Source organism: Varroa jacobsoni, unplaced genomic scaffold, assembly GCF_002532875.2.
Source record: "Varroa jacobsoni isolate VJ856 unplaced genomic scaffold, vjacob_1.0 contig01009, whole genome shotgun sequence".
Classification (NCBI taxonomy): Eukaryota; Metazoa; Arthropoda; class Arachnida; order Mesostigmata; family Varroidae; genus Varroa; species Varroa jacobsoni.
Window position 1 is genome coordinate 3,549 of NW_019214567.1, and position 72,089 is coordinate 75,637.

Below are 72,089 nucleotides of genomic sequence, written 5' to 3' on the forward strand. Positions count from 1 at the left end.
GAAAAAAGAAAAAAACTCCGAGAGAGAGCAAGCACTAGAAGAGAGCAGCCACAAACTCTATCCAAGGCGTACGATAAATATACAACCACATTCCAACCAATCTCACTTGTTCAAGCGCTTCATCGAAGATCCTTCTGTCATCAGTGTACGATTTATTTAAACCCTGACAGCTTTTTTATGCAACCGCCGGATAAATGGACAATCAAAGCTGTTCCAGTCATTTTGTCAGTTTGTGAAAATAGCTAGATTTTCATATATCCAGAGCTACTGTGAGAGCTCATGCGAGTGAAAGCTTCTGGCTAAATTCGAGCTCGAAGAAGAAAAAGCTAGGAGAACTCGGTGCTTGTCTAGTCGATTGGCTAACCCGATCTCCTGAGCGTTGTTTCGTTGAACACTTCAAGCTTATCTAATGCTCAGAGTCAAGTCACCTGCTAGTCTATCGCCGGCGTCTCGATTCATATTCAAGCGGATAGGAGATGTTCCTTCGTCGACCATGGCGATCCGACGAATCACTAGCTCCTTTGAGGCAGTAGAGCCTCCATCAAGATAGAATTGAAGAGAGAAAATTTTGCTCGTCTTTAGCGTCGGTCGAATATGAGGAATGTTGTGCATTATTTCCTCCATAGGTTTTTCTCATGTAACTGTTGGAGCGTAACGATGCGCCTTGTTTCCTGTACCTGATTCAACGCGGCAGTCGGCTTAACTTCGGCACAATGTAGGCCTCGTTTATAGTCGGACTTTGACGACGCTGATTGGCAATTGTCAAGTAGTCTGTTCAATTGTTCAACTCATAAACCGTCCTCCGTTAGATCCAAAAATTATCAGGAACATGTGGAGTATAATGAGATTTCTTCCACAATTCCTGGCCCAAAGGAGCGTCGCTAATGAAGCTTGTTCATGTGGAATCTGGGGGCTCGAGGTCGAGTCCTATTGAAAAATGTTGCGGAGACTTAAAATCTGGACTTTTATTTTGGTCAAACTTTTCACAGGTGGGTTGCCTTGATGACATAAGAAACGCTAGTGACGGCTCGCTCTGATCTTTGGATAAACAGAAATTTTGTTTCTTCCTACGGTCGGATCGAAATTCACAGTCTATTAGAGGCTCAATTGAGCCATAATCGCTTATAATCATTTACATTAGCTCTAATAGCAGATACGATACCGCTAAAGCCGTAACGACGTTTCCACTATATACGTTTTTCGGTAATTTTGTCTTAACACAGGAAGTGACTCGGCCACAGATTTGTTCCCTCTGCAGCAGTTTTATCAAAACTGTCGTAGGTCCGCGCGCGTGTAGGATATTTAGTTTCAAAGACAGCAAATGCTGGCTTTTATATGCAAATGCCGACGCAATAGTGTTTTAAAAATTCAGTCTCCTGTGTATTCAGGCAAATGCAACATGCTGAACCTGTTCCAGGTGCTCTGAAAATGATTAGGAAGTCAGCTTTTTTTCAGTGAAATATTTTTTTCTCCTCGTGATAGGATATTTTATCGCAATGATTTGCGCGCGCTTTGCGCTACAGGTCGGTTCTAACAAAATTACTTAAAAGGTCACAGAACATTGGATCTAGCAGAGACCACAGGGTTTTGGACTGCTACGGCTCCCAGACATAGTAAAAAAATGCCTAATGATAGATTTCCTTTTGTGTTTTTATATATTGGTTTATAAAATGTGCACATATGCCACAGTAGATAAACAAGTGAAATTTATTACATAATGTGGTTGGCGGGGGAGGTTCTATACAATTTTAAACATACTATATATGTAATCAGACATCTCGGTGGTTTGTCATAGCTGTCGGCTTGTAGACGCTTTGACATCGAAAACATGTTATAACGGATATTCTCTGTCGCTCAGACACACAATAACGGAGTCTGAGTTTAATCTCCAGCTGAGGCGCAATGGTTTTTCAAAAAATTGAACTTTCATTATCAGTGAAACGAGGCCGTTACGTTCTTACTCGCAACATGTGAGTGGTTTCGATCACGTTGAATGCCTAGCTTGTAATCTAGTTTAATGCCCCTAATGATTTATATAAAATTGATAAGGAATACTTATTTTAATTATAATATAATATCTACACTTTACTGCTCATAGCCAGACTATTGACGTGAAACCTCATGCATTCGTTGGGTCTAGACAATTAAATTTCTTTAGATGACTAACTTGTAGCGCTACAAAGTGCTTGCTATAAGAGGACGTCAGTCACCATGCGATGATCAATAAAGCAGCAGCAGCAGCAGCAGAAGACAAACGGCCTGATTCGTGTAAAAACCGTTTTTTTTTTCCTATCGCTAACTATCGCCCATCATGTTTTGCTAGTTATCACAGTCTACGACGACAGAGTATATAGCGGCTTGCTAATTGTCCAACACACCCTAAATCGTCGGCTGCTAACGAACAAAAAAAAATTAACATGAGTTATATATTGCGTTGTTTTTCTTTTTTATTTTTTGTCGTAGTATTATTTTTATTTTGTCGTAGTAGACGGAACCTTCTATTCTAAAGAAGTATTGATTATACGTACACGTATAGTGCTAAGCACTTCAAAAATGATTTTAATTATTTTTTACATGTAGGCTTAGTTTAGCGAAGGAACACTATAATAAAAATGTCATATTTGAAAAAAAAAAAAACGTTTTTATGGCAACGAGTACAGCAAACTGTATATAAGTATGACCGCAAACAGATTTTTTAGTTACTATCTCAACAATGGTGTAGCAATTGCGAAATATCCAAATATAGAAATTACTTATCGAGCTCTATATAATAATAATTACAAAATTTAATTCGCAAAGACAAACGGGTTCTTTCCGTCATTTTGCGTGCAATCGATTATTTTTAGTATGTATTGTGTGAAAACTGGCAGGTTTTGTAAACTATTTTTTTTTTTTTACTTGCTTGATTTTTCAAGCTGTCTAAAAGTTACATTGGATTTCGATATCCAAGGTAAACGTTGCTAGGAAAACGGCCCCTTTGTATGCTCTGCCCATCTTGGTGCTTATCCATCCGTATAAGCGGTTTTTATTTTTTATGTTTGCCAACTCAATTCAGTTAAGTCAGATAAATTGATTTTGAGAAAGCTTCGATTAACATACATTTTCCTTGTATTTTTCATGTACTTCAAATTCGAGGATCTTCTTAATCATTCCCTGTAGCAGTAACGTTATGTGGGTTAGTTCATCCCTCCTGGCGTGGCTTCCCCTGCTACCTCATAATATGGGGATGGGGAGTCGGGTACGCTATTTTTGTTCAGGTAGAGAACTTAAGCCTGCTTGGCAAGAGGAGGTCGTCTTGACAAAAGCGAATGCTTATCGCATGTTTAGAATATGCGCAATTGGATGACATTAGAAGGCTAACTTATTTTTTTTTTTTTTGCTAAGTTTGTATTGAAGCTTCGCTAGACTATATAAAATTTGGCCCTACATGAATATTTATTCATTTGTTAGAATGTGACAGTACAATTGAATTTCAGTGGATCGGAACCAAAAAGCGTGCATCATTAACGTGCACATCTGTGAAGATAGTGTTACTGTTGTTTTTCCTACTGTTTGATACTACATGCACGCTAAGCAATAATATCGTGTGAAATTTTTCTAAAAATGCGCAAATGAAAACAAACAAACAAACAAACAACAATTCGCTAAAAACAGTATGGTAACCGGCACGTGAATCAGAAAAGATTAGGCGAATATTTGAATAGAGTGTTTTGACTCTGGTCGGAAAACTGTGATGACCTGCGAAACAGAATTTTTGAATTGAACAAAAATGTTTTTTTTAACGAGGTAATAACAGAATTTGCCAACTGCCATAATGTGTTTTAGGTTGCGTTTCCTAGCGGCCGGTCCTTCGCTCACAGTGACGGGGCTCCAGATGGAAAATAAGACCAAAAAACATGGAACAATCTCGATGTCTGTTCAAAGTAGTAAAAATTTCTTTGCGAGCCACAGCTTTTTTTTTGTTATTATTTTGGGCGGCGTTCTATCGGACCTTAGGTACTGCCAAATAAAAAAAGTTGATTCCTAAGGTATTATAGATCTTTTTTAAGCCTTCTACATTTGCTTGTTTTTTTTAGCCATTTGGTTACATTAGCTTCATCTCGTACCAGAGCGATATGCGTTTCTTTTCATACCTTCCATTTTTCCCCGTCTATTTTTACTTTAAATTTGTCAAGCATTTGCTTGCACTCATAGAGGATTTGTCATAAATTACTAAATGTTTTACTTAGCAGCGGAAATGTCGAGCACAAAATGGCAAAGTCTTAGAGGACTAAATATTATGTAATGCATGATAGTAATTTCGTTTTTAACGAGACAAGTAAGAACAAAATTTGTGATTACATGCCAAAAATTAATTTTTGCCCATTAGTTTTTTGCTGATCTATCTGCTAGTTTATCTTTAACTGGACGTTGAAAATTGGCCTTTTTTTTTTTTATATTAATAAGAGAACTTTGATAGCATCGAATCGCACTTTATAGTCCTATATATATATATATATATATATATATATATAGTTTGTTGAGGTGAAGGCTGCAAAGAGAGTTTGCATAGTGCGAAGGCCGATTTTACTTATAATGTAAATGTCTATCTATTTTTATATTATTTTTTAAGCTTTTTTCAATATGAGCACAAATGCTATTCATATTCATTTATTTGATATCTTTAAGTGTTTACCTTGCTTAACATAGCTTTATTTCTAAAGGAGTCACTTCTAGCATTAACCAGTAGTTCTCGACTATTGGTTCGACTACTCGAAACAAAAACTCAATATGTATTAGAAAAGTTTCCTTTTCTTTCAAATCCTACGATTGTGTGTCGTTGGTAGGATTTGAAATAGCTACCCCTGGTATCTTCCAGCCAGAAAATTAACCGTTTCAAGCCACTGCTATGGAAAAACACGTATTCCTAGATCTAAAACTGACATTTTAGCTTGAAAATGGTGGAAAAGACTACGCCGGCAAGAAACTGACGCTACGATTCGACCTAATGTTGAATGAAGTTAAGAGGACATTAAGGATTTATGGCTAACACTCAGTGTTAAAAATTCACTAAATCGCTTTATGGAAATACATACATAAGGCTGAGTGTACCATTCAAAGATGCGTTTTAGATTTGTCTTTACTTTTCTTTAGGATCAGTACAGAGCTATTAATGTTATATACAAACAAATTACGAGAATCACCCTACGGTTTTTAAGCTTCGCCGAGATATACATTATTATTACTGTTATTCACGACCACTCCTCCTGTTACTAATGTCTTTTTTTGTGCTGTTAATTGCGCCAACTACGAAATGTTTATGATTTCCTTCTAATCAGGTACCTCCTATTTATAACCGATAAATACAATAAACATACTTGTATATGATATACCAAAATAGTACGTTATACTTAGTTCACTTTTTTCTAGTGAATTGGCCAACTTAAGTTCACCAATTGTTACAGGACACAGCTAGTTTTCTAAGGACCTAAAATTTCCAGAAGGCCGGCAATAATAGATTCTTTCTTTGTCCTGCATAGGTCAAGACATGTCATGTCTCTGTGAATGTGTGTATTTATCTGATTATGCCGAAGGCGCTATTGGAATTAATCTGAAATGAATTGTACGCATAAGGTCATCTGCTCATATTTCATTCAGTGGGTGAAAATATGAAGCCAGTTGACCATTCATTTGGCCTGTTTTCTTTCCACATCCTTCGCAAAAAGCCCCTCAAGAGTCAAAAGGACTGTTGAATCGAGACTTTCTCAGACTTCTATCAATGCAAAAGACATGCATGGACATGCACAACGAGAATTGCAAAATTCGATACGTCTAGCACAGCTACCAACGGCAGGAGATTCGCCACCCTGTATGTCATGGAATAGCTAAATGTGTTTATAACCCACCCACTTGCATTCTAGCAGTGTATGTGTTGTAGTGTATTCCTCGATATACAGATGGACCTTTATAGGTCCCGCCAGGTCTGCTAAGTCCTGCATCCTTGTTCCATATGTAAAAAAAAAAACTGCTTTCTATTTATCAGTGAAGTTCAACGTGACTTTGTCTGAGTTTGATTTTTGCCGTCGTTGTATTCCCTAGAAGAAATGCTCCAGCTGAATCGAAATGAACAGCCATTTATAACGGCCCGATTCTTCATGTTGTTACTTATCCATTTTGAAGAGTAAATGCTGGTCTCTGACGAATTCTCCAAAATTACGATCCGATGTTTAACTGTAGTGACCGTTCTACGAAGTTGTTCCTATAATAGAGCTGGGAGACAATTGCAAACTTGTTAATTTTATGGGCTTACTAATCGGATAGATTATTGATAATTCGCCCTAGGACATTAGGAATGCCGACTTTTTACAGTTAGCATAGCCTGCCTAATGATTATTAACTCTGGACAGTCGCTGTTGAGGTATCGTCAGCTTCTTTTATATCTAGATTTGAGAATTCTAGTCATGGATTGCAGTGCAAAACAACCCTCAACAACAGCACCCGAGGAATGCTGGGTAAACATATGACGTTATTATGAACCATCTAGCTTTCTTTCGGCTTTTGCCTATGATGACTCTATCGTCCCTTTAAAGCCTAACTTGGAAACTTGAGTAGACCACTGATTCGTTCGTCCGTGAACCAGAAAATGATTACAATTGTCGTAGCTCTGAATTAGCTACTTAAATAATTAATAACTTACGTAATACGTTTGATTGTCAATACCAATGTTTCGTTCAACCTTTCGTTGCGGTCAAATGAAGCGAGGCTTAATGGCAGTGTCGTCAGAGTTTTTACAATACATACTGTTGGGATGTCCCGTACAAATTCCAGTTTCTAGCTAGGTAGGCCATTAACATTTTGTCCCATGTCCCAAGATTCGTATTGGCAACGCCGACTAGATATGATTCTATGATAAATTTGCGGACGATCAAAATGCATATCATGAAAATAGACTCCTAACAAAAATAAGCATTTTTCATACGTATTTAAAGGTGTGCGGGGGCATTAAGTATCGTACGTCTATCTAGTCGTTGCTAGACCTTGAAAATCAAATTACTCATATTTGATAATGGATTCTTCCTAAACTACTAAAGTAGATGGCGCTCAATATTTCATTAGTGTAGTTTAAACATATTTATGCTTTAGTATTCAGGACCTCTTTAACTGAAGTGTTTATCTGCAGCTGCTGTCCCATGTCTGCGGCCTAGTCGGTACGCAAACCAACTGCAGTAGCTCGGTAGATTCGTTCTGATCGCTCTAGCGCGCACCGAAAATTCAGAGTTCTTTCGTGTCTACAACCGTAAACGGCAAAAGTCTGGACTATGAGATTCGGGTTGACAACCTGTGTTCCATCGACCATTCATAGGATGACCGATTCCCAGACAATGTTTAATTTCGAAACTTTGCATCGTTCGAGATCAAAGGTTTGTTACGTCCTATTTTATGCGGTCCGTATCCTGCGTCCGCAGTAATGTTGAACCATATAGATGTAAAGCAAGACTAAATATATTTAGAACCTTTGATCGAGGTGGTCTTCTTAAAGGTAAATGTTCTAGTGGGCAAAGACCATGGTCATATCAATAAATGTGTCATAGAGTTGTTTTTTTTATAGGGCAGTTTTTTTCTATCGATATGAGATAACGTCCATGTATACGATTATCTAGGAAAAATTTTTTTCAGTAGAATTGCGGTTATAATGATTGTGTTTTTGTACTAACATTGACTCAGACCGGATTGGATCAGCTCATCTCCTTACGCATTGATTGCTATACTTTGTTGTTGTCGGTCCTAAATCTTCTTGTACGATCTTTTTACATAAAGCAATCGACAAAGGGGGATGGTTTGGAAAAAATTTAGTACGTCACCGATTATAACCAATTACGTTATTAACCCATATTATTAACCAATAAAAGTCCTTTGCCTGCTAATTTGTTTACATATTGTTTAATTACAAATTGTTTAAATAATTTGAGAAGGCTCTATTTATTTCGGGCGGTTCCGCTAAAGTATTATTTATAGTATGACAAATAGTATACTGTTTAGCCAAAAGGCTCACTCGTTCTTATGGAAATGTGAAGAACGTTCCCTTGAAGACCAGGATAAGCAACAGAACGCTGTACCGCGGACTAAGCATTCATCGTCACCCATTGTATCCCCATGGCTGATGCACGTTTTTTACGTGTACCTAACGAGCTCTACTAAAATCCCAACACGAAAAGTTGTTTATATTGACAAATCTACAATTCAGTTTATCAAGCCCGTGACCCAGCGGCAAGCATGTTATTCACGAATCGCTTTGCGCTGCATCAACAATATTAATGCAAATGTTCGTGTATAATTTGGATATTGTTGGCATTAGTATTATAAACGCCGACACAAGCATCAATAACAAAAACAATTATGCTATGATGATGTTTGTTGCAGTGTTGAGATATTCTCATCATAATTCAAGATCACCGAAAATATCTAACATTTTAAAAATTTTCAAGATTGCAAAAAAAAATAGATTCATTATTTGATGATGTTATGATTATTTGAGATGACGTTACAGAAATTATTATATAGTTTGTACAGGATAACTTTTAACTTGAAAAAGTTATTTGATTAAATAGAGAAACCGTACAGTTGGAACGATTTTGGTTTGCTTCACGAAGATCATCCAGGCATTGAGTGCATTGACATAGCTCAACAGACGAATCCTACGTATTTTCGGAGTTTGTATTTTTTTACCGGCTGTTTGAAAGATAGACTAATTGTCGTGAACATTCAATCTTAGAAGTCGTACACAAAGACTACTCCACAGGTCCCCTTCATTTATCATAGTTCTTTTTAAGTGGAATTAAATGCGCCATGATTATTAGCCTGAAGTTGTGACTCGACTTTTGAGCAGAAAGACGCAGTTTCTCAGTATTCGCTTAGTATCTTCGCTGGCCCTGCACCTAACGTTATTGGGAAGAAGGAAATACGTCATGCAGTCGAAAATTTGAATCCATCAAAACATGTACGCGGTAAGTTATTGTCTACACAACTACATGATTTAATATACTTAAAGCATAACGACTTCACATTTAGCTGACATTTGGAACCCGTCCAGAAACCCTGACGATGACTTTCTCACACGGTCATTTCTACAATGACAACTATTTACGCCTACAGCCTACAGCACAACTAGCTATCTTCTTCGCCAAGGATATCTTACTATCCGTACCGAATCGAGAACTAGCGATCGAGGAGAGATTTAAAGAAGGCCTGCTCCGGCCCGTCGAGATTTCGATACCGATGCAATTTAAGAAAAAATTACGTTTTAAATCTGCTAAATTTCCGTCAGCCCAAATCAGCTCGAGCGCCTTTACAACAATGTCTGGTTTACAAGCACCGCTCTGAGCACACGGTTTTCGTAGACAATCTGCTGTGCTCAAGTTCGTAAATCAAGGCTGCATGTACTAGAATATATATATTTTCTATTTCTATGAAGTGATTAATATAAATATAGCAAGTGATCTTTGCAGTGGCCGAAACATCATGAGTGCCAAAGTGAAGTTGCTCGTAGAGAATGCATTAACAATAGTTCTATTGATTATTGGCAAATGTGTCCCATATCGTATTCCACGATTTGAAAGTTTTTTGGGAAGTTGCCTTAAAGAATCACGAATGCAACTGGACGCAAACGATACTTGTTGGTAAGGAATGCACCGTTGAATGCATCATTGAACCAGCTAGGTTTATTACCAGGTCTCGGTTCAAACCCGGGCATAGACACACTTCGTTTCATGTTGGGAGCCAGCCGTCTGATGGAATGCCAATCGGCGATACCGTACGTAAACCTCGAGATAAAGAGGGTCATCACAAACAGATTGATGGGTTTGTTTGCGGGCAGCGGCATACGATCTCATGGCTGGCTGGTTTACAGCCACAGAAATGTTTTTTTTTTTGCTGGCTAAATAACGCCTTTCCATTATGGCCGCTAATTTCATTTGGCATTTGATCGAAGCTTGTTGTAGAATACTTTATCCCTGCTTGGCTCTGTCATATGTCTGCATGCGTTTGAAGAGCTTCAAGATGGCATTCGTTGAGAGATCTTGCTGACTTAACTAATGCCTAAAATTGATACGGATAACCAAGACATTTGAACGAGTTTAGGAGAGTCGAAGTATACGATAAGTTCGCATTGATATGCGCAATAAAGAGTAGTACCAGTATGTCACACCCAAAGCAATACAACGCATGAAGCAGTAGGGAACAACAGCAAAGCGTATATCTTCTTGCTATAAAGTGGATTGTCAGGGGAATTCGTACAGCGAACGAAATGGATGAGCAAAATACGAATCTTGTATTGAAACTGAAACATCCAATCGTAAGAAAGTTGGGAGGGGAGCACTGTTTTTCCCCTTTCGGCCTAGAACAGCAATACCAGGCCAAACCAAGGCCCATAAATAGCGCGTCCATATACACAACGTTGTCTGGTAGTAAGCTCTAGATATTTACGTGTTCCGAAGAGTTATTTAGTCAAGAGCACGACAGTGGTACGAGTCTAGGGAATACTTTAATGCACACAATCAGAACAAATCCCTACGGTGCTTAATTCTGCTTAATCATTCCCTTGACTTCCCCACTAATTCGAAACCTGACGTAGAATCCCTTTGTATGAATGAGTGTAATAAATCTGGGGCTGACTTAGCTGGGAAACGTTATTTGCTTCTTTATTAGGGTACCCGCAAAGGGAACGATAGGATTCTTTCGTAATGTGGTCATTCCATAGAATTCCGCACTCTTTAGATAGTAATAGTAGTAGGCATCGCGGATGAACAGAATTATAGTGTGCACTGTGTATACTCATTAGACAGCGCTTGTACTGATGCCTGCGCTATTTTACTATAAAGCTCGTAAAATTCATCTGTAGCACGTTTTATGATAGCATTCGAACAACACCTCACAGAAGGTGACGTAATCCTAACGTTTAGTAACATGCTTTTTCCATTGAGGAGATATAGTATGATTAGTAGCAAGTAATGCTTATTATCATATTTAATTGTATAATTAAAGTATCATTATTTACATATGATGCTAGATATTCAATAATACGATCGTATAAATATACACTACTATATATCACAGGATCAATGATGATTGTTCATTTGTATAACCTTAGGCTGTAGAATTCATAGGCTTGAAAAACTGAAAGTTTTCGGTATAGTCTTCCACGGTTCTTTTCAGTCACTGTCTCTTATCGCTACCGTGCTGAAAAATTTATTGTCTATTTCAGCAAACTTCTGCTTCCGCCCGCTGAAACAGTTGAGTCCAAAACGGGACCCCTCCGACCCTTGATGAGCACTGGGCTGTCGGCAAGGAAATAAACTAATAAGTTTCTTGCCGTACGATGAAGGCTCCGAGGACGCTCCAAGAAAGAGGCATTCGCTGGACTGAGTAGTTAGAGATTCCCTGCTGTGAAGTTCTTTTAATTTATATTTGCCTCTTAAGCTACGATTGGGGCCACTTTGCGGGCGAATAGGCAAGGCGCTTTCATAAAAGGAAGGCGGCTTGAGTTCCTGATTGCACAAAATGCGCTCAACACTTCTTTGTATCCTCCTGTGATGTGCGAGGTAAACCTGGTACCGCATACGGAGGTAAGCAGCCCGAGATAAGGGAATTTGTTAACGTACCACAGAAAAAATTCGACAAGCGACAGTATATTGCCAGCCATGATCCTGTCTTCTTTTTGAATTTTGTGGCCTTCGTCTTATTCAGGTTAACCGTTAATTTTAGTTCCGTTATACCCATGTAAAGTTTAGCTAGAGCTTGTCGCGCTTAAAATCTGTTAAGGTCGAAGGATTACCAAGTCATTCATTATCGTAAAGGATAACCTCAACCAAATTTGTTCATCCCCTTATTCGATCACGAATATTTCTCAGTGAGACTGTGAAGAGCTTAGATTATCACCTTGGACAAGGCTCTTCCTTTTTGGGAAGGTGTTATTTAATTTTTATATCGTCCCTCTGTAAAATCGTAGCCAGCAGGGGGAGAATATTTCACGGTGCACACACGTACGTCAAGGTATAAAGAACCAGATTTCTGCGTGCAGAGTCGAATGAATAAACAAATATTGTCCATAGGGGGCTTGCTGGTGTTTTGAGTGCATTATGTTAGTCATCAGGAGACTTCATATTGTCTTCAGCGAGCGCTTTCTCCGAAATCCATTCTGTTCCTTTGGTATAGCTTTCCTGCTTTCTAAAAAGGCAGACAATATTTTAGCCAATTTACCGGCGAGCATTCTGTAGCATGCGCTCCTTCTAGCGATTCCACGCCATGAAGATGGCAGATTTAGCTTACCTTTGCCTTTAGGAATCACCAATAACGATGTATGCTTCCACCGAGCATGTAGACGATCAGGAGTACAGTTCAGTAAGAAACCAAAACAAAGGCACGTTTGAGGTGTTTATCCTGGACCCCGTCCGGGCATGCTGCCTTGTTATTCTGCAGGTTCCCGAAAGCCTACAGAACTTTTGGCGTCATGAACCTTTCTTCGAGTAGGCTGGGTTCTGTCTTGAATTCCGCATCACCGATCAGAGAAAACAATGGCATATCATGTGAAATCATATAATTTTCTAGAACATACCAACTTATTAAACGTACGGTCGATCCACAGCGTGCTATGTGGCTGCTTTTGCTATTTGCGGAGTTTCTGTTATGTAACGTACGTTATTCAGCAGATAACCTTAAGCGCTGCGGTCAGACGGCGAGCTGCTAGCTATACGTTAGCAGCTCACCGTATTAGCTTAGTATATATGTTAGCAGCTCTGAACGCATCAAGCAAGACGACCGAGGTTATCCAATCAGGTTCTGTATTGTTATTGTCGACAGGGCATACGACTGATTTCGATGAGGTGTTGTGCATAGCTCTGTGTGATGGCATGAGGTACTTGGATGACTTTGTGTACCTGCTACAAGAAATTATCCACATCTACACTAGGCGGCAAAAATTGGTTCTGGAGGCCCGGGATGGCCCAACAGCTGTAGTCCGCAAACGTATTTCGAAGCGCTCATCTGCAGCTTGAGTCGAGGCGCGAGTCACTAGTTATGAGTAAGGGAAGGTCAAAGAGAGCAGCAAGTTCTTCTAAATCGCTAATGAACTTCTCTATTTGCACATATCTCGACTCTGATGGAGGCGGATACCAGCTCCTACGATGCAAATGCATGGACCACTCAATGCGATAACGTTATTTATAGCTAATCTTGGTGAAAGGTTACCTAATTCATGTTTATAAAACACAGATACCTATCATAAGCCACCATTCGTTCGAGCTGGGTATTTCATGGCGTCGAAGCTGAGAAGATCAAGTTGGCAAGTCAACCAGTTATCCGTCAGTATGAGAATATCGACCCTTTTCCGAGCTGTCAGCTCAAGAAGCGTTAATATTGCAGGACCCTTGCAAGTCCGTTAGGCAGCTCTCAGCATCTCGTCCAATCTGGTCGCGTGCTCCTGGATCAATTCTGTTACGTCTGGTTACGATAACGTTGGTAAGTGCCACCGTGTCCTGAGAGTGCTGTACAAGTGGACACCGCTGCGGGGACTTAACTCACAACATCTTTAATCGTAAGCACTTGTAACAGAAAAGGGTAGCTCTTCGAGTCCGTTGACTCGACGGTGAATACGCTGCTGACGATATTAAATCATGCAGAGATTACGTCACCGCCTTAAAAGAATCATTTCTATTGAGGATCTGCTGAGGGACTCAGCTAGCGCCATAGACACGATAATCCCTGATTCGACAAATCAAATCACAGTGATATATAGGTTGTAACCAATATGGCTAAGGGAAAACTTGCACTATTATCATATTCTCCTGAACATACTACTTGACAAACTAAAAAATCGTATGGAGACATGGTGCTGCAACAAAGAGCTCCTGAAAAAGGTGCAGCTTCCTTCTCTCAGAACGCCAAGTCGCTTGCAGATCGATACAAGCCAACAAATAACCAAAACATATATACTATATTTATCATATCTATTGGGCAAAATCCCAACACACGTTGATTTTGTCCAGACTACAGTAGTACAGATAGAAGCAAGAGGCGTTCTACGGTTAGGCATATAAACAATTAAATTTCATTCTTTCATTAAGATTTTATAGCTTCTAGCCGATATTATAGATTATTATACATAAGGAAATGGCCAACCATCAGGCCAATTGTTTCGCAACGACAAGCCTAAAAAAAATCATCAATTCAATTGTAGAATTAATTACTTAATTATTGCGATTTATTTAAGTTGCTGTAATTGCCCTGAAGTTTAATGACAGATTAAATAAACGTTGAAGAATCTCGAGCCAGTATGTGCTACCGATATCCTGTATTTCTTTTTTACTGTATGCTAATCTTTAATTTTTGTTAATTGCTTTTAGGTGACCGAATCGTCTCGTCACGGCGACGGAGAGTGCGCAGTTCTGGATTGCCATTTATCAAATTTGGAACAACTTTCTTTTTTCTAAACCTAGTATGTTCAGATAACTTGCTCGATTCAATTGTACGATAATTATTTTTTACCATATCTGTCAGCTGAGCTGATGCTAGATCGAGGATTTTCGAATCTGAGACTCGTTCGGTTTGAATATTTGAATTGTATTTAATCGAGAGCGTCTTGGGGTTAATCGGCGGACCGATACTTTGTGCACCGATAAGCGCCGAAGATGCTCGCTTTTTGCGTGTGCAAGCCTCTGAACCGTTTCAGCCGTGAAAGTTGTTAGCAGAATCGGCAACAGAGCTACGCCTGCTTTTTTTCGAACTTCATCCGTGGATTAAGTTTACGTCGCTTGTAACGTCGCTCGGAAACTATCTTTAGCCCTATTTGTAAACCCTTGAAAAGTAGGTCTTGAAAATGAAACACCAACAACAAAACACAACCACTGGAACAGCTGCCTCAACCCAAAAGTGGGCAAAAAAGGGAACGAGAATCCTACAGTAGAAGCTCTACATTCAAAACGATCTTGTCCCCTATGTGTGGACTGCACGGCCTCAGCCATGCTGCACGCTGAACAGTTGGTAAGACAGATCCGCAAACTAAGGCAGCTCTGTAGTTTGCCTGCACCAAGCTTATTAAGCGGACAATTTTTGAAATATTGCCGCTTGAAAACGAAATCATGCCATACATTATGTTCCAGCTGCACCGGGTTTAAGCTTAACAAGGCGACATGGAAATCTTCAAGAACAAGCCGATGCGCCCTTAAAAGATAAAACGTGAACGTGTCTGAACAGAAGCAAGCAACCCGTGTTGTGACTTCGTCAACAAAGACAGTACTTGTTGTGTGCGACTTGATTTGCAAGACCCTCAGACCGGTCTTGCGAGAGCTCCGCCTTGGAAACCACTTATCGCGGTACCTATAGTTACAAAAATAAATATAAATAATGCGATAAGCAACAAAAATAAGCGCTTCGAGATTCTGCTGTTTTCGTACGGGTAAGCTAGAGGACGAATTCATAGCCGCAGTTAAGTCGTCTACTATTAATCTGGAAAAGCTACACCCAGGGTCAGAGCTGCATGTTCTGTCGAACTGTAAGGCCGCTAGTGAAATGTCTGCCCGAAGGGAAACTCAGTTAAAGTATGCCTTTCGCTTTTGCGCTTTTCGTCATTAAGAGTGACTGATACAGTTATAAGGATGATGTAGCTAAGAAAATCGCTTATAACATCGTAAGACGAATCAAACCTTTTTTAGGGCGAGGATCTAGAGAATTTGGAGGGGAAGTCTGCAGACAAATCGCAGGGACATGTCTGCGCCGGTGACCCGCCGCTTTGATATTACCGCAGCTTCCGTTACCATTGACGATCAAAGGCTTCTTAAACCCAGCTCTAATTACGCTAAAGGCCCAGACCAGACCCAGGAGCAGCACCAAACCTCGCAATCAAATGGTGAGCACGCTCTCGGAGCAAAGGCCAAGGTTAGAGCCGCAAGAACGCTAAAGGTCATTTAGTAGAACTGTATGAACGTCCCCATATTAGCGCTACTCAACCCGAAAGCGTGGGATACAATCGATCTCTTGTACACACAGAGACCCGGGCAATCGGTTCGTTCGACTTATCGAAATCTTGCTTCGTCTACTGCCGTGCACAAGAAGGAATAGATCTTAGCCGCTCTACGGGCGAAGTCTCGACATTTTGCAATCACGAAGTTGGGGCTTTATTCTACGCCATTGGAAGCATTGCTCATCAGGAAACATAAATCTTAACTGCGTAAATTAGACTCAAAGAAGCTCATTAGGTCCCTCAGCGCCAAACTCAGTGGATGTTGATATCTATTTGCATTATCTTGTTGACGTTTTGCGATCTTCGATTCGTCTCACGAGATATCGGCCATGCTTTGATCAGAATTGCAACCTCGTCTGCCTGGCCCAGGATGTATATAGGCTACTGGGGGTACTGCAACCGGCAGCGGAGCCACTGGCCTCAATGTTTAAAGTGATCTACCGAAAGACGTACGGATCATAGCATAAGAAATATTTGGCTATTATCATTAAAGAAGTCGAGACTCAGCCACATAAGTGGCTTGGCTACGCCAGGCGTGAAACGTGTGCCATCGCCTCATTAGTGCTCATCGATTCTTCCCTGGGAATCTCAGCGCTATGTGCACTATATGCGCTATAAACCGACGACGGGCGGACGTGTCAGCGCCATACTGGGCTGCTATGTTCAACGAACGTCTTTGTTTCGGACTGCTCCGTCTTCCTAGGCTGAGTGCAATGCTTTTAGCTATCTCAAAAGGCAAAGGCGATCCAAACTAATCGACATCGTGGCGCAGGCTCTTGTATCTGCTGGAAAATAGACTAAACGTATTCTCCGAGAATGTGAGTGGGTTACCTAAGGAGCAACATGGATTCACGAGCATTTGAACGAAAAGGCATGTACGATCCCAGCCGCCGGTATCAAACGAATTTTAAGTAGCTCTCGGCAATACGCCTACCCAGACTTTGACAGAGGTTTGTAGACTTCAAAGGTACCTTCAAAAATGCTCCAAAGAATATAGCCTCAAGTACGCTCACCGAAGTTGGCGTTCTTGCAAACGTGCTTAACTTAATGCCAGCGATGCAGTTCTTTTTTTAGTCACCCCAACGTGCAGGAGGCCCTAGCCAGGCTACATTCTCCGGTTTCGGGATTGACTCTGACCATTAACCTATTCAAAAGCAAGACAATGAAATTCAGGAGAGGTGGCAGCGCATATACAGCTCAATATGCCAAAAGGCTACAAACGTGTAAAGAACGCTTTCTGATAAAAATGAATAAATAGGTTTGATTGGTTGGTATTCAGATGTGACTAGTTAGAGGGCTTTAGCAGGGTTTTCCACCAATGTACCATTTGCAAAATCCACAGCTGAAGCTGAAAGTCTATATACTATATATTAGACGAGCCAACTTTTCTAACGCCGCCTTGTTGATAATAGTGACTATAATTAAATGCTGTATACTTTGCACGCATTTAAGTTTGAAGTATAACGCCATTATGATTTCTGGTATTTTTATAGCCTAGATTTCAATTTATTTGATTATACGAAAACAGTATGTAACCCTCATGATCTGTTTTTGCAAGTGTCAGAGTAAAATGTATAATAGAACCACGTATTGAAAAGTATAGCATAATCGGTAAAAGCTTTCCTCGTCAAGACTAATTGGGGCAATGTTAGCGGAACCAAAATTGAATATTTAACGCTAAGTATTTTTTTCATAAATTCACTATTACTCATATACAGGGTTCCACAGACCGTTACGTTTTATACGACGTTTTATAGACTACTTGGTACTCTTATTTTCTTTCATCGTTTATGTACCATATTCAGATGTTTGCTTTTTTTTGTTTCAAAACAGGAGACGAAAGGGAAAGTTTCATAAGCATGTACCTTAAAAAAAAAAAAAAAAAAAAGCAAAATCCTCACTTGAATCTTAAGGAACTAATGGAATCTTGAGCGATACTTAGAGCCTCTTCGAAAAATTTTACACAGATTATTTTAATTTTGTCTCTTTCGCAATTATACAGTACTGTTTATACGATAGACAAAGAAAAGCTATTGGTCAGATGAGCAAACCTTGCTTAGTTTTCTCTGGGCCGGTTGTGTGTACCGCCTTGTAGCTACCAGTCTGACCTATTTATTAACCTTAGTCAGATTATAACGGACAATGACATGCCTGTATTGAACTGTTATTTTATACAACTAATCCAAATATACATAATTATGAAACAAAATTATACTATGGAAGGGAAGAGTTTGCGAGGAATGTCCTAGCCTTAATTTTCTCTTCCGTCTTAACCGCTGTCCTTAGCGGTCATATTATCTAATTTTTCCTATACAGACATGAAAAAAAGCCTATATAGTCTCTTCTGACATAGTCCCTGGCATTATCTGCCACTACTTTTTATTGTGTTGCGATATGTCCGTGAGTTTCCAACAAGCGTTTTCAACCTTTCCTTTTCGTACGTATACGTTTAGGGAGGCAAACAGCTATAGCTGACACTTATCTAGTACGCGTGTTAATAATTAAATATAATTCTTGAGTATTAACGCTATTGACTTCTTTTTTTTTTCTGTAATATAAGTAACGTTTAAATAAATGGAAACGTCGATGGAAAAATTGTAAAATTGTCCCGTCACCCAATAACATGGTCAGAAGCCCCGAGAAAGGGGGCATTACGTACATAATATGAATGGCTCTGTACGAATGAATGCGTAGAACATTTAAATCGTAATTCTGTGAAACGGAAGCGTTTCCATTAAATGTTAACTGTAGGCTATATTATAAGCAACGAGTGAGCCTGGGGGTGGACGTATCTTGCCTAGACTGCTAGTAGAATAGATCACTGATTAATTTTTATTAAAAACGATGTAAATGTTTACGTCCGAAATTTCAACTAGTTCGTAACTGAAGACGGTATCTTTTACTAAAGCTAGCTCGTTTATCGCGTACTTGCTTTTTCAAACGTATATAATACATCCGTTTTTCGCATAAGGCCTTTTTCTCAGAAGATCAAATGGGCCTACCATTTGCTTTATTAAAAAAAAACGCTCAGCACGAGAGTGTAATGTAATGTATGTTGGAAATCTTCAAAAAAGTAAAATATATCGAGCGTACACTGCAATAGCATCTAATAGAGTGACTGAACAGAATGGCTTCAAACTACAGCTCAATAGATAGAGTACCATATTCTCATCTTTCTCTGTCGGGTTTTTCATCGTTTAATTGCGCAGACCGATATCTATATATTTTATGTCAACTGCCCTGAGAATAGCGCCCTGCGAATTATAGTAAAGCTCTTTATTCTGTTATAATAGATTACGGATCGAGTGTGAAAAATGTCTCTGATACGAACTAAACCTTACGCTCAGGAATATAAATGTAGTTTCAGCAAAATTTATATTGCTCCCCTTTGCCCAGTAAATTCCTGAAAAGACTGCTTCTGATGAAACCTTTCCTCAATCCAGAAATCGTAACCGGAGATTTTCATAGGAATATTACCTACTTAGATGCTATGATACTTCGTCATAAAGGCTAGTCGTTTATGAGTCCACGGCTTTCCCTGAAATATTTCAAATACATGAGTTGTATTTTTTTTTTTTGCTTCAGATCATTTTCGTAACCGATTCCAGCCAGTTGTACCTTCCGACGACAGTTATATTACAGAAGATATTTCAAATATAGCCAAATAGTAAAATGTTGGGATTATTCAGTAGTGGTTGTTCTATATGCTTAATATATGTAACGCGAGGATGACCTGATAACACATTGGCTGTTATCAGTTTTGTGTTACAACTAGAGTTACATTCAGATCAGCTATATATAACCGAAGTCATCTAAGCGTCAAGCACTTCTGCGGTGCAATGGCTAAAGATACACAGGATGGACCGGAACAAGGTTATTGGCATGACAGGTCAATATCATTTTCGGCAATCTTGCCTTCTTGAGACTTGTGGATGTTTTTTCTTCACTTGACAATTCCGCTTCAGGATATCGGCTATTTGGAAAGCTTCGCTCATCGTATTGACCAGTTGCCAACACGTACAAGTGTTTCATCTCGCTTACGTCGTAGCACACGTCGCATAGGATTAGATACAATTCAGAACCCACTCATCATAAGTACTAAGATGGCAGTTAGATAGGCAATTAGGAATCGATGTGCCGTATGTTTAACTTGTGTATCATGACTTACCAGTTCCCCTTTACGTGAGCTAGTAAGCTTTGGATCAACGTGACACATTACTCCAGTTACCATTGCTCTAAGTACCCTTTTCATTTTTTTTAGCTATAGTTATTCTTTCGTAAGCACATAAGTCTCAAACATAAAACAAAATAAAAAAATATTTATATGACGGGTGACAAGAAGAGGGAAAATACAATCCTATTAAACATGAGACAGTGTGTATTACATATAATTTTAAAATAACTAATAGCGGCGTCCATTCAGCTTGTAGATGAGGGATATCTATGCGTCTTCGCCGAAGACCTAATAACACATTTCTAGCTCTAAAAAACTATAGCATTATAGACTTGAGAAGCTAGTTCCTTGATTCTGCTGATGAATGTAAAACATGCTTACGAATTAAAAAAAAGAAAATTTAAGATCTATATTGATATAAAATAAAAGATTAGAAGCCCCGATTAAAAACTGACTACATTAATAATTTGACTAATATTAATAAAATTAATATTTTGACTAGAGAACGCGACAAATATAAAATACTCACAAGTTCGACGAAAAGGAAGTTAAAACATGAGAGGGAAGTTAAATCTGTTATCTGCAGGGAGGCACTATGCAAAACCTGCTTTACGTTTTAATACTATCACTCTTATGGGTAAACCTTAGTTTCGCTTAACGTCTCTGGGAGATAGCCCAATATACGGAAAGAACTGAGATATGAGTGGGCTATGCACGTACACCGTTAAACTGTTATTCAATCTTGTTTTTCTGTTCTATTTGTATTATTCCCTTTCTATAGGCACTGTTTTCCGTCGAGCTAACAATCGTGGAGGCGGTATTGTCGAGCAACATAACGGGTACGTGTCGTCTCGAAACGGGTGCCAGATTACCCATCGACGACTTCATAAAAGTCACTGCTGCGAGATGCTATCGATACATGCATGAGAAGTCCTTCGTACCCGACACGCGGTTAACGTGAGTACTAAGATGGCCAATTATGTCCATATTACCTGAATGCTTTAGGAGCTAATTCTTGTTCAGCTATAACCTCGGGTAAAAGTAGGCCTACAGTGACAGATAACATAGATTTATAGTTGAAGAGAGAATAAGCTTCCAATTGAGTAAAACGTTCTCTTTAAATCAATTGGATGCTTTCAATTTTCAGCGCATTTTTACCTAACTATAATATATTCTTTCCTAGGTTTAGTCCTACATTGTTCTTGACTGTAACCATACTTTTATTTCACCCTGTATGCTCTTGTATACGTACGTGATCTATGCACAATTATACTTCCCTTCACAAAAATCATACAAAAAAATAAACTGATTCAGTTTTTTTACTTTCATAGCCGTAGTTATTTTATATTTGTATAAATGTCCCATATCTTACCCCTAGGCAAGAGCCATCGCGCGCTTATAATAACAAGCCGTTATCTCCAGTACAGCGGCTTGATGGCAAGGGTAAAAAGCTGTAATTTTTAGTACTAGCGTCCAATGCAGATAATTTCTCGTACATTTTGTTCTGTCAATGGCCGAAATACGCATAACAGATTGTCTTTAACAGCCTGCATCCATTACTTTTTGCCTCCCGACATAAATATGCGTGCATGTTTCGTTTCGTATATTCGAAAGACAAGTTTTTTGGGAGAGCCCTGCTTGTCTTATTACAAACGAGTATTGCACCTATTTTTACAGTGCAGAAAACGATCCAACTAGGTCTTCGTTCTCCTAATATTTATACGATTAAGGTGTTTTATTAGAAATACCCGGAAATATATAAAGACTTACAAGGCATGGTTTCAACGGACGTTAATCGATGATATGCGTTTTAGTATATGAAGTTCTCGAGTAGAATAATAGATTTAATGTTTGCTACCACGCGAAAATATCATTGGATTTACACAACATGGGATACCAGTAAATAACGAGATAATCAAAAGTTCTAGTTTAACGTAAAGTTTGCTACATTTTTTTCTTGCTAAAGCCATGGTCTAAATTGAGAAAAAAAAAAAAGCTATAGGATAACGTTTCACAACGAAGGCGGACCTTCATCTAATGAATCTAACTTATTTAAGCATATCATCTCAGAAACGTCCGTATCAGCCGGTGAATCTTCGCTAAAGCAAAGTAAACCTTCGAATTCGTTACATGCCAAAACGATTGTAACCCTTCCACTTGACAGCAGGATAAATTATTTTATTCTTGTTAGCTTAAAATGAAAAAAAAAAGTTATCGAAATCAGTGTAATATCATCGGAATCGTAAAATTGGTTGGCTGTAATAATTAGGGACTTATGCATCAAAGCTAACAGACATAATATATAAGCAGAATTATTAAGAAATGGCTAATTACAGCGCCTCATCAATCATCAATTATAGTGTACTTTTTTTGTTTCGGCCTTTCAGCTTTTGCGGTGACCGACTCTGCGATGGAGCTTGCCAAAACAGCACGCTTTGCTATGAACACCGTGGCATTGAGGCAGTTAAAAGCTCGAACGAGAGTGGCCTCGTGTATAATACGTTTGCGCAGTCCTTTAACGCCCTTAAATGGGAAGGCTGCGCCCAGGAAGCGCAGAAATGTTGCCTGGAGCAGCTCGCCACTAGCATGGCTAATAATTTGGGTAGATTTTTGAATTAGCCTAGGCAAGATAGAGTGTTAATTGTTATAGAACATATGTTACTGTTCGGTTTTTTACCTTTATTTTTTGTCTGCCGATGACTAAATACAGAATGTAGTTCAAAAGCTCTCAAGTCCTGTCCGTGTCGTTCTATCACAGCATTTTGCCTCGCGTCGGGTGGCAAAGGTAACATTTTCGACGTTTGTTTTTTTTTTTTTTTTTAATATTTCTAATGCCAAATCACACGATGCAATCCAGTACATTTGCTTCGCATTAGTAGTGGATATTACGGCTACGAGGTCTAGACTAACTAGCAGTCATCATCTAAAGGTAGCGCAAAGCGATCCTGGATGAATTTTAAAATTCAAAAGTGAAGATGCTAACAAGCCATTTTAGCTAGTACTTTAAGGTGAAGATTCTCTGTCACCTATCGCTATATAGAGTCGTGTAGGAAACTTGCGGCCTCGACCAAAAGCAGATAATTCGTTTGAAGAACAAGAGAAACGCTTCCCAATGGCGTGTGGCACATGGTTATAAGCAAACGAAAAATAAAAAATAGCCAACAAAAATCTGCCATTTTTTTTTCATCCATATATATTTCGGTTGCTCGGCAAATTGTAAGATACCGCTAGTAGCAATTCAGGTTTTATCGGTAAAAAAGAACCGTTTTACTTCTCTGTTGAAAAACAGGCCGCCGTAAGTGAGGAGCAAGTTAGAAGTGACGCAGTCCTACAGAGCCTTTTGCGTTCACAACCTTTAAATCGACATCTATGTTACGAGACATACTTCCAAAAGCCGAAACATAGTATTATTTCTGCTTTATTTATCTGCTGACTAAGAGTTCAACTACTATTCTAGACAGAGCAGCTAGAAATAAAACAATGCGTCAGAGTTGTCTCCATGCCTAACCAGGACAACGAAGACTATATGCACATGCTGCTAATAGAAGTTTCGACGCTGTACCACAAATTTTTGGCCTGATTGCAAACATACTAAAACAATATATATTGAAATACGATGAAGTAGACATGGCGTATTAAAAAGAGCAACGAGGACGTTGTACTCAGCGCATGGATGTTACGACAGATGGTTTTACTACTCTATCCCACGTTTTTCGATTATGTTCGTTCTATGTCTCCTTTGAACTATCTTAATAGACATAGTGTATCTTGATGTTCTTGGGCGATTTATGTCTTTATTTTGACTCTTGTTGACTATTAATTGGAGATGCAAAAGGCGAGAACCGGATCACTCAGCATCAGGAGAGAACTGCGGCTCTAATCGGATGACTCTTTTTATCCGTTTCTTTGGGACGACTGGCGATGCGGTCAGAGAGAATAGTAACTGGGCGGGGTGACACGATGAGTTGATAGGGGCTGGTTTTTACGAAGCAAGTGAAAAATGGCTAAGCGAAGGGGGTCCCTCAACTTCAAAAGGCGGAAATGACTGCTTCGGTCCTATTCCTTAGCAATAGTCATCGAGACGTCAAGTGGCAATTTGAGGCGCCATTTCGTACCGTCGTAGACCTCAGGAAAAATGTTTGTTTATTTGGGATCATAGTGAAAAGAGATGTCTGTACCCATAACAACGATATATAGTTACTGCGTTGCAATGCATGGATGCTGGGGCAGAGTCATTGTAAGTTTACAGCAGCTGCTGCTGCACAAAAGTACGGGTACAGCGTATGATAGGCGACCATTTTACATCGCTAAAATTCGTCTGTACTGCTTCAGTCACATCAATAAGCGAGCGTTACGAGCGATTCCTATATTCGCATCTGAACTGTTTCCAAACGAAATAACAAAAAACCATATCTCTGCTATGAAATATTTGAAGGTAAGTGGCACCATGAAAAAATAATTAGAAGCACCTTTGGGTTCCGAATTTAAAAGAAGGCTAGGAAGATTTTGCCCGTCATAGTAGACTATTTCGAATTTCCATACACGTCCGATTCATGTTGAGCGGTCATCGGAGATAGAAGTTAACCTGGTTTATATTTAGATTTATTTCTGCCACCGTGTATATTTTCATAATCTAGCTAGGAGCTACACATCTAAGAGTTCAGAACATTTAGCAGTAATATTGGAATTCATACGGCTATCTTGCTTAGCCTCTCATGTCGTGGTTCACTAATTTTGTCAAATCAATTTTATTGAAATTGGTCAACTGTCGATAAATCATCAGCATCCACATAGATTCAAACTTGAATGCCCTCTAAATATATTACTCAGATAAAATTATGGGGCCTATAATATATTATTAATTTTTTCGAAGATTTCAGCTAGAACGTCGTATCCGCACTTCGTAGTTAAATACGCTGAGCACAGTGTGGCTAAAAAGTTTATGGCGTTTACGGATGCTAATTTTTTTTATATAAAACACTCTTGTCCTATATTTTATTAAGCATGAGCCTACGAGACGTGGCAAAATGGGGCCGAATTTTTATCTGTGTAAACACAATGCGGGTTTCAAAAGCAAACATTGAGATTCAACTACTTGAGTGCATTATGTGTAGACGCAGCATTGGCTACCGATTCTCAACGACCAACACTCAAAATAAGCAAATCAATGAACACGCAGGATAATCTTTAAGAATGACGATAATACATATATTAACTTTTATGTGCCTTTTTTTCATTTAGTAAACGAATACAAAGTGTAGGCCCTCGAGAAATTAGTCAAACCGAATGTTGCTACTTTGACTGGGTCGTCGTCAAGACATCGCTTGATGTCGGTGGGAGGGAACAGAAGGAAAAGAGAGAGGAAGTTCCAATGAATTGTCACATATCTCAATTAATCGCAGTTCTACGACTTGTTCAGTCTAGAAAACCCGCCACTTGTCCAGTAAATAGGTGAAATGACGTCTTCAGCGTTCTCTATCGTTGCCCTGCAGTTGGTCGCAGCTTAAGTTGGCATTGCTCAAGAAAAACGATCTGTTTTCCACGCCCTTACTCGAAATCTATATATTATAGGCGCTATGGTCTTGGTTTAAACTTGTTACAACAGATGTAATTAATTGCCTAGCGGGACAGCTGCGGTTACTGCTATTGTTTATAAACGAAAGTATGCCATCTAATCTGTAATTAATTGTATTTGGTAGAAAAACTTGGCGGCAAAACATTTTCTTTTATAGATTATGCTTAAACCTAACAGAAAGGCATCCAGATATAATTGAACTATGGAGGATATGCGAGTTCACATATGCTTCTTTCGTTCACAATGCAACTAGGCATAGGGTCCTCTTTCGTGAGTCTTATGTTGTTTACCATTACTTCTTGCTGACCAACGTTCGACTGACCTGTAATGGCTTAACGAAAGTCATGAGCAAACGTTTATACAACACCACTCCTTTGATTGAAAAGCAAAACAATTCGTGTTTTTATTGTTTGGGTTGTTGTCGCGTAAAGTTGATTCCACTTAGCAGTGGTCTACATGATCTGCTAATAGAAGACTACAAGATTTATTTAGACAGGTCAAGAAAGGTTAAACGAAAAAAACATTAAGATAGGAATTCTATTAAAGGTGATAACCGGTCCTGAAATGCTGATCTTATCAATGTCACTCTAGCGAACTTCCAGAGAAATATAAGTACCTAGCTTAGTTATAGTGATGCAGCCCAATTGTATAACTTTTTTTGAGAATTACAGGCAGCTCTAAGGATGGCCTGTTTTGCCCAGCAACGTGGGACGGCTGGTCCTGTTGGAAGGACACTGCAAATGGGACAACAGTATCTCAGTTTTGCCACGACCATGTCTATCAACTCACAAAAAAATCATTCTGCGAAAGTAAGTATATTTCTTGACATAATTTTGTTGATGTTTTTTTAATTTGGGTTGAGTTGCAAGGTGCATACGATAGATTAAAATGTATTTCCGATCTATCTAATTGATTATAGTACAGAAGGTTAAACATCTTTACTATACTCATTTATCAAACTCTTATCATTATCAAGCTCCTCCAAACCAAGTCTTGATAATGTGTTTTAGTCGCTAGATAGCATTAGAAACCTCTTCCACTTGCTTATTTTTGGCGACACAGAATTTCAAAAACGCATATTGTGGATATTTAATAAACGAGGCCGCTGCAGTGATCTGTTCTGGGTATTTTCTACCACCCGTGACATTTATAAACGGCTTTTGTACTATACGCACTCCTCAAAGATCTTCCCAGATACAGATCCCTGATGAAACATGATTATCGTATATCTAAAGGGCCGTCTTATTTAATTGCGTATATGAATACTGTTATGTTAACTATATAGCCATTTATACAGAGCATTAGTTTGAATTGGATTCATTTGCTGCAACTAGCTGACCATCTATTCAATTGATAGGTTATTGCAAAAATCATCTAGGCACCCCATATTTGCACGGCCTTCCATAGATTTTGTAGCCGGCTTTTTAAAGCTGGTGTTTGAGCATCAATAGACAAATGAATTTTGATTTGGTTTTTATGGATGACCAAGCAGATTTTTGCTTTACAAAAAATTATTACACGTCGCGATATTTATAGGCGGCTGCAAGTGTAGCATCTTATCAATTCATTTGGTCGACGGTCTACCTCTTATGGAACACACTTGCCCCATATTTTTTCAATACGCTAGACACTTTAATATTGAACCTTACCGCCTGTAGTACTGCTTTGAAGATTGGGCACATATAATACAGAACCAGCCATACAAAGTTTAATTCCATTCATTACCTAATAATTTCACGAAGGTCGAATTTAAAGCAACTCCTTTACACGAACTTTAATATCCTTCTTCTGTGGGCTTAACCCTAACTCAGCCACTCGTAAGCATCGAACCTCGATACTAAAGACAGCACCTTCAGTTAATTAAAGAAGGTATATCCATACGCTGTCCATACATCGATATCTGGACATTTTATCGGGTCCTAATGGGGCCACCAGAACATTGTGTTGTTTTTCGTCTGCCTCTGAGACGGATGCCGGAAGGCCTTGTCTGAACCCCTAATGTTTATATCTAGGTTCCTTGGATGATGCCGCACCCCGTCACGTTTTGTTTGCTTTATCCTGTTCGAGCGGACCTGCTATTTCTGCATGGGTGCAATACATCTGAAAATTTGTCATATATTATGGTGCCATACCTCCTAATTGTGTTTTGAAGGAACTCTAGAGAATGCCCTGTTTAAGCGTACAATATAGAATAGAAACGTCATGTCCCTCGGCTGATCTGGAATTTTAGGACGCGGTCTACATAATACTGAGTATTGGGTTTCGATAACTGAAAATTTCAATTTTGCGATTAAGCATTTAGCATTTCACAAGTTGAACGGCTGTTGGCTGATCTAGAAACGAAAAAAAAAAATTCTTCTTTTGTGTGGTGCAACTCTGTATAATGTAAATACTGTGGGATCTACTTGGACGCATTTACTGAAACGAACATTTTAACAGACAACACCACTTTTTACTTAACGGACGTTAGTGTTTATAGATCGACACGTTACCGTTGAATGACTGCGTTATTCTATAATACATACTCGACAATGAACATTAGCGCTTAAGTAATAATCATTTTTGTCAAGCCATGCTCTCTTTCTCGTATAAAAAAAAAGTAGCTGTTAATATGGTACCAGATATTATGTATGCTTTGGACCACGCCACTGCCTTTTAAAAATTTACTTTACAGAAATGTTTGCAGCACTACTGAGAAGATGGTGGACCAACTCAGGCCGTATAGAGACTCGATACGTTTTGTGTCCTTTTTGCATAATTATTTTATAGGTCCTAGTTGTATAGTTTTATAGTTTTTTATAGCTTTCCGGCTTAGAGAACCTGCTGGATAATAATGTTTAGGTAATTAATAGGCTATAAAGTTTGCCTAAAAGTTTTTTAAATTTAGAGCAGCTCAGAAATAGTTTGTTTCGGCAACTTTCAGAAAGGACGAATGTTTGCTAGGTTATAGATATTTAGCAAAGATGTATGTCTAGTAGTGCAGGTGCGTATGTTACCTGCGGCGGAGTCTGATTTAAGTACAAGAGACGTTCTGTCCTACCTCAGTTGCGCCTTACTAACGACGCGTTAAGGGAACGCGTCAATGTAGCGCCTGCATTATAGAATGAATACGTTTTAACGACAAATTTTAGCACTTATTATCGCTTTGAGCATAGTAACTACAGATATTTGTTTCTCCTCAGTGGCGGCATTTAGTCCAGAACGGGGCTTACAAATCACGTAGTTTTCATAATAGCTTTATCTTCTCCGGTTTTCAAAGAGACAGGGGAATGCCGAGCAGAGGAATTTCGACGAGACTGGTTATTGATCTTGTCGGTGTCGTTACCTGCAGAAGGGGTTGAGTTTCCACAGAGGTCTTATCAGCGAGCGACCGCTCCTCTTATTTTTGTCGAAAACACGATCCGTCTCGCATGGTCTGAATCTTGCTTCTTATTTGTCAGGTTACAGCATTCCTTGTCGTTATCCATATGTTAGCGAGTCTACACTGGCGCTACTGGAGAAAAGCTAAGGCGCTCATAACAAGAGAGCACGTTAGCTGCATTACTGGCTACGTGAAAATGTAACAAAGTTACAACATATCTGCCCTTCATATATTTCATCATATTATTTCACATCCCCACTTATATGCTCACCTATATGTTCCCTTTCTTTTTAAAGTATACTATATATATATTATATATATAAGTGTATTTGTGTGTGTGTGTGTGTTAGAACACCTTTTCTATTCATTTATTTTGATGTCTGTGTTGCAGAGAAATCGCACAAAACGTGTGAAGCCGACGGTTTCTGGCAAAAACGGCAGGGTCGAGAATACACAGTGTACAACTGTGGCACCGCTGAGGTAAACTACACAGCTAAATGTACCCTAACGGCTTCTGCCTTAATCCTTAAAAAAGGTAGTAAACACTTTTTGAGACACTCTGAAACCTAGCGGTATTAGCTTGAAATAGATGGTTAGCAATATATAGACTAGACTGGAATTTGTATTTTGCATCTCTATTAATTGTTAGTTGTTTTAAAGGATACATCTTTTTGAAAATGTTCATACCTAAAGCACCTGACGCGTCCAGCTCCTGCAACACGTAAAGAAACGTATTGATTTTTGTTATAATTACAGCTCAAAGCTGAAAGCTCAAAGATGTAAACGAGTAACGATGGAAGTCAGACTATATGTATATTTAATTTTGACGTAGAACTACTATAGTATACGATGTGAAAGTACCGATAAATTTTATCGTCGCTGTTTATCTTGCTTTCCTTAGTTGAACCGAGAAAAAGATTTCCATAATCTTTGGGAATTCTATTAATGTCTGTATCGTTGGTAGATTTCAGGAGGCCCATATTTTTTAATTATAAAAGAGTTCTCGTGCTTTGGTCGTTTTGTTAGCGTCTTATGTTGTTAGCTGGGTAAAGTTCTACTTCCACCGACTTTATGAACTTTACCCTTAGCTAGAAAGCAGTTGAAAGCATGTACACAAGTTTTTTGTTCATTTTATGAAGGCTAAATACATGACAAACATTTAGTTTCCTGAATGTTTTTTTATTTTTCCTGTTTGACGTCTGTCTTATCACACTGTGGCACTATGAGCTCAGTTTAGTGACGATTTGCCCATGCGACGAAATTAGCAGTCGCCCGGTATAGAAGAGAGCAGACTGTGGCTCCGAAATTTCCAATAAACATTTGAACTTTCGAAGATAATTGAAATCAGGACTGAGATTGTTGTTCCAAATATATTTGCTTTTATCTCTTTAGTCCCAGTGAAATACCGGGAGAAGTAGGATATGTTCGAGATTTTATCGACCGGATCATAAACGATGTTTGACCCTTTTCAGCATCAATATGACGCCTATGGTTGCATGTAGTAACGCGGTTTTGCTATCCCTAATCAAGCTCGTTATCTTTCCACAGTACATTCACCACAGATAAAATGGGTATTACGTATTAGTATCTAATTTTAATTAATGGGTGGTTATAGTCCAAATAATAGACATATATAATAAGCCGAGAAGCGTCTGGTAGTGTACAGACAAATTTCCATATAACGAGCACATTCCTGTGTCGCCTAGAAATATTATGATATCTTATCTGAAGCTTTAGAATATCGGTGCAAACAGTGCAATGGGAGTCCGGAGGGAGCACACATTTTTATAAATATCCATAGATAGATAGGTATATAACTGCTCGTATTTGAAAGATCGGTTAAAAGTAGAGCCCGCAAATCGACGAAGACTTCACACAGTTTACTTGCTTACTTTTACTTATTAGGACCGTGTGTTATTACGTCCATTTAACGTAAAACTTCATTACCTAAGGTCTAGCTCGAAAATTGAGGCGCTTTTCTTTTTTACTAGTTCACGACGATAGACAGAGAGACAGACAGACAGACAGACACGGAGTAAATACTCAGCTAGTATTATCTGAGACAACGCTCAGTACCTTAACGCGTTTGTGTGGTTACATTCCGAAATTACTTTACCTACTAGCTTTTTGCCTCTGACGAAGGGCGAGGTAATGCGGGTGGCAAAAGAATTCTTTTTTAGAGGCTGAACTTGAAACGCAGTTCTATGCAGCACAGACCGAAATTAGAACAAGCTCATAGAGCAGAATAGGCAGTTTCGAATGATACATGAGCAAAGGGCCTTTTTTTCACGTATATCTGAATTTCAACGAGTTACGCTGCTAACTTGATTAACATCTACCTCTCGCCGTTTTTTTCTTTAAATTTTTCAAAGTTTTTCGCCGCTTTCTATAAAAGTACTAATATTTCTTTAAGAACTATCTGCCTTCGACTTTGTGCCATATCCTCGCTGTACAGATTTTTCCAAGTTTAATAACACATTAGGTGGCATACCCCTGAAACTATGTTACTGATAATAACTTACACAGTACGAGGTAGTGCCCCAAAAAATAAAATTTTTATGTATGGGTGATTTATATTTTTCCAGCATCGTCACTTAGAAGTATATCTCAGTATTTATCTTCATTCGCTTTCGGCGGTTCTACTATTACCAACGCTCGTCATCTTTTCACTATACAAGTAAGTTGAAATTGTTTAGGAAGATGATTGACGACTAGCTGACTACATTAAACAGCTATAATATTATTTTCTACCTTGTTTATTGTTGGGCCTTCATATAAAGAACTTGAGAGAAAATAAATAAAGGTTCCTTAGTAAATTCACAGGTGTCATCAACTTTTAATTGTGTACTGTGACTTAATGAAATGACAACGTCGGCAAGCTATCTTATAAAACTATGCTTAACCTTAACCACATGTGCATAATATACTCGTATAATTTTTCCCATTTAAAAATTTCCCTGGCCAGAGTCCACTTTTTGATGGCCTTTTACACGATTGGTTACATACATGGTCAAATCCGCGGCTAGTCAGCCGATTATGTGTCTATATTTTTTGCGGTGTAAGACTCTTCTATTACTACAACTTTCTATTACTACGATAGCAACTCTAAAAAAAAAAAGAGGAAAAAGGCACGTTTGCTTGCCAACAGGAATAACGCTAATAAGAAACAGGTTAATCACAGAATTGCTTGATTCGCTGTGGATATAAAAATCCACCCATTAGTCACTAAAATGTCCTACCTTAAAAAAACAAAACATCGCCGATCTGGTAAATACTTGGCAGGCCGTGGGTCTTCTGATCAAGACAGTGAAATCGAGGGGTTACGCACGTGCCGCCAATGACATTGAAAGTTGGACGTGATTAATACCGCATACGACGAGGAACTCATAGGTGGTGGCTTCAAACAATTAAGCCCGTAAAGTACAAGCAATACTAATCGATAGCAGGCCAGCGAAGCAACGGACTGTGGCACGCACAAATTTTGTTAAGTCTATATCATGCGAAAAGACCAACTCTAACAACAATGACGAGATCATCCACAAGTGTCTGCTGCTTGTCGCCCAGAAACGCATATCAGAGAAAGTCGTTTAGTTAGGATGATGTTTTTTCTGTAGGAAACAGAAGATAATTGTGTGAAAATGGTAAGCGATTTCACGGTTAGTATGTTGTTTTTACTAGTTTATTTTAAAATATGATTAGAGCAATTGATGTAAAATATAGGGGGGGGGGGGGGGGGTGTGCTATTCCTAAGAGGTGATTCCCACAGTAGTAGCAGCCAAGGGCACAAAAATATATGGGTCTAAGTAAGGATGTTGACATTATAAGGTTGGAAAAGGTTTCCGCGCTTAAAGGACTTTTCTTTTCCGTTCTCTTTTACTTGTTGTTTTCTTCTGATATACCGCTCGAAAACGCTCTATCAGCGTAATGTAGCAATATTGGGTTAAGAACGGATTTCCAACCTGAAACTTCTTCTCATTCTCACCTTCTGTATAATTTCTACATTTTTTCGAAATCAAGACATTACCGAAGTAATTCGAAACATTCGCCTTGTGTACGATAATGACGCTATGGCTAAAACGACTGCTTGAGAGTAGTTTGTAAGCAGCGTCCAGGACATAAAGGATGCCGCTTCGGCTGACCGTTTAAATTTGATGTCGAAGATGACCATTGGAAGGCTCTTCAGAAGAAAAACGTCTTGGGAATTCGCTGTCTTCATTAACAACGGATGTGTGGCTGCAACTAGAAAATGGGCTGTAACCACACATCCATCATTAACTACCTCAGATTTTTTCTATGTGATCTTAGAGCTGGGGTATGTCATGAGCACTCTGAATCCAATAAAGTGTAACAGTTTAACGCTGCATGTTGACACTTCAATTATCACGCTGACTAATTCTTGCACAGAGTTAATTATTAGCTATGATGACGAGCGCTCTGGCTTTTTTTAGGCTATTTAGGTTTTAGGCTTAGTAGAAGAGTCAAGACACAATCCCACCGGACCTTTATTAAAAAAAAAAATTATGCTTTGCGAGAGTCTGATTCGCTGGCAGTTGCTTCTAATAAACCAGACATAGTGGTACGCTTATTTGATCCAATTGCATTGAGCCAACGAGGCTACTTGAGGGAAAAGATTCGGCAAACGAGGTCACGTCGTCGTGCTTAATCACAATACGCGGCCGCACGCGGCAAATATCGACAAAGTTACCCGTTTGAGCTTGAAACGGGAGGTTTTGTTACATCCTTCATTTCGTCTAAACCTCGCGGCGTTAAATGTTTCGCTTACTGGACAATAACTCGCAGACTGAAAGCTCAAAACATCGTTGGAAAACTTTGGGACAAAATCCCCTACTTTGTGGTAGGACGGCATACGTCATTTTGTAAGAAGATGAGTGGAACATACGTAGCATTATAATCTGTTCTTACAGAAAGAAAAAATGTGGTATTATCCATTCCGCAAATGAAAGGAACGCGGGAACTTTTTTTTTCAGCTAATATTTGATATTCGTAAGCAGAAATCGAGCGAATGGCGCACAGTGTACTCCTCATGTACGTCAAAGTCCTGGTCATGCGTTTAATACAGCTCAACTCTTGCATCTCTGCGTTCAAAAACTAATTTTGGTGGCTACGTACAGATGTATAATGTGTTTGTTTGTATGTATGCAGAAAAAACGTACTTTAGTGTTTTGACTATTAGAATTTAACGTACCAACGTACTTGTTTGCAGCAACGGTTAGAGTTCGGCTATTATATTTTCTGTTTTTTTTTCTCATGAACTTGTTGAACTTGCGCCGTAATAAGAGCGTTAACTAAAACACATATTAAGGTCGAAAGTTAGCCTATTTTGATCCGCAATATTGTCTGTCTCCCCTGTGCAAATTATTTAGAGGACCCTTATCATAGAAAGCTTGCTAAATTACAAGAAGCAGCTGGGCAAACTTCTTCGTCAAGATGCGGGGCCTGATGTTGTAACTATACTAGGATCACTGCGATGCACCAGGTCGTCCACCATGACAATGAACTCGGTTTCGGTGGCCCCGTTTTTACACGGAACAGTTTTCCGCTATAGAACCCGATAGCTAGTAGTGCCTTGTCAGAGTATGGCCCGATATGTGCATTGCCACATTTATGGTATTAAAAAGAAAGGCTGGCCGTGTCAGTTCTCCGTGGAAAGTTTGGCGCAATAAATTATTCACCAATTCAATATGCCGCCTAATCTATTGTGTTTATATGAATGTTGATTCTTTAATATTGCAGCTTCCGTTACTTTTATACTTTTCGGCACTTCTCATAGCTTACACATTGATACAGTTGATGTCCGCCATACTTAAGCGTCTATTTTGCCAGCGGATTTTATTTGCTGCTATTTGATATGCTTGAAGTTGGCTGCGCTAAAGCAATACCGCTCATACTGAAGTGCTCTTTCCCGTACATGACAATACGTTATTCGAACGCCACACAATTTCGAAAATCGCTCGTATATTTGCACGCGAAGTTACTGAAAGGTTGATTTGAACTTTATGGACAGCATACGTTCTTCTGCTGTCTGTGTTTGGGAGGATATTTGCAGTTAACATAGCGCTCTAGACTTCGTCCACGATTTGTTTGCTTGATCTGGAGCTAAAACCATTTCGTGTCAATGCTCCGTCACTGGCCTACTCTGATTTGTTTTCCTTGAGTCTCTGCAGCAGTATACGGGCTGTTTCATGTGAAGCCTGAGTAATGACCGGTCGACGACACAGTGCCTCTCTATCATTACGAGAATCGAGCATCGACCCAATAAGAAAAATAATTACACTGACCGAACAACCAATTTTCACAGCAGAGATAGTTGTGCGAGGCGTAAAACGCTTGCTTGAACCGTATTTTTGTCGAAAATTGTATTCACAGTTCAACGTTCCGAACGAAACGAACCTTCAATGGTGCGGTCGTAGCTTTATTTATTCAAACTTATTGCTCCGTTTGACCAGTTCAGACCAGAGACGAACTTTGACTTTTACTGACGAACTTCTGACGATTACTGGTCGAACATGTCCCTGAAGTTAATCTGATTGCCATGACCAATGGCAAATACGTATTTCTATGGGACGTTTTTATAAATATACGTATCAAAAATCCATGATTCTTTGCATGGAATGTACCATATAACCTATATCGAAAAAGTCATGCATACAGTCTACCATTTATATACATATAAACAGAAGACTGGCAGAATTTTAAAGGTATTGATAAACGTCAGATATTTTAGCGGTAGTCCGTTGTACTTCACATCGCGTATAACTCACTATGGAATAGACAAACAAATGTGTCGAGGTTTGTCAGCTTTGAACATTTTTTCGAGCGAAGTACATTCAAGCTAGTTCTCGAATTTAGACTTCGTCGCAAGCTTCTATATTTATTAAACAAGCGCATTATCCTGTGTAGTAGTTGGCTAATATAAGTTTGCATTATGTACATCATTATAGATTGACATTGTCCTTCAGCTGTTTCAAACTAATAAAATTACATTAGTTAACAACATAATCTATTATAATAGACATTAAGTGATTCTACAGATTTATCACATCGTTCGACTGTCTCATCAGATGTAGCGAAGTCAGCGGAAGTTCTAGCGTTGCCGTGCTACCTACAATTTATGCGCTGCCTTGCTTCTGTTGGCCTATTTGGTTGGGAACCGACAGCGACCGATTATGTAGCTAGGTCAATGCTGCATCCCTATCAAATGATCGGATGCGACACCAGCCTCCCAAGTCGTCCACATCTTGTTGCAGTCACTTACTCTTCTAGGTGCGTACCCTCTGTTCACGTGGCACGTTTTTTCTATGCTACAATCTACTTTGCGATTTGCTTAGTCCGCTTTTTGCCACGACGTTTACTCCTCCTTGTACCTACAAAGCGTAGCATTTGCTCATCGAATGTGCACGACAATTTGGTGGTAATGCATTTCGTCGTACTACTCGGCTGACAGGCCACTGTTTAGCCTGCTGGGCCGATCGACTTCTCTGGCGGGCCAAGGACCGAAGGCCGAGGCTGTCGGCCTCGGTGCAATTCTTGATGTACACCAGCAGCTGTACAACTGGCGCGCGGAGACACGCACTATCATGGCGCACACTTGTGTTTACGTGTGTGTATTTGCAGGTGGTGCTACTTTTTGTACCTCTTTCCTTCTATTTGTAGACCACTGAGAGCCTTCCTGCTTGTCCATCACACCGGCTGAAGCTAACTTGAACATTATTCGAAAAAAGTAAATACATGAGATCGGGGTGCCTTTGAGGCTTTCCGGGTTTGTAGTTGCATTACTTGAGTACATATGTGATAATACCAGGGGCCTGGCTAGACCGGAACGGTCCACCTACCCTTTATAGAGCCAACTGTCATGTTTCCTGTTTAACTACCGCTACGTTCTCTGATTCTGTGTTTGTTTCTTATATACCAGAGTAAAGCATGGTGGTGCTCTCATACCGGTGTTCGACGTTACAACGGCGTCAAGACGAAAATTCATTTGCTCACGCGGCAGTTTAAAACAGATTGCGGGTCCAACATTAATACGTGATCATGTATCGGGGCTCTTTTGAGAAACTCAAAGATTTGCAAGCCTTCTGATATGATCTGTTCCTAAGACGCTACAAATGTTACCTGCAAGATTCGTGTGCATGAATACAATCCAATCAATGATCGACTTTCAGGCGGATCTTTAGAACGACACCCGAGCGAGTGTACTGGAAAAGGTCGTCTGACCCTTTTCACGCGCTATCAGTATTTTCGTGTTCATACTTCTGAATATTCTAATTCGTGCTTCGCTGTTAAAGAGCGTTTTGCGCTCTATTCATTTCATAATTCATTAGAATGTCATATATAGAGGTTGTGAATAATAGGCTTAAAATCAGGCCTTTGACCAAAGTTAGCCCAACTTGGCCAGTCCTTACGAAAAGCCATAAAGCTATTTAACACAAGTTTACTAGTTTGTGGCATTAACGAAATTCTGCGTATTTGTGTTTAGCTTTGAATGGAAAGATCCATTTAAAAGCTGCAGCGGTTACACAGGCGTACACAGCTAAATAGGAATGTATCTCCGATTTTGCATCAGGGGCGAGCATGCATTACAGGCATAAAGGAATGGCATCAGCTTTCGATTCTTGCAGGTTTCCGAAGAGCTGTTCCTTCAGTCTTAGTAAGTTAAGTAATTCAAGTTAAGTGATTCAAAGGTCCTCGTTCGTATACAAAACATATGCAAAGTTCTACGTGAGAGCGTGACATGACGGTTTGAGATTTGAGAGCATTATAATGGTGGACAAGCAATCGCCGTGGAAGCCGGTCTTAGACATTCGTCCTGAGGACACTCTTTTAATAAGCACTACGTGTAGTGAATTCTGAAATTGAAAACTAGGACTGCCCTAGTTCCCAATAATGGTACAAATGGCTTCTAAAAGTCTATATATAAACTCCAAACGGCTTTTATTTACGTGGAACTGATATACTGCAAAGTAATCCCTATAAAATGTAAATCCGTTCTACCGCACATAATCCAAATTATTGCCGTAAACTGCTGATACAAACATTTAACTTTGTGTTCTGCCCGATTCCTGCTCAGTTGGCCCTAAAATCTTCACGTGTCGACACTTGTTGAAGTCCATTGGCGTCAAGTCTCGAAAACAGCCATGGTATCTATGAGGCCTCTTCAGGCAAGCTATCTGCTTTATCGTCTATATGCTTTAGATCACAATGAGAATGCATAAACACTTCGTACTATTAGAAATAAAATTAGCGGTGTTCACAGAAGTCTACCCGAATCGATGGCGTAGCAGATGCTTGCAGTAGATTATTTGGCATTAGTTACTGTAGTACAGTTGCTTTATAAACGTGGCCGTGTGTCCGCAACGTGCCGTCGTTGCTCAAAACACGCGGAAACTGTACACTGTGACGACATTCATCCAAGCGTCATTCGTAGAATTGTTTTTTTTTTCTATCTAAGTTATTTTTATTGTGTTTTCCGAAACGTTCCTTTCTATGATTTCTTAAACAGCATATACATTTTTAGGATCTGCATATATATATATATATATATATATCTGAAGTATTACGTACTTCATTACAGCTGAGATTCAACTTCAAGCATGGTTCCTCGCAGCATATATGTAAGCTTTAATTTGTTTTTACCATATGGCAAGAGCAGTCACTCAGCAAGAAGTTCAGTCGATAGCGGCGCGGGCTGATTTAAACCTTTGTTGAATTCAGTTCAAGTAGCCGAAGGATAAGTCGCTTTTCCCATTGAATTTTACCGGTCCATAACAATTGTGACGGTGACAGGATCGGTGGAGCACGCTCTGAATAAACACACGCGGAAATATCTACTCCACTAGTTAGATCTGTCGTACACATAGAGTCAATCAGTTGGTGAAGTTAGTTCCATGAAAAAAACACGCATCATTACAGTTCTACTAGTTATAGAAAGCGAGAATGCACAATTTGTTTATATATACAATGCTGCAGTTTTATAAAAATACGTTTTTTATAATCCACAATAGCCCGAACGATTAATAAGCGTTACATACATTCATCACAATTGAAAAATCGTTATCTGCCAACGTTTTTATCTTGCGTACGTACAACTCAGCTTTGTGTTCTCTTCGTAGTTTGATTGTATACCCCGACCACAAATATGAAAGACTCACCAAGTTTCCTCCTGAACTGTTAGCAGTCGAAGTTTTAATAAAGGAGCTTTTTTTTCATTTTCAAGGAACATCTGACCTCTAACCTGGTATTCGTATTTTTTATAAGCATGGAGACAAATCATACCTGTCTATTTTTATAGCTTTTTTTGAGTACTAATTTCAGCCTGTAACTTTGTTTTAAGGCAACTACGTGTAATCCGGATATTGCTTCATAAAAATGTATGCATCTCTTTGCTACTACACGGATTAGCCACAATCACTAAGGACTATATCTTTACGATGTCCCGTGTATCCAAGACCAATCCTATACCATTAGATCCCGCTGCCACTCTCGTAAGTACAAAACCATTTAACAGTTGTTCTCGATTCAATCAGCGTTTTGTACAATTTGTAAAATTGCCTGTGTTTTTTGCGATCAGTTATTTAGAGCTGAAAGCAAGGACGCCTTTTGGAGCTCATACGCCTGAAGACGACCTGCATAAACCCATATAGGTCACATGAATGACTTGCTCAGTTATTATCATAATTAACATGTAAATGTTACTTAGGAGTGTTATTAGGTGACATAACGTAGTTTAAAGTTCTGATGAATCGGAACATTGCCTTCAAACGTCCTAAGGTAATGGGAGCAGAAAAGTAGTAGAGGTATGAATACGTAATCAACAAAAAAATTATACACTTGTCAGGCTGCATTTTATCCTATTGGAAGTTTATTTGCAGTGGTCGAGCGGTGAACCAGATCATAGACTATGATGTAAATAGAAATCCCTAGACGAATTTAGGAGCTTGATGATCCTTTGTAGCAATTTTTTCGCCAGTATAAATGGTCAGAACAAGCCCGCGTGCCAGGCGATGTAAAGAAGCGATCCGCAGTGATAATGTTTCCCATTAATCGATGCGTACCTTTATTATATAGTACGATAATGAATCTCCCTTAAAATGTAACCCTCCATTTGCTTAGTAACGGCTGTACACGTACATGGTACTAAGATAAGTTAGCTTACAGCTTTGAGACAATGAAGTGAGCCTAGGCTCGAACGGGTAATGGGGATAACGAACGAAAGGTTTACCTGTTTCGCCCTCCTGCTATATTTAACAAACTAAGAATCAACTATTCGTATTGTTCGCGTATGTCAAGCAGAGAAAATGTTATATTTATCTGAATTACGTACTATTAAACATTTTTTCTTTTTTACACACTACTGCAATCATAAAGTTTCTGAATAATATTGCTTTTCATTGTACAGATGGTATACTATACGAAATCTGTATTGTCGCCTTGATAACGTCTAGCCCGTAGAAAACGGCCGTGGTATTCTTACACGTATCACTTTGAACGATAAATAGCAGTTGGATATGTTAGAACGAAAGCAAAAAATAACATATTGATGATGAGTTAACGAAAAAACGCATCGGTTGGTGAGAATTGACGTAGCGACCCTTCTGGCCGTTACCAGAAACGTAACTAGCTAATATTGGCGGGCTGGCAATCTGTTACATCTTGTAAAACCATGTAGCTGAGGGCATCTGATCCAAGGTGGCTGAGGGTAAATCTTCTTCAAACCGTCAAACTGTCGCCAATAAAATGCTACATGTAGCCTCCAGTAACATTGCAGATCATGTATACAGTTTTGAGTGTCTGCTTTCGGCCGAACTGCCTAAGGAACGGTCACGTGCGTCACGATAGGTTGGCACCTTCAACAACTTTCCAACTGTCGTTAATAGATGGAACAATTGAAAAGGGACCAGCATATAACAGTCGACTGAAAAACGATGCTAGATTTCATCGAATTTCCGTTTATACAGCATTACGATTTCTCAGTGAAAACTGAAATAGGTCCAACTCATGTGATAGGTACGCGCAGTATTTAGAGAGCTGAAATACCATTTCTTTGTTTTCGTTCAACCAGCCTATCTCTATGGTGAACACGTTTATGAATACCATGTAACCTGGCTTGCCAGATTGGCTCTGGTAGCTGATCTTTCTAAAAGCTTACCTACAACACTTAAATTCAGCTAAATCGAATCTCTAGATCGTTTTCAACCGTAGAATAATATTAGTGCTTTTCTTTTTTGTTCTCCCGAAGAATCAAACTGACTATCTTCAAAGAAATTATGGCAAGTGTTGAATACATGAGGCCACACTTGGAGCATAGACCTACATATAAAGAGGTGGCTTATCAGACGTTACCATTACCTTTTTAGAAAGGTTCCAAAGGTGTTAGTCGACGTAGGCATCAACAAAATAGAGAAAAAAAAATCGTAACTACTTTAACCTCTCGAATCTACAATCTAAAGCTAAATAAGAGAAAGATACTTCCAGTGCATGACTTACGTGTGTTCGGCTTAAAACGCTACACATCTACGAGGCCATTTAATGACTCATTGGAATCATCTTTAGACAGCATCGTAAACCCTCATTGAGGTATATCGATGCACCCGAAACTATACTTAACATATTTTCTATCTTTCCAGAATTGCTAGAGTACAACTATTTTTGTCAGCCTGTTGATTGAATATATCAGTTTAATTATCCTAATACAACAGTCGATTTATCATAGAATTCTTAAGACAAGCTATTATATAAGACCTTTATGCGGCAAGGTACTGTGTCAAACACATTGAAAATTCGGTTCAATGGGTCAAACGTAAGCTAGCTATTTAAAACAAGAACAGTGTAAAAATTATGCCCAACAAGCTCTCCTGGTTGAATCGATCCGAACTGTGTTTATAATTAGATTGTATCTAGATGCGGTTTAATTGTTGGGTTTATACGTAGCCATAGAACTATTGCCAATGATGAGCTAAACCACTGAGTTACTATACAGTAGAATGATGAATTTTTTACTTAAAAGGAACGAACGTTAGGCGACCCATTTCAGAGATGAGCAGCTTACGTACGAAACTCAATAGTTTTAACAGAGCTGACCTTGTTTAGATGGAAACTGGGTTTGGCGAAATTCATCCTTGTCGTATCGTTCTTGCTTGAAGTAACAAAGAAAAAAAACGAGCCCAGCTAGAGATGGCATTCCACGAATATGCTAGATGAATCAGCAATGATTATATACAATTCAGTACATTACTGATTATAGATAATAACCATTAGATTATAATAAATACATCTACTCGCCCACAGCACTGATGCGGAAAATGGCTCTTCTAAATTGAACGTTGTTCTTAAACTATGTTTCTAGACTGTATCTAAATAAAGAAAAAATTCTTTTGACATGTGTTACTCCTAAGAGTTATGCTTATTCAGTATAACCACCTTCCGCCCCGATTACAACTCAGTTTATGATTTAAACGATTTACTAGCCCTTTTCAAAACATTTCTTTCGTATAACTTTTCAATATTAACTGTGCGAAATTGATATTATTATTAGATATACAAAATTCTAACGAAATAAAGATTAGGCTGGTAAAAGGCCAAAAATCCGCAAAATGCAGGCACTCAAAACGGCCGAAAAGTTCAAGGTGTGCAAAAAACTTCAAAAAAAAAGAGCTAACCAGAGGAGCGTCTTCGGATCTAACCACTAACGAATATTCTCCTCCATAAAACGGCCATTAATTTCTGTGTCAGAAGGCGTATCAAAAATGATTTTTTGGTCTATTTCGTTAAATTTTCGAGCGCTTGAAATCGAAACCCTATCAAGGATTTTCGGTCGTGCCGCATGCAAATTTTTCTTAGGTTCTGCAAAAATTTTTGAAAACGATCAATTTCGGGCAAGAGATGGGGTTTGTGGTTTGCGTTGCGCACTCGTAAACCGACATCATTTAGTTAACTCCTTTTTGACAAAATAAAATCTGAAAGACTGCATAATAACGAACCCTAAAAAGCCGAATTCTAAAATCGACGCGTTTTTACTCTCCACAGCAACGTTTTTTATTTTCTGCAAAAAGAAATGGCGTTCGCTTGGCACCGAAAATAGCAGCGGATTTCGAAAGATGGACTGTCAAACTTCTGCCCAATTTAAATACACCACCTTGCTATTCACATAGTGAGCATACCTAAAGCCCAACCTCAGCTATTCAGAGCTCCGAATCAACCCCTTTATGATGTGATTTTCAAAAAAACCCGGCGTCGCTGTCCTCGAAAGGGGGCCAGGAGCTGTCGGAGTCTTTGTTTCAACTCTGATCATAATCAATCATTCAACTTATACAAGGGGCTGATATGAAAAGGTGACTGTTGTCCTAGAGTAAAAGGTACATGAGTGCGCGTTGGTAAAATGACTATCGACTCCCATCAATACCATTTGAGCGTTGGGCAATGCTCGCCCGTCAATTTTTTTTGTATACTATGCTCCTCGTATATTGCTCGAGTACTTGAGCCTGTAAAGCTTAAAACCAATGAATTGTCTACAAAGTCAGATTGCATGGCAACATGGCTGCGTGGCATTAGTATACAGGAATAATTCCAGTAGCGGAAGCGGAGTTGGACGTAACTGCAATTCAACTTTATTTGGTATGCATCTTTCAAATAGGAACTGAAGATCGCGACTTCTGGCTTTGTAAGTGAAGTCTGTCGCGTTACGCAATACGCATATACAGAGTTAAACAGAGACCCACAGCAGCAGTGGTACGAGTCTTTTTCTTGCAATCCTTCGTTGGCCTTTTTTTATTATTGCGGTTTCCCATCTAATCTTTTTTGATAATAATATCTTGATAGCCAAACTATCGCTAACTTTAGAAATGACGCCATCATACAATAATGCTTTACGCGTTCATGTGTATAAACTAAGACAATCATGGTTCTATAGCAGACTTTATAAAGTAGATCTTAATGAAATGACATCCTTTGGCGGTATTTCAGTGGCTGTGTCGTTCACTAACGTTAATTATCAAGTATCTGCGTATGTGTCAATACGCCTGGATGTTCTGCGAGGGCTTCTATCTTCACAAGATCCTCGTCACGGCTTTTAAAGAGCAAAAGTCGATGCTGCCATTCTATGCATTCGGATGGGGTTAGTGACGCCTATTCATTTGAAGTGCAATGCATCAGTGCGTGTAGTACCGTGATTGGGAGCATACCCATTGCAAAAAAAGAAACATTTTTATCATCGGTTTTCGTGCTTTTCTATAAAAAAATAATGCAGATACATATATATATATATATATAGGTTTCTATACACTTTATCTTATTACTATGAACATGTATCAGTCACACCCACATATGGGGACTGGACTGGTGAAGGCGTTGTGTAGGTTTAAACAAAGAGAGAAACATAATCGTTAGCATGTAGCAAAAGTAATCTTTGTTAGTGACAAGTATATGATTTATTTGTTGTTCTCTACTTAAGCTGCGCCACCTTTGTTACTACTATCAATTGTTCACAAGCTAAAGATGGCAGGTTTATAACAGCGTATACAGAAAGGCAGACTACCAGTGCAGAGAATATAGCATCTTTAAAATGGAACGCAGCCACTGATGCCTTCTTAGGAGGCACAACATTCACAGATGGGGTAAATTTCGGTTTGTGGGTAAGAGAAAGGTATAGGCTGACAACTATTCGTGTATATCTAGATGGCTACTTAAATTGGTTGAAACGAGCTGGGAAGGATGTCCGAGGTAAGAAAGAACTCGAACGTAGCGAGCGTGTAAATCAAATGTCTCTTTTAAACGCGAATAAAGAATTGCCAGTTTTCCCTTTAATCCCGTTTCAGCTACTTTTGCGACCTGTGAGGATAATGTTTGTTAAATAATTTTACAGTTATGCCAGCCTTCTTTCTCATTATCTACGGCTCAATGGTCTATAGAGGGAAGAACACGTCGGAGTAAGTATTCTCAATGCATCGCTTTTATTGTGCCTAAACGATGTCGTATTGCACGTATATGATTGTTTCAAAAAGCAAACTAGATAGAAGCTTAATCAAAAACTATCTCATTTAATAACATACAGCGTGTTATTGGCCATATAAATCCGCAGTTTGTGGAGAAGGAACCTCACTTCGAGAACTCACATCCCACTTCACACATTCTTCTATTGTCCGCTAAAATGAACGTATTGCCATCAATTGTCGGATTACTTTTCGGCAAGCACTGGCCTTTTTTGTGCAAAAGATGACTGAGAACGTAAAAAAAGAGATTGCTTAATCAACTGCAATCAAGAGAAAGTATATAGGTCCGTTCTCAATAAAAGGTCATATTTAAGTTCAGCTCTATATTTTTCGGTTGTATTATTCGTTAAGAATATGTTGAATTAGTACTAATGCGGTGTAGCACAGCGGGTTACAGATTTAGCAATTATTTGATTAGATCGGGATACTGCATACATCGCGAACGATGAGGATCATATCGTCCTTGCTTGGCCTTTTATCGCATTTGCGTTTTTGTATACGTCTCGTTTAATCACTGCCTGTTACGTTTCCCTTTCAGCTGCGAGGTGACCGGTGGCTGGCTTGAATGGGCCCACATGGCACCTAGTCTCCTCTGTCTTGTGGTGGGTATCATTCTTGTTAACTGTATTGCGTTATGATAAACAATGCCGCTATTACAATAGCACACAACCAGCAGAAAACGGCTCGCTAAAACAGCAGAAGTGACGACAACGGCAGCAGCAGTTGTAGCAGCAGCCAACAATAGTAACTGTCATTCTATTACTGATAGCCGAAGTAAGCAATTAATGCACCTGTTGCAGGTGTCCTGCTGATCGGGCCACTGCGCCTATGTTAGTCATAGGTACAGAGGCAGTTAGCGTAGTTACATGCGTAGGATTATTATTTTGCCCCACATATATATACACTTACCTACGATGCGTGGGTCAGTCAAGCACAAATCAACGATTAAGAGACAGACGTGCAGACTATTTTTCAGCGATGTGGTTATCGTTATACCTATAAATCTTTCCAGCCAAGGGAAAAAATAGAGACTGCTTTATATTGTTGAATACAATGGGTACACCCAATAGCGCTCGCCTCACAAATTCCTTAGCGTTAATAAGACACGCGTTTCTATAATATACGGCCGCTTGTTTGCTGCCTCGGCATAGGTCAGCCTTTGTTTATCGATATGTAAATAGGCCTGCTCTACCTGACACTGAGTCAATTTAGCCCAAGCTAGTCCTAAACAAAGCTTAATCCTAAATTGAACAAGCTTTGTTTTACATATTGTTTGTTTACTATACCACTTACGTCACTAATATCACCTGAAAGTAGCCAGGATATAATATAAAAAGAAGTATGAGATTTGTCGTTGATGAGATAGGGTGGCCATTAGTTCTTTTTAAGTTATGCTCTGGCTGATTAAATCGGAGGCCTATGTATATTCCGACGTTTGGACTGAGTAAAAAAAATCAAATATTATTTGACGTATCGGAGTTTTAGGCAAATTAGTGACGCTGAGCTTTTTTTCAGTTAGTATTTTGAACTTGTTCGCCGCTTATAGGAGTGACAATTTGCAGCCCAGTGCGTCCCCCGACTTAAAAAGTAACGATGCGTATGTACAAATGAATGTGAGGACTTGCATACATTTTTTTTTCTATCTGACCCAGTCCCTCAAGAGCTGGACGCGGCCATGCAACGGACACTAAAAGTGTTTATCGTCGGGCGACTATCAAAAGTCAAACCCAAATTAACTGGGTGTTGTCCCGTTTCCAACGCTGAATCTATTTCGAAAAGATGTCCTCCGCGCCGTGTGTCAATTGGGAGTCACCAAGCGAACAAGGTGCAAAAGAAACAAGGTAAATAAGCTCTGAAGAACGCAGAACGAATACGTAAGCCAGTGTTGCTAGTTTGGCCTTCACAAAGATTAAAGAACGTGGGAGAGGGTTCTACGACAGAAGCTTCATTTTGACTATGATGAGGCTTTATTTAAAGAGTACAGCTTTGACTATAAACAATAAATCAGTGTAAAAACCGTCTGTTATACCTTAGCCTCTAGCAAACTAATTAACAAGGGACTACGTTAGGGCTCTTATAGAAGACTGGCAACACCAACCATTCGTTCGCTGCCAGAAAGTGAACAAATGAAGATAAACAGTCGTAAATACAACCTGCGGTGTCAATATCAATCTGTGCAAATATCGAACACACATTTCTCCAACACGTTCAGATCTCGGTCTGAGCTAAATAAGCCACATTTGCGCTTAGCTGCTATATATATATATATATATATATATACACACGAGATTTCACTGGCTGAGATAAATAACCTCCGGGCCCTGCGTGATTTCCGTCGGCCTTTGTGATATAATATCAGGTATCCTAACACACCAACAGTTTCTTTGGTTCAAGCACTTTGTTTGTCTTTACTGTTCGTACGCGATCCAAGTCTACGAGTCTATCAACTTATTAAACACTTGGCAGATTGGGTCGCGATAAAAGCTTAATTTTGCCAGATATTGGACAGGTCGTCTCAGCAAATCAAGGGCGACGTGCCATTTCAGTAGACTTAGTTCTTCTTAGTTCTCAAAATATTTTTTTCCTGACATTCTGAGCTCGTCTGTTCTAATTAAGAGGGCAAATTCCCTGGTAAAACAACTACATATCTTCCAGGCGAAGCTATGTGCATAGAGTGGGGAAAAGGCCCTACCCAACGTTTACAGTCAGCTTCGCCCCACGGATTTATTTCTTTAGCATAATGTCTTCGGCGAATAAATGAGACCAGGGTAAAAGCCGACACAATCGGCTAGCTGAACTGAAAGAAACCTGCTTTATTTTAAGAACGGTGTATCAAATATTACCAATAAAGGCATCACGAGAATATGGGAAGCCTTTTTACTGAACGTCGGCGATAAACGACACGGACTGAGGCTTAACTTAAGCTTAGTTTCGTGTAATGTAATAGGATGTACAACAGGAATGTATTAAATATCATAAACAAACTTCCGTTTAACCGTGAATGATCCAGGTTGGCTTTTAACCGATGTCTAAGCTTTCGAAAAACTTCTTTGGCAATTACTTGAGTATCACCGGTTAGTAGATCCAGGTCGGCATGGGTTTCAGGGGTCTGCCTGCGGATCGAAACTTTGTGCATTACTGACATCGACGTTAGAAGAAGCCTAAGCCATCATTCGATTTTAAACGATGCGCGGGTGCAGTCCAAGTGCAAGGTGGTTGATTGATTTTGGCGTGTTGTTAGCGTTGGGTAAGGCTACTAGGCTAGCGATAAACCTATCTAAAAAGGCCGATGAGATAGAACGATGAGGCGTGAATATGCCAATTGAATCTGTGGGTATATCTAAAAAAGCTAGCGAAATTGCACTCAGGGAAACGTCGTTGGCAAACCATCAGGTTTAAATGGATCATTATTGCTTCATAGTCGGCTTCTTTCATACAACAATCTTTTCGTGGGCCTACAAGCCACCTCATCGAACCCGCCGATGATCGGAAAATCCAAGTTTACAGGCGAAAGCTGCAGGTTGACATTAATACTCAGGTTGCCCTTTGTCCATGAAGGGCAGATCGGGAAGGATGCCACTCATCGCTCAAATGATGTTTTCAGTTAGTCACGAACGTCCGCTGGCGATAGATGGAGACTCTGAATATAAACTTTTGCTTATAAATTGGCCCGATAACGTTAGCGGAAACCAGACGGACAGTACACAAATTCAAATCACCTACGAGAGTTACAGGATGGCCGATTTGCAGAAACTCGTAGCCGAGTTGATGTATGCTGTCTTGGGAATTAATGGCGAAACCTGTCGGTAAAATATGCACTCACAAATAGCCCGTGCCTACTATGTAGTGATATATGTTATCATACTGCACAGCAGAATTTAGACTCTCGCATACCCTGTTCTTGCAATACACAAATTAGCAGCCGATTGGTGGAAACTCGGTACAAGAAAGCCGATAGTCTTCTTATGCTCCAGTGATGAAGGTAACGCCTGTTGAGGTGCAGTGACATTTTCCAGACCACAAGTCTTTAGTGAAGAATCCTAGCATAGGTTAATACGCGGGTTAATAATCGGTGCGTACATTTGCGTGCATTTGCACTTTTCAAAATGCAATTGTACTTCACTCGCTGATCCACTGTTCCTCGCTTCGCTGTGCTCGTACTGTTGCTGCCGCCGTTGTCGCCGCCGCCGCCGGAAGGGGGAAAGATGGGGGAGAAAAGAAGGTCACGTTCTGCATCTCTTATTTACTTATTTGGTCGCTTTTTTCTGCATCAATTGCGCACCCTCGCTACAATTTGCTGATGACGTACATTATAATAGATGCAGGTGGTGGCGATGGCGCTGCTATTTCTATCATGTTCTTTTACCGTTGTGTATCATGCTGTGCTTAGTATTAGGGTTGTGCATATTCCGTATGTGCGTGCTTGTTTTTCAGTGCAACTTCTTTTTTCTGACCAACATTATGAGGGTGCTCGTCTCCAAACTGCGCAGTTCACACGGTCAAGAGCCTATTCAGTTTCGGTAAGTGCTTCGTCTGGTTTCAGAATTGAGAGAAGAGGTACGACGTGCATAAAGAGGCGTATGGCCTAATTCGGATCTGGCAGATTTTTTAACTTCTTAGTAATGCTCGTTTCAACGAATCGACGCCTAAAATAGATATAATAATACTATGTTAACAGTACATCTGACGCTAACGCTAAAACGTTTGTTTTTCTCTCAGACTACAAGAAACTGATGAGCGTTGGGCTCGCACAACAGCGATGTAAAACTAGGGTATCCATAAAATGAACCCTACATATTGGGAACCGTGCTGATATAGTGACAGTTTGCTACTTGCAAAAGTACTTCTAACACTAAATGTATTCGAACTAAATGGCGAGCATTTGGAGCAAGAAAGCGAAAGATCCAGCCTCATTTCTCGTAATGCTGAGGGGGCAATAGGCAACTACCTATGTATTCAGTTCTTGAATAAGAAGCGCAGATAAACAATGCAAGTTACAATTAATTTACATTTTTTTTTCTTTCGGTTTGTTCCTTTTTTTATGCCTAAAAATCCCCTGCTCATATCTAAAACTTTCGTCCTTTATTCGCATTGCCTCTTCAACACCTGCGCCGCGGTTACGACTACTGCTGCCGTTATCCCTACTGCTGCCACTCTTTTGATTACTTCTACGGTCTCGGATTGCTCCCCACAGGAAAGCTGCCCGCGCCGTTATGATTCTGTTTCCCCTGTTTGGGATGCATTTTCTGCTGGGTCTCTATCGGGTGCCTGACTATTGCGGAGGTCTAACCTTGTACGCGTATTTTAGCAAAGCGTCAGACGGCCTCCAGGGTACCTTCGTAGCATTCCTATTTTGCTATCTCAATGGAGAGGTGAGTACTTATATTTGCTAGTAGTTCTTCTAATCTACAGCTGTTTGTTGTGGTAATAAAAGTTCGACCTGGAAAGCAAAATAGCTTAATTCAAGATACTAACAATATATGGCCTTCAATGCGGTGTACAGAACTAGCTAATAAAAACAGCATTTGTATTCTATGAGCTGTACAAAGGAAAGAACCATGCAGTAAAAAGAAATAAAAAGATGCAAGCGAATTGTTGCACAATAGGCTAAATATCACAGACTGCTATCGACCAAATTATGAGCCTGCTAGCCAAGACGAAAAAAAAAATTCAGCTTATATGCAATCTAAAAAAAATAGGTGAAACCCAATTTTAGGGATTCTTATATCGTTCTCTATATCAATTTTCTGACTCTGCAGGTGCATCACCTTCTGAAACGTTCATATGGCCGATATGTCCTTCGGCGCGGAATCAACAGTGGCCGAGGAGTACGACTTACCGCCAGAATGTCCTTCTCTACGCACGTATCTTCCGTCGCCGAGACCAACGTCCGCTGTTGTGACGTGACAAAACCACTCACCCAACCGAATCCGCATAAAATAAACGACACCAATTGTTAATCAACGATCATTGCTAACTTTATGATGCTAATGTGATGTTCCTTTTCTTTATTTTCATGACAAGCGTCAAAAACCCCCATCACACAAAAATATCAGGCATACAAGGAAGAAGCGTGAGGCGGTTGTGATAATAATAATACTAGAAAGCACAATAATTATAGTAATAATTAATTATATAATATAATATTCATGGAGACTATCACTATAGCTATAGCTGATATAATAATTAAGTTTCAACTGCTCACAGCGGCGGAACTCTGACGCACTTCGCAATCATTTGGGCTGACGTAACAATCGCCATTGATTGATAAATGCGACCGATGCAGTCTCACTTTAAATAAATAGCCACTTTGTAAATCACAGGGGCGGCCATTATTCGGTTAGCTTATGTTGGTACTATACACGGTAGCTAATAACATTGTCATCTTCTATCATCTAATGTCATCTTAAAGTTTTTTCATGTTCAATATAAATGCACAGTGATAGGTTCTGTTTAATATCACGATAAAAAACAAAACAGTACTAACTTCTTAACAGGTCTTCAACGTGTACAGCTTCAAAATTCATATCAATACCATGTGTATTTTTATAGATATGCTGTAAACTAGCGAGTTTCCGTAAACGCAAAAAACTTTATTGTCATTTAGTGACTTGATGGGTAACGTTGAAGCCCGATTCCTATAGATATCCGCGCCAGAGGCCTGAAAAAGGCCACAGTGTAGTACCAAACAGTGCTCGAAATTCCAATAGTTGCTGCTCTTTGCAAATTGCAGACGTAATGAACAGCATGATACTCATAGAAGAAATTTAGAAAATAGCTAATAAACGTTGCATCTAAGGAGAAGACTCTCGGCGACGACCTCAACGATCCTACCCACATTTACGTGATGGGTAACCTTCAAGAGTGCTTCATTGCATCGCTAGACAAAATTATGTTGGTCTATTTGATTAACCTATAACGATGATGGAGTGCCCAGGTACGCCTGAATGTACAGCGTGCGTCCATTTGGTCTTGCTCCACACTTTTTTATTCAACACAAGTTAGCGTCATGCGTTGACAATCGAATGCAGCGTAGGCCTGGCTCGCTTGGTGTTTATTGATGCGCGGAAGGATAGAAAAACAAAAAAAAAACGCTTCCAATGCCCTTTTGGGCAATACCGCCGCATACACTTACGTCTTATCTAAGTGTACTCTATAGGCTTGTTTCATGTTGTAAACATATGTATCTCTTCATGTATTTAAATGCCGTCAGTGTTGACACATGAATTAAGCCGGTTGATCCAGCATCATACGTTTCATATGCAAAATTGTGTGTTTTTTAAGATCACTTTAGAGCGTCGTCGTTGATCAGCTCATATATCGACCTTGCTATCCAGTCAGTACACGCCACTACCTCAATAACACCTGGGTAAAGGGACCCACTTCGCAAAAAAGCACACACACATAGGTGTATTCTGCTTGTCGTGTGTAGTAGTATATCGCTGCGTATGTCCATATATCGTCTTTACCTATAAAAGAACTTAATATTAATTTTTCTGCTGAAAATGGCCGCTTTACACATGGACCATCTTACTATTATGCGGATTTAGAAGATTTCTTTCAGTCAGTGTCGGTTTCTGTAGTATGGGATTAGAATGAGATACTTGTTTCCAGTTCCAGAACGACACGATAGTGGCATAACTAAGAGGGAAAACACCTGTCGTATGTATTAGGCTGTTTAAAAAAATTGTCGTCTACCTGAGGTCAAATGGTATGCACCGGTGGTGGGCGTCACCTCTTTGTCCGACGCACAAGATTCTGACCTGAGTTTTGACTTTAAAGGTGGGTATCAGTTATGGAAAAGACGTGAGCTAGCGACAATGATCTTCTTTCTGTGGGGTCTGAAAGCCTACGGAAGCAAGCCAGAAAATCTATTTCGCGTACACCGTCAAAGCTCTATCGTTAAAATATACGGGCTCGTCAAATACTTATCTGCTCGCAAAGAAATGGTTGGATACGATACTTGTCGGACCTGAGAATATCAGTTATGTGTATTCTTCTAGTGGAAAATACCGCCCCGAAATATATATAGCGAGCCATTTCGGCCAGTTATAGAGCTCTCAGATTTGTCGCACCTGTACATTGGTCGTTCGGCAACTTTTTGTTCTGGGTGCAAGGCAACTATCGAAAATGCTATTTTCCACTTGCAAACGTTTGGTCCAAACTCCACGCGACACTGTTAAAGCGACAGCAACGCTTTATGAAGACAAAGAAGATTTCGTACAAAATGTCATATTTACTCATTAGGAAGTAAGACTAAATAGAGCGAAGCAATGAAGACAACCGCGATTACTTTCCGAGCGATATGGTCCATAGATATAATATTATATTAGTCGTCCATCATGGATAACATATATATATATGTGTCTATTTATGACACTCATCAGTGACGATTGGCTTCTCACTTAGTTACCCTAGAAGCGATAAAAAATCTTCACCTTTTTCCACAGGTCTAATAAATGATCGATGTGTGGTCGTATCGTCTAATTATAATCATGATCATGAATATTCCCTTTACTATAAACGATATGTGTATAATATAATATTGTATTCCGTATGTATATGTCGTCATATCATAAACTCATGTATTAGTAGCGCCACGGCTGAAATATGGAGGCAGTTATACAAGGCTATTCTGAAACACTCAATATTAACTCCGTTAAGACTCATGTAAAACCTTATTGTTATTATAAGAACGCTTCTCAAAGGATAGGTCAATACACGCATATAATCGATACATGGGAAAACGAATAGCAACTGCAAAGGCAAATAACAGTGACACAGTGATATACACATTAGGAAATAATAATAACAACAACTAAAAAGTAATATCGTAACATAACAAATTCCTGCTAGTACACACGGTACCAGTATTAGTCATGCCTCGAGAGTTAACGACAGCGTGACGTCAAAAGCGGGGTGAACAGAAACCAAAAGACCGAGATAGAACTCAGTCGAAAATAAAAACGCAACGCCATATAGAAGAATAAACAATATCAGGGATGTATTTACTAACCACCTGAGTCATGACTAATACACTTACACTAGTACTCAGTCTAACAGATCCTGTCATTCTTCTTAATATAATACTCTTGTATCCCGTCCGTGTGACTGTCTCGTTTAGCTGTGTTTATTTTCTAGCTTTCCGCAAGGCCGGCATTGTCCACTCCCTCCGCGTTTCGCTCCCGTGACATCTACTACATAGATACAGACTGGTGGCTCACTACTCTTTCTGCCGACCGTTGACACTGTTCCTGCTTGCTTGTAGGACTTGCCTCTATACGCCCGCAAGGGGTGTCGATGGCAATGACTTGGCCGCAGTCTTGGACCTGAAACTGGAGAGAGGAATTGCAACAACGGCAGTCTAACCGAAAGGACGATATCGCCTTCGGTAACAAAGTTCATCCTTAGTATAGTTTTTGTCACGAACCCTCAGAGCAGTACTATTAACGGGGCCTTTGGTCACCGCTCCGTATCGTGATAAATCACCATTGACGGATTAAAAGTTCGTAACATATTCCGCTTAACTACACCTGCTCTTAGCTGCGATACAGCAGCGATGCTCCGCAACCAGCACTTCGAAATGATCCAAAATTGAAAGTCAAAGCTGTAAAACTTGATTAGTGGACTGGCTTGTCGGGTCTACATAGAACGCTATGCTACAGGACGGCAACAGGTCGACAGTTGATCGGGTTAATCGACCTGTATCTGAATGGTGTCCTGACAGTCTGCATATAGGAGGCCTTGATCGCTCGCATCTTGACCCCGAACAACAAGAGCTTCTCACAAGACGACAAGGGCAGATACTTTCCATTCTTACAGAGCTCCACCATATGCAATCTATAATGGGAAGGCGCAACGGTTATAACAACGATGACAATGACACTGGAAGACGGTATAAACAATCCACAATCCTCGGAGGCAGCGCTTAACATAACCCGACATATATAAACCGTTATATAGACTACCCAAATCGATAGCCGTACTACTTACCTCTCACCCTTTGCTCAATGTTACTCATGCAGCTGGCTTCCTTCATGCAGTGAGCGTTTGGAGCTTTGAGAGGAGCCTGATTCAAGCACGTGGACGAGGGATCGCAAACATCGAGAATAGAGGTGAAATCTTCTCACATATAGGTAAAAAAACTGGTCCCGCCCTTCGTCAATCCAACCACTTTACGTTGCCTGCGACGATGAACCCTAACAGTGGACAGAGCGCCCACATGTCACGCTCTAGTAACATGACCATACACCCATGCTTATTCCATATGTCCTACTTTACCGTTCCGTAACCCGTCCTAATCTTGCTGACACAGCCCTATCTATTTACCCTTGTGCGCCTCGTTACCAAGCGCATTACGACGCAGTAGGCAGGAGTCGGTATACAAACAAATTCACGCACACAATCCAAACCTGTAAGAGAGGCGGTACAAAGCCAGTGACATCGTTGATTTGCTGCTTTGCAGTCAAGCCACCTCAGGCCAACGGAGTAAATAACACGGCAGGCCTACGAACACGGAGCCTGCTGGCTGTTGCGACGCAGCGCAAGTGTTTGTGTACAATTGCCTTGGCGTCGCCAAAAACGTCAAGGCCGAGGAGGCCAGCAAACAATGATTGTATGACGGATCACGCCTTCGGCCGACTCCAATGGAGCCGAGGAGGCAAGCGAATACCTCCCTTTCCTTTCGCGGGTATCGTCCCCACCAAAACACACCGACTACAATAACCCAATACCTACCGCGACAATGATAAGCACTAGCGGCATCTTGCCGTACCCGTCGCCGCTGCCGTTATGCCACTTCGGAATGGTAGAGCCGCCTCCGTTAGGCCTTCCTTTCGATATTCATAATGGGCTAACATACTCTCGATGGATCAACGAACCCAAAACTTCCGCTGCGGACCCTTAGCTGCCTCTCCGCATCCTGTCAGTACGTATCTGTATGTATGTATGTATGTATGTGACTGCTAAAGATATATTATAGCTTGCATAGAAAAAGTAAGCACAGAAGGGAAAGAAAGAGAAATGGACACTACGGATAGATGGGGCTCGATGGTCACATGGGCTGCATAAGCGAGTTGGACGGACCGAATGTAAGGTCAGAGTGCTCCAACCTAACGGGATCACGATAGGAAAGTGAATATGCACAACTACGCACGAGCTTGCTGAACGCATCTAAGTAGTTCTAAGCTTCCATACCTTCTGGCCATGATAGTGGGTTCGCTTATGGAGTCGGGAATGGTACCAAAATGAAATATATACGGTAGCAATTATCTGTATCACGCTGGGCTTTCTTGCATCATATATTACGTGGGTGTGCATAATTTACCTACTATGCATTATGAGTAAGCCTAATGGTGATTATCACGATTCGAGTGGTCAGGCTTTTTTCTTACAATACATGTTGTGACGAAAAGAAAACCGAGAGATTGTGTACTACCTTCAATAATCATCTAAACTATTATAAGAACTTACAGATACAAAGCTACTTGGATTAACACATGCTCCATAAGACATGAAACAGGATTCTTTCGTTCTAGCTGATAACGCCACGTACAAACATCATGCTATACAATTTTCGAAAATTAAAAATATAAAAAATCATAAAATAAAATATTTTACCACACGTTGCCTGTATATGCGAGATCAGCAAAACATGAAACCTCCTGTTTGGAACAGATGGAACAGGAAAAAAAATTAAGACGCTGAAATATTTTGAAACCAGTAAGTGCTATGTGTTTATAAAAAAAAAATAGATCTTATGCCGTGAGCTGTCGAACGTTTCCAAATACCGTAGGATACTGTTTCGCTAGTTAGCGTTAAATATATTTTTGAAGCGTTGAACGTATTTCTCTAATAGAGAAGGTGATCGATTTCGATTTACGAGCTTGTGTAAGTAGAATTTTTTTCTAACTTCGTACCGTTAGGAACTCTATGAGTATTTACAGTTGAGGTTGGGACTATTTTTGTGTTTTTTTATTTGTAAGATTAATTTTGTCCCTTTAAATACTGAGCATTGATCCGATAGGTATGAGGTACGCGAACGTTTACAATTGGAATCATTAGCTGGTAAAAGCTATGTCCTTAGAAGGCCTAGTGTCTATCTATATTTACTTTTAAGTGTTTCGTTGTGTCTGCCGCCCAATACTGCGCGCTCAATTTTTGCCTATACCATGTTCCTTTGTCTTGGCTGAATTATTAAACCTGTTCCGTCCCGAAACATTTTCCATGTTGTTGAGATCTTGAACAAAAAATAATGGTCTGTGTTAATCCTAGCCTGGTTATCATTTTTTAGCTTTGTAAACTTCGTAAGCTGTTATGACCTTTTTGACCAAAACGAGGTAATTGTTCTTGCTGACATAAACCAATGTATTTTCTACCAATTGGTTAGAAGGGAAATATTCAACCATAAGGAACATTACGCCAAAATCATATTTTTACCTTAAGGGATATCTTCCTATACACTCTTCATTGGGAATATTTGGTCAAATTCTGTCCAAATTGTACAACTTTCAATGAAAAATATTTGTAGAAGATAACACCCATATAGTTTAGCGGCCGTCAGTGGACCAGTATTAAAGACCTAGAAGAGTCTGGTAAAGCCAGCGCACTAAGCCATACAGGTCTCGTTTCTAAGCTATCTCAAGCTGCCTTTGCTTACTGTTTCATGTTTGAAAGCACTTTGGCCAGATATCACTCATTCATTCTTTGAACTACTCTGTTCGAGACTGGAAACAAATCAAACGCCAACTGTTTGTAAGCGCGGAAATTATTTATCATGTATGGTCATTATTACGAAGCTTTTATGAGGCTATTTAGATCAATAGCATAAATACATTACGGAAAGCATCTATCCAGACATGTCCTGTCACATGGGTCAAGGATAAATATCAGCGAATATAAAAAGATCCATGTCGAGTCATTAGTAAGTTGAGTAATAACTTAGAAGTTGCAACACCTTAAAGACAAATGTTGGTGGTTACCAGCTCACATATTTACCAAGTTAGTTTTTTTGTTAGCATCATACGCGTGTTCCTACGATACGATTTATAGCTCAATGAATAACAGGTAGGGCCGATCCTCTATGGGCAGATCCTCTACGGGATCTAGCTGACTATATTTACTGGACCCGTATTTTTTGTTGAGACGCGACTGAATGTGTACACAAACCTATATGAAAGTAGGACAGGTAGCATGCTACGTATTCTATGTATTCATGTGGACACTTCGTATGGGAACTTTCGTTCACAGCGTATGCTGCTTAACGCTAGTTTTCCGAGTGTACGCTTTCGTGTTTCGTAATTTTCTACTTAGCACTTGTGTGGCCTAGCTCTCCGTGTAATATAACAAAAAGTTTGAGCCATAATAAAAAAAACAGATGCGTATGAAGATTTATACCTTCATTGTAACTATTAAATTTACTAGTTCCCAATAGTGGGCTTACTTCAATTGTAGGCTCATGGTCCTTCAACCTGAAAATTTATATACTTCAGTCGCCCGCCTATATATGTACGTATCCTGTACAGACTGCCTGTCACGGAGATGACTGATGTTTACTGAGAATGCAGCTTACCCATTGTTTTATCCTTGCACGTACGTGTATAAACGGCTTTTATGAATGCGTCCTTTTATATCCGTGAGTCCGTAGCTTGCCGGCAGCCTCACTCGTGCCTTGTCTGCGCACCCTACGGATCAGCAGCTTTGTGTTTTCCGGCTGTCTGCTTTAATGCTGCATAGTCGGCAGCTATTATAAATACCCACAAGTTGACTCTGCGTGGGACGCTTTTCGGACTCACTTAGCTGCGAGTCTCAGACATGTCTACTATCATTAAGAACGGGATATTCAAAAAAATTTATATGAAGAGATTCGCAAGATAATCGTCCAGAAATATAATCTATGCCCTCCTGTTTGGGGATGTACGGCATCTTGGTGCCCCGCGTGATAGTTCCAAGCGCTCACGAGTGCTTGAAAGATACGGAGGCAGCTCTGGGTGATTAGTGTACGACCCGTGAGATGAGTTTATTCGCATCGTTTATCTGTAGAAAGTAACTTGGTTTAGTATATCACAGTGCAAAGAATTATGCACCCCCTCCTTCTTTATTAAAGGGGTGGAACAATTTGCCCGCTACGAGCAGTTTTAAACAAAAGTCCGACCAAGATGACTTAGACAGCTTGGACCCGCCTATATGAGCGAAGTCTGAGGCGCTTTGTCTTTCGAACGGAGACTCTCGCTGAAGAACCTTTCGACGTCGAAATAGGATAATTTCATAGAGGGCTAATACTGAATACCATTCAAAAAGTGATCCTTTTGAGATTGTAAGCCGCGTTATTTTTCTGCCAGGCATCATCCTGGCACGGAAAATGGCATGCCATATTTCTGCATGAATAACGTAGAGAACGCACCCACATACAAGAGAAGCATACGCGTATTTGAAAATCTGCCGCACGCGGAACTGAACTAAATTGTGTAGCTGTAGTTGGTGACTTGTCCAATTCGATATGAATCATTACATTTGTGGGCTCTAGTAAGACTTTTCATAATATAACCCATTAAGTAGAGTTAATTATACAATTGGCGTGTATGTTTGAATGCCTTTAAATGGGCTCGGCACCCCTTCAGCGTACAGTACTGAATAAATTCATGCTCTAAGTAGGATTCGAACCTCCGACATCTAGGCTAGAATACCAAGCGCTATTTTCCGTTTTAGGTATTAAACAGCTGTTGCTCATGTATCGATGCTTCACAAGCTGTGATGCGGAATCATCGATAGGAAATGAACCTGCCCTTCGCCAATCTGCACACATTCCATATCCTGTGCTCGCCTTTAGTGATATTGCGTAATTACATGAAAAGCGTTTGGCTGTATGCCCAACAGCGACGCCTTTTACACGTTTTTTTTTTTTCGCTCAATTAAGTCAGGCAGACAATGTATATTCCTAATCTTATTGCGAGAAGTGGGTTAATAGCGTCAGAGTATGTCTCTGTCAATGGTTGTCCACTTTTCCATTACTGGAGGTGCATTCGAGCTTGGTGTTGTCAGACGTTTGTCGCTGAAGGCCATCTATATCCGGCAAACGAACGAGGCCTGCCAAAAGTCATGTGGGTTGTATTTGATAAACTACCGAGAGGATGACACCGTTAACGACGAAGGATGCGCTATGTAATATATCACTGTTTAGATAAATCTGCAAGATAGATAAAGCAGGACTAACCGAAACACAATTAAACGGGAGCAATGCACGGCACTACTAGAGGAACTAATGATTCATATCCTAGCGCCGTACCTCTAAGTTTCCTAAATTATATAGTATAGTAAGTCTTGCTTATTTAATATCTCCTTTAATTTAACTTTTATATGGCCAAGGTGCAAACAATAAACTTGTATCACGAAGGCCATGGGTTTTGTTGAGCAATTCGAATACACCTAATACCTTCTATGTATGTTTCATTTGTCGTCTCACATCTATTATTAAGCTTATATTATTTACGTATTGTCATCATGTTATAACGCTATGAATATGATTTCTCTTTCTATTTTGTATGTTATGCGTGAACGAGCTCGACTGACAGGCAGCCTCGTCCATATCTACAGTGATTCGTTTCTTAGAGATCAGATAAAATTCAGACCCTGTTTTCCGCGTTGCAAACTACACGTAAAATTTCATTTGAGAACCTTTTCAAGTCCTTTTTGGTCTTTGAACAAAAACCGATGTGACGTTTGTTTACCTTTCTATTTTTCACGTCGAAATGATCGGGTAGTTATATCCAATTAAGTCAAAATGGATAAGTTCTGTTCGAAATACAAAACAGCTAGTGTGTACTATAAATAATATATTCGATGCTTCTAAGATGATTGACACGCTTGTAAATAATAAAAACAAACTCCTTCCGATCGTAATATTTCCAGCAGCTTCATCGTGTTTCGGTTGATTATAGCATACACAGTCTTAATGGATTACATACTTGCGATTCAGATACAGCCGTGCTGCACGCAAGCATCAAAAGTTTGCCTTCCCTACCCATTCGTCACTTTATGTTTTTTTGTAAACTTAAAGATAGCGGACCTATAACCAAAAATGAGAACGATCTCACCGTCGCAAAAGCTCGCAGTTAAATAGTTTGGCTGAACACGAACATTTTTACTCGTATTTTTGCATCCATGTGATGGTCTATTTCAAGCTGCTTTACGCTATCAGCGGCGGTGCCAACCTTGTTTATACGAAAAAAAAAATCTTCATAAAAACACAATCTATTCTTTAAGATAGACTCAAATAATGAAATATCAGTTTAAATGGAATCATCACTCAATAGAATTGAACCTCAACGCAAAGCAAATTGTCCCTATCGAACCTAAAGCACCTCGCATGTCTCTAAGCTTAGTGTAAACCTGTTCTTACAAACAGACAACGAATTTCTGGTAATTGTTATAGCAGCATTATAGCATGTGTTTGTTACATATAAATATCACCAAGCATTTTGGTGATACGATACAAGGATCGGAGTTAGCAAAAAAGCTATATCTGCTAGAACCAAGTTTAGGTACTGGATCAGGGTTTGCGTGAAATTCAGACGTAATAACGTTAGATGTACCCGTGCTGCATTAGGCGATTATAATACAATTAATACAACCACAACAATAATTAATACAACTTATAGCTCCATATATGCTCATTGGATAAGCATATCCTAAACTAAATAAAAGGTATCGACCAGAGACGTTCCAATTTGATGCAGGTATTTGTACCTATAACAAGTTCAGCAGCAATTTTAATGAAAAAAACAAATGATTTTTGATAACGATGATGAAATAGAACGATACTAGAGTCCAGCGTCATTTAGTTATTATATGAGATCTCGTTAGCACAAGATGAGTGAGAAGCGGATTGTCTCGATTGTCGAACAAGCATAGGTATTCTTATTTTCACTAGTGCCCATTGTATTTAATTGTAAAGGATAGAATGTTTTTTCCTTTTGAATGCTATTAGCTTCAGTGTCGTAGATGGCAACGTAGCGTTATGCTAACTTTCAAACAGAGTGCCATCACAAAATCCTTGTTCTATTTAGCCGGTACATGCTAGGTTGGATGACGGCCAGAGTTTATCGCGTCGATCTGAAAACCTTCTGCACGAGGCGGCCGAACTCCGCCAATGTCACAATTTTACGTAGACTGACAGAGACCGACTACAAGGCTACATTAGAGCGTCTGAACAAATTTTACGTTAACGAACACCTTAGGCGTCGTCGAGATGAATATTGGCTCATCTGCTACGCAATTATTACTAATAAACGCAGGCAGATCCTCCCTAAGTAAAGAAAAAAATATCTCTATTGATCAATCAGATATAATTCCCTTTCGTAGTTAATCGATCCTATTCCACCGCTGCGTCACACATGCATATATTTAGTGGTCGTTTAATATATCGCTCAGTATAAAATATGGCATCATAATTTTTTTTCGAACTTTTTTCACATCTTTAGTTTTAATTTTTACTGAGGTGTTCGCTATAATTATCGCTATAATTATAGACATTTGCCTTTTGGTTGGCAACCTGTTGTTGCCAAGATCTTGGAAAAGATGTCAGTATCTGTAAGCAATGTCTGCCGAGGATGACAGAAAGCTTTTAACTAACACTTTCCTATTTTTGCGATCGATCTACGACTACGATTATTGCCGTTGAGATTGAGCGTTATCGTCCAATAGGACTATTATATTAACCTTGGGTATTGAATGCTGATCTTCTTCACCATCTCCTGCAATTGTCGACCACACTACAGACGCAGTCGATAAACCAACATTTAAGACTCTACAGACATCAACACCTAGCGGAGAACACGTCTAACAAACACCCAAGGTTACATTTTCTTTAGGGTAATGTCTTACGTGTTCAGTTACATCGACCCACTGATATGGCTATCTGAAATTATCGCCAAGAATCAACTTTTCATCGCCAACTCACGATTTGGCCTAATACTTTTTTTAGTTTTCACTTAAATTACGTGGCATCTAATTTTTTTTTACCTTGAAAAAAACTGACAAATGTCTGCCGCTCTTGGGCGCACTGAACAGGCGTAACATATTTACATTCATCAAAACTGAATGCTAGATAGGTCGGCTCGCAGCTAATCGTCATTCGCCTTCGCGAAGAGTCTTCCGTAAGATTAGAGTTCGAACTATTCTTCCCTAAATTGTCCTGAACGGCTCACTGTGTTTTTGGTGATAGAACCTTGGTAGTTCCACGACAGTCCTAGAACACGACTCATATCCGTAAAGCCACAAAATTTCTCCAAATAATTTTTCCTAAAAACCCTAGTAACGGTATTCGAGTGAATGATCTAGAAATTCAAGAATACAAATGCATCCCGAACAGAAAAACGTGTTATGAAATTTTGCACCATTATACAATGGCGTCATCTAAAATACACGATGAATATTTGTCCCGTTGACACAAACGTGATTATTCGGGCGACATCTCGTCTATATACAGTGACAGCGACAGAAATACTCAGGATTAAACGTAGTATTGCTATGCAATTTAACATTCGATCGTCCTACTAACAGATGTATTTTAACATACGCTACACGACAATTCGTGCTCTGGGCTATTTCTTTTTTTGAAAGTTTACTCTGCGTTCTCAAACCAAACCTCTCGCTGAGACAACACCCGTCGACGCTTGGGCGCACGCACCGTCGCGTTCTGTACACCCGCTCGTCCCTGTCATTGTACGTTTCGTATTTTAATAAGAGCAGACTTGGTAATACACGCGTCTGGTCCCCTAGGCTTCAAACTTCAGCAATCTTCACATCAAACCGTCGTATTCCTGACTTGCACACATACGCTGGATTGGATGGAAAAGCGCTTAATACCCGCTGCACACTTTTTTAGATGCTGCATATTTACTGAGTTATACTTGAGTGGTACGACATAATCGCAGCTTCAGCCTGGGCTCGTGTGGTCCAATACTGCTATGCATTTGAAATCTACTAAAGAGCCGTGGACTATCGAGTCACTCGCGTGGAAGATAACTTCCATTAAATTCTGTTCGCTCATAGCTGTCAAGAGAATTTTTAAGAGAGACTATAGTCAAAAGGGGGTTAATGATCGCTTTGGACGTTCGGAAAAAAGGGGCTCCAGCACTCCGTCATCAATGTTCGTATTGTTTTCCTGTGGGATCGCAGCCAGCAAGATCACCATATTTCATGCCGAATCAGATCCCTGGGTGAAGAGAACAAATAGGGCTTTAACACCAACAAATAATTCCCTATAGCGCCAGCTTGCTCGTGTGGCCTTAGGTCTACCATCGAAATACTTACTGCATGCGTTCCCTCCAAAACCCATGTTGTTCAGAACAGCCTTCCTACTTTCGAAAAAGGCAAGCGGCCTGTCCGTTGGACATGTAGGTTTACTTAAGAGACCGCTCGAAAATCAAGTATCTGCAAATCGGAATTGTTCGCTGGCCGGCGATCAAAGGCGCATCGAAGTACAGTTTTAACGGCGTCACTCAATTGCTCTTGGTTCCATGCGACCAGTTAACTACCCCGTCTTCAATAAAAAACGGCTAGCCGTCAAACGTTATACTAAATTGCTTTAGAGCCCAATATAGCAGCTGCAACAACCGTATTCTAAATGATGGTACGGATGTTACGTTTTTTGCGCCTTATAATGTTATCTTAATCTAAACAGGGGCACTTTTTAAAAAGCAGACAGTTGACTACTCTTTCCACAAGGAACTGCCAGAGTTTTACATATGGCGTCACTGCCTTGGCAGTCTACTGAGATGTTTTTTGGCGAGCCCATAGACAGGAAGGGAAAAAGCTAACAAGATTCCGATTTTCGTCACCTGGATATTCGCTGGCTTAAGGCAGTGTGAGGAAAATGACAACAAACCGTGACCGCCGGATGGCACGAACGAATGAGCCTTTCCAAACCACCAAACTGTTTAGGCGATGCGAGCTAAAGGAGTCATTAAGTAAAAGAGATATACGCGCTTCTAATATTCACAAAGCTAGTACGGAGAGCTATGTGGTCAACAGCTTCTGTAGATTTTTTGATCAGTCGATTACCCACGACTACTATTATCACTGTTTAACGTCTAACGGGCTATAAAATTTGCCCGTTCAAGATCCCAAGCGTGAACCTTTAGATTCTCCATGTTCAGGTGTAACGGCATTAGTAGTGCAATACTGATTTATTATAAAATACCATTAAAAAGCAATCGTACGCACTGTTAGAGCTCTTCAAAACGGATACTGGGTACGAATGACCCACTAGTTTGTAAGCCTACACATTGTACATATATTATGTAATAGCAAGCAGAATTTACGACGAACATAATATTGGTCCAATCGCTATCCACTCGATTTCAGGCATAAATAGCTAAGACACAAGCTAAATACATTTCTTTCTGTAATTTATCACTGCACAATCTATATTTTTAGCTTTTGAACTTTAATATTAAGACAAGTTCGACCTTGGTTAAAAATTCTTAACGAAAAATTTGGAGGCAAGTGAATAGACCTTTAGGCTTCTCAGTGAACGTACGTCTCGTCTGCAGTAAAATAGCTTTACGTGTCATCAAATTATCTGTTCTAGGCGCCTTTATTTGTGAAGGATGTTCCACTGGGCATCAATTGCGAGATAACGGCAGAGCCTGAATCCCTGCCTCTGACATGCCATTTCCAAATGTGTCTGTATTGGAACTAGTCGTTTCCTGCAACAAAATGTACTCTTTGTCGAAATAACGGATTGAGCGCCCAGTTAAATTTTTGACCATATTTTTTTCTCATATCTCATGAGGTGCGAATTTTATGTGCCTTTATGCGTCGACATAAACATCTCTAGCATCGTTGTTTTATTCTAATTGATACAGTAGTGAAGAATACGCACAAAACGTGATAATGAAGACAGTCTACAAAAAAACATTACAATAACAATTATGAAAATCTATTTTTCTGCTAAATTACCTTACGCGTAGCCACTTTCGTTTTACGCTGAAAGTCGGCTTATAAAGCTCTGTAGCCCAAGTAAGTGGGTATATTGTATTTTATATCGTGTTTATTCAGCCCTCATCTCCCAAAAACTTCGCCACGGTTCCCCTTTCGACCGATACCCTTCATGGATTTAAGGACACTCATTGATGTATATTAAAATTTCATTTGCGGAGTGAGAAATATCAGTGCTATCTTCGAATCAGGTCGAAACACGTTGCCCTTTTTTGGTCCGTTTCCTGCTGCTCATGTTTAACTTTTTTGCCCCGTTCTATTTGTTCTACCTAGGCAGCGTGCAGCAGCTATTGACCCTTAAGCCTGATTCTGGTTCAAACTGAAAGCTCCCCTTTGGGATATTTAGCACAGAATATCCTGTCAACACCCATATTATTTTCGCTTTGTTCCATTCAGTTACTGAATCGGTTTTTTCGTCTTTTGGCGTCGACAGGCCAATGATTTAGTTGTGTGTATCACCGTCTACTTTTAAATGCAACAAACGAATCGTGCATGAGACGGCCTATAGAATTGAAGAACGGGTATCGAGATGGTTGACAACACTATCACACCTCGCTTTTCAGATAATCAGCAGTGTGTGAGTCAATCCGGTAGAGTAATAAGAACAACGTCATCGTTATGAACGACCGACATTGTACTTGCTTATACAAGAATACATGTATATATCATTCACTACTACTACAAGCGAAATGTCTTTTGTTTAGGAATGATAATCACTATCAAATTAGTGCTGAGATTTCGGACGCGGTTAGCGTATAGAAGCTCTAGCCGATGTCTTGGGTCAATTGTTCACAGTGGCGCAATATGGAGAAGCCCAACGTCGCTTAACGTACACACGAATGTCCGTGGGACAAAACTCGGCGAAGAAGAAAGCTAGACAAGTATCCTACAGGAAGCGAACCGATTTAGACTATAGAAAGTTGAATCTGTGCTACCGACGTTAAAGTAAGCGAGTCGGATCTTGCTCGGGGACCGTGGTAACGGCTTGTAGCTACGAGGGCGGTAACTGTTGAAGAGCTGTAAAAAACGATCAAAATATTGAGCTGAAAAAGGTGTAGACGCAAGGGAGACGCTCGAATATAGCAACCGATGGCTGAATATATAACGCCCAAAAATGATAATAATAATAGGTTCAGGTGCAGTTAGGATATAAGAACCCTAGCCGAAACATTGGTAGTCTCTGACAAACTGCCCCATCCATGTTCAGAATACCGGTTTCGAATTATGATAAATGCCACCAATTTGTCCAGTATTCATTCTATCGAGACTGTATTATATATGGCAATTCTTATCGCTAATTTCCACATATAATGTAATTCAGATTTCACAAACTCTATTTGAATAGGACTCAACTGTTAAATTTCTTCTTAGCGATCGTGGAAGCTCAGCTCTATAAATTTTCTTTTTCAAAAAATTTAATAGGAAAAAGTGAGACATACTTCTGCTTTCAGATGTCATTGCGTTTCGAGCACGTAGCAACAGATAGGGCTTTCTCATTGAAGACATATATTGTCCAAGTGAAACTCATACAGGGTGGGCCACAGGCAGCCTTTCAACACGCCTTTATAACGAGAACCAATAACAGGTTACGTAAGCAAAAATTTTATTACTAACATGTCCACCATGCGATTACTTTAATCCTATAAACTGCGAGAGCGTTTTCGTACACCCGTGTTTGACAGCTTGGTTCAATTACCGGTCCATGGTGGTCGAAGCACAAATCAATTGAGCGGACGATTTTTCATACAATATACGTCGCGGTAGCCGTTCGGCACGTGCACCAGAGTCTCGATGCTCTTTGGGAACGATTGCCGCTGATTGGTCTTCGTGCAGCACATGCCAGGTTGAATCGTAAAACTAGCCCAACTATTGCAGTTGGCTAAGAATCGAGATACTTGAACTACTTAATATGTCCTTAGCTTGTATTGTAAGGACTTTCAGGAAGTATCTAAGGCTCTGAGATGCATACCCAGTCTTTTTAAACTATCGCATAGGGCAACGCGAACAGGACTTAGAGGATGCCATGTGCCCAGCAATGTATGCCACTGTCATAAACATTGAACCTCGGAACTCGATGTTTACGATGGTGGCATAAAAACACAAAACGGAAAAGTTGAGCTCGGTCCTTCTATTCAAGTCTAGAGTGAAACTGCGTTCTCTTTGGGCTCCTGTAGCCAGGATCTCGACTGCATTTGCGACATTGGTTATGGCGAAATCATTTTAAGAAGGCTAACAGACTGCAACAACAATGAAATAGACAAGAATGGAATAAACTAGCAGCAAATCTTAGAAGACCCTTTGTCGCTGACGGCTGACTCGTTAAGTATATTCTAGAAAATAAATACAATTAGGCCTAAACCTTCGAAGCATTGATCTCGTTTACTATATGCCGATACGATCTGTCTTGTACTGTGGCGGTATTATAGCAGTTATGTAGTGTAAACGACAGAACTTTCGAAGTAGAGAAAAAGTTTCTGTTCGCCGTTCGGGTTCATCCCCAAGTATGTGATCCTACTACTTGAAAAAGATATGAATGTCCTGACATTTACAGTTCATTATTAATCTAGAATTGTTTTCTATGAGGATAGAAATAGTATTTTTAAAAACTTGATCAAGAGGTAGGATCAATGATAGTGTTCCTTTGGTACAACTAGTTTGGAACTTCGTGATCACGTCTTGGAGGTATAGTAATAACCGAACTCGAAATAACGTACCTCAAATCTATAAACAGCAACAGAACTTGTAAGTGAATTTCTTTTCTCATACATAAAAGTTTTCAAAAGCTACTATAATTGTCTAGAAGTTAAATTTAACAACTACCTAGTAAATGATTAGGACGACGTATTTTTCTATAGGAAGAAAAATGCATTGTTTACTTATTGGACCCCGGCCTTGTGCAATAGCTATCTTGTGAGGTTAACCGTCTTCATAACTGCAATTTTGTCAGTGAAGCAAAATGTGTATTTGTATTGTGCCCTTATCACGAAGATCCTGTTTGCCTTTTGCGGACGAACGGAAACACGTTAATTTTAAATGAAATATACTAAAACGATTCACACACAGACAGTCAGTCAGTCAGTCGTAGGGCTTATGAACTAACAAGAGAGAATATTAAAAAGGTACAAAAAGCCATATTATTTGGATACTGTTGTGTGTGAACGATCCCAAATAAGATGGGAGCTGCATTTGTATGTTCCGCCAATACAGCCGGCTCATTTACTCGTATACTTGAAACTTGAACAAACGGTAAAATTTGTAATATTACATGTATCATTACATTTCCATTAAGAAATATATCAAAGATACTGCTACGCAGTATTGTTTCCTCTCATATGCTAGATCGAAATTTAGATGACAAAGATTCCGGAGATCCGACCGTTGAACGTTGATAGAAGTTTCCGTTTCTGCTGCAAAGAAGCGAAATAGATCAGTTACTTCAAAAGCAAATTCAGCTACATTGTGAGTTTATAAGGTTTCGCATGCACCACTGTACAGTCAACAAACAAAGCCTATTCCCCATGCGTTCTCATAAATGTTCGTGCGTATTTGAAACAAATTTATCTAGTAATGCTTCATAAATGGCACGTTATGTCGTCCTGCAAAATAATCTGCCTTCAGAAAATACTGTAGATTTACTTACCTTGAAGTACTCTCAGAGAAACGTCATCGAAATAATTATTTCTGTGTGCAAAATTTTAAAGATAATTACGACATATTGAAAGTTTACTTTCACCATTTATAATATGTTTATTAAACAAAGAGTTCATTATCGGCTCACTGACATAATTACAATGTTGTACTACTATTGTTTCTGTGTGTCAAGTTTGCGCATTTTAAACTTTAGATATCTCACAGAAATGGCTGTTTATCAAAACTTACATTCTCTAGATAATCTATTAATTGCTTGATTGCGTTTTTGAAGGTTATAAATAAAGAGGAAATCATTTGAGGCGACAATGAAGATGCTAGGCCTAGGCACCACATTATAAACACGACTTTCTTGCAATGGAGAAGTTCATTTGATTTCTGTTAAGGAAATTGACACGTTTGAAAAACCGTCCCTTTGTTGAACTTTCAGCTCATATGAAAAATTACACCCACACGATAAAATATTGGGCTGACGGAAGCACTCGTATAGCACCTAGCTCGTGATTGTAATAACTTTCTTCACAGCGGTTTCCTTGGAGATGGGAACAAATTGCAAACAGAGCTTGCATAGTCTTGAGACATTTACGAAATTTTCGAAGTAACAAAGTATCATTACGCCGCACAGTCTCCAGGACCGTTCGATTTTGTCGTCATAGGTGCGTTCCTGTATCTTACATACAGAAAATATCTTGCCAATGAAATTTTTCCGCACCACTCTGTGGACGACACAGAGACGTGTGCGGCAACGAAGTTGAAAAAAGACACGGAGAAAGCTCGCGGGGCAGACGAAGCGGCCCTTAGGTAAACGTAGAGAATACAACAATCTATACCGATCGAACTGTCTATAGAATTAAAACAAGCGAAAATATTATTGATTACTCGGCGGTGATCTTTGAGATTTCGCAGAGCTTTTAAGCCTAAAAATATCACTAAAAAAAGTGTTAATTTTACCGAAGAAACCGAAAACCACACTGTGATAAGAGGCAGTACAGAAAAAATTAGCATTTTCTATAGCCACAATTTAAGCATGATTGGGAGTTTCACTTATACTAGAGTCAGGCTTCAGAATTGTTTGGATACACTTTCGTCTATGAATGGTTCAGTACTACTAGCCTTTTTGGCACTATCAATTTACTGTTAATCACTGAGTGGACAGATGTATTTTGTCTAGTATCGAGACCAATTATCTTATGGTACTCTAGCCTTCTATATTTATCGAACTCATATATCGTCCCCACATCCTAAGAAGTGTGTGTGGTCATTTTGGTGTAAACATTTTAAGTTTTTCCTCAGATATTGTGTTCAAAATGAGCTATTGCTAAAGACGCATTTTGAAAGTAGGAGGCCCAATGGCAAATTAATTTTTTTTCAAGAGTTTTGGCTTTGTTTGATCTTTTTTGCACACAAACCAGGCTGTACACGTACAAGGTTTCCGGGTTATACGTATCTCTCTAAACGTTTCTCATGAGATACCGGAAAATTTTTCCGTGGCGTCTGCGATGGGTCAGGAATCATATTCGTTAGGCCTACAGTCATAACACAAACCCACTTAGAAATGACTCAGGATTTAGTCTGAACTTCGAATTCTACGGCATCATTATTTATGTCGTAAAATTCGAAATTGATACAATCCGAAGTTACTTGCTTTGAGTTCTACAGAAGTAAATTCGACAGGGCCTTGTTGTCAAGAAATTTCCCGCATTAATGCTAGTGCCCTCCTGCGTGCAAGAACGGTGTAAAAGACGCTGCCTTCTTGCTGTAATCAGAAGTAGGAAGAGATGAAATATCAGCGTTGCGTAGTCTACCAGAATACCCAGATAAGCTTCTTCCTGAACTTTCTTTGGATACGAATCACTCTTGCGTGTTCCCCTCCTCTTGTAAAATGAACAAAGTGTTCTACTGGTTTTGATGTTGGCCCGAAACGCAGCTAAGGCTGAATCTTGCTACGTCGTGGAATTCAACCTGAAATAAAAGACACTTGGTATTATGTGCGACCATACCTGCAACCCGCGCTTACAGAAAAAATATACACCCTTGAGTCTAAAGCACGTCCGCTCTCAAAGGTACACAATACAAAGACCCTTATAATTAACATCCATATGGTCTATAAACGTAATCAACACGTTATTTCAATCTCCCCAGCGAAAACCGTACGGTTTTGTCGTCAAAAACGATGCAAACGATGCTATATGGTTCGATCATAATAATGTGGATATACTTCAGAGTATCTTTTTCTAGAAAAAAAAAACGGGGTTTCCGACCCCAAGGAAGAGCTTGAACGTGTCTGGTACAGCGTTCACCAACGTAAGATGATGAAGCTACTGTCTCAGACATTA

The 72,089-nt window shown here is 39.6% G+C and overlaps 1 protein-coding gene and 1 long non-coding RNA gene across 7 annotated transcripts in view; one reads left to right on the forward strand and one right to left on the reverse strand.

Annotated features, from left to right (window-relative positions):
- The first annotated feature begins 14,355 nt into the window (after nucleotides 1–14,355).
- LOC111271778 (calcitonin gene-related peptide type 1 receptor) lies at nucleotides 14,356–51,425 on the forward strand. Its single transcript, XM_022852768.2, has 13 exons — nucleotides 14,356–14,467; nucleotides 20,947–21,122; nucleotides 22,553–22,767; nucleotides 26,412–26,549; nucleotides 29,493–29,581; nucleotides 31,687–31,778; nucleotides 39,453–39,603; nucleotides 44,081–44,231; nucleotides 44,979–45,042; nucleotides 45,644–45,707; nucleotides 49,540–49,625; nucleotides 50,300–50,477; nucleotides 50,865–51,425. The coding sequence occupies exons 2-13, from the start codon at nucleotides 21,085–21,087 to the stop codon at nucleotides 51,063–51,065; spliced, it is 1,467 nt and encodes a 488-aa protein (XP_022708503.1). The 5' UTR covers nucleotides 14,356–14,467; nucleotides 20,947–21,084; the 3' UTR covers nucleotides 51,066–51,425.
- Nucleotides 51,426–68,949: 17,524 nt separating this feature from the next.
- The window catches only part of LOC147751941 (uncharacterized), a 5,168-nt gene continuing 2,028 nt past the window's right edge, over nucleotides 68,950–72,089 (reverse strand). The window contains exons 2-4 of one of the 6 annotated variants that reach the window (XR_015315462.1): nucleotides 69,985–71,715; nucleotides 69,746–69,786; nucleotides 68,950–69,509 (exon numbers count right to left, since the gene is read on the reverse strand). This is a non-coding gene — a long non-coding RNA (uncharacterized LOC147751941). The other 5 variants (XR_015315461.1, XR_015315463.1, XR_015315458.1 and 2 more) reach the window with 5 other exon arrangements.

Bases quoted from the DNA above. Each gene is read 5' to 3' on its own strand.
- LOC111271778 (XM_022852768.2), top strand. From the start codon at position 21,085: ATGCATGAGAAGTCCTTCGTACCCGACACGCGGTTAAC. The intron at 49,626-50,299 runs GTAAGTGCTTCG...TGCTCCCCACAG, and splicing joins CAAGAGCCTATTCAGTTTCG to GAAAGCTGCCCGCGCCGTTA. The intron at 50,478-50,864 runs GTGAGTACTTAT...CTGACTCTGCAG, and splicing joins TTTGCTATCTCAATGGAGAG to GTGCATCACCTTCTGAAACG.